The following is a 72,089-nucleotide window of genomic DNA, read 5'->3' on the forward strand; positions in this document are numbered from 1 at the left end:
TAAGGACATCCAGAATGTCAGAACCTTCTATACCTCTGTTGTCCCGTATGGTAGTCACTGACCGCATGTGGCTATTGAAATGTGGCTAATCTGAACTGAGATGAGCTGGAATGTAAAATACCCCAGATTGCAAAGATACAGTATGAAAAAAAGGTAACATATGTCATTCATAGTTTGCATTGATTATATATTGAATTTATATTAGACATAATGATTTAAATATATTATTAAAAACATTTTCACCTGTAATTTCTCTTTTAGTGTGCCTTACTAGAAAATTTAAAATGACTTATGTGGCTAGCATTATACTTTTCATAGACACTGCTGATCTAGAAGGTTTTCTGTTTGGGGATAGGCTGTTTGTTCTTCCATCGCCAGCTGGCATGACAAGAGAACTATGCAAAGTGCATTGTACACAGGGATGGTGTAAAGATTAATAGTCTTCTACCACCTTAACCCTAATTGGGTTATGTTGGCTGCAATCTGAGCTACTTTTCCCCCTTCTTTGCTGCCTTCCCCCCTTCTGCCTCTTTTTTTTCTTTTTTCTTTTTGCTGAAATCATCTATGCCAAAGTGGCCTGCCATGGCTGAGCTCTAATAAGAGTGAGATAATTAGCTACTGTTATACTTCACTCATCATTAGCAACTGATTCACTGGGAAAGCTTTACTCCAGGAAAAATCATTACCTGCCAGTGCGATGTGACTTGTAGTCAGGTTTTGCCTGCCCAGAATACTTCCAATGTGCTTTAACTAACAGTGCTCTGGTTTTTCTTTGCAAAACCGATCAATGCCTTTGATTGCATCAGTCACGGGGCCCTAGGCTCTTCCGCTCCCCACTGGACAGTCAAGACAGTCCGACTCCCTTTCCCAGAACTCGAGTCTCAAGAGGAGTGAGACACCACGGGAATGGAGGTGTATATAAGCCATTTGGATATGAGTCTCCAAAGGAGACTGACCAGTCGCTCCTGCTACTGGATTCTTAAAGCTGCCTTGATATTGTGCCTGATTGATTTCCAATTCTTTCAATCTGATGAGCTACCCAGTAATCTTGAAATAACTTCCTTTTGCATTTAAGCTACCTAGAGTCATTTTTCATTCTTTGCAGCCACGACTCCCTGTGTTATTATTCTGATTTTGCAAAACAGCAAAATGCAATAAAAGATATTTAAGGACCTTTTATCCCGAGCTGCAGTGGACTTGGTCCTGGATTAGTTCAATTCAGCACAGAGCTGAGTCCCTCACCTGCATGCCAGGGCGCTCAGCTCTGAGAACTGGGAGTTAAGTAGAATGGGGTGGCCTGGTTTTCCCCAACCTCAGTACAGTGAGTTCTCTCTCACTCAAGCTGTCCCTTATGAAATGGAGGGTGTTTGTTATTGTTTTATAATGCACATATTTATTACATTATGTATATTCCATAATATAGTTTATAATGATTATATTTATACCACATATGGAAGGCGTTACCAATTATTGTAGAGTTGGTTAGATCATGGATCATGTTGTACACGAAATAGAGAGAGATGCTGGGACAGCAGGTGAAACCAGAAATGGCCAGCCCTGGAGTGGATAAACCCATCCATGATTTTATTAGGAAATGATCATATAACCTTATCTTATATTTTACATTATTTTAGGTGTTTGGTTGATAGTCACAAGTGAGTGCAGTTCCTTTGAGAAGTTGTTTATCTTGGATGCAGAGTCAGAGAATAATAAAGTTATGTAGTTGCCGAATATTTCTTTAGAAGAGTAGAATCTAGTCATAAGAAGTTTAGAAACTTGGGACTCCAGGGTAGTGGTAACCTGTATAATTAGCAAGTTTCTTCCAACTTTAGCTTGCCTTAGGGAGAAACATGGCAGGATGAACCTAGAGGTACAGTTTGTTCAGATCTAACTGTGAGGAAGGCCAGCCAATAAGTCACAGGACGCCTGAAGGGGACATTGTCCTTAGTTCCTGAAACTTCAGGCAGCAGGACCTGCGAGAATATGCTACATCTGTGGTATCTGCGCCCAATAGAGGACAATGGTTTCCTAACATCAGACAACTTCAGCTTGATGGATGGGAACTGGAGTTAAGTTTTAAAAAGTGGTACCTAACATATCACTTGTTGGTTTAGTGGACCTAACTACCCGTGAGGAGGGAGAGCAAGAGAGGAGGAGGAGGAAGGGAGAGAGAGACTGAATGCAAAACAGATGTCACAGAAAAGTTTGTGTATAATCATGGAGAATAGGAAATGCAAAAAAAAATAAAAGTTTGAATTAAAGAGAAGGATAAATGATCTTTATCAGTGATAAGCTCTCTGCTGCCGAACCTTTTATTTATTTTTGGATGATAAAGAAATCGTTCATGAAACAACAAAATACAGATGATGCTGTGCCCCATGGCACTTTTCTACATTTATTCCAATTCTGTGAAGCTGATCAAATTGAAATTTGAAATCTGTTTCTAAAGGAAGCATTGAGCACCACTCTGAAATATCAACAAGCATACAACATAGTTCTGCAGCTAGACATGCCATTTAGAATCATTCAGCAAAAAAATCCCAAAAGCCAAATGAATCCAGCTCAAAACATCTTTCAGTCTGATTGGAAAATAACCCATAGAATGCCTGTTGATAAGGAGGAACGTGGAAGCCCTGTGGTTACATGGAGGGAAAACAGAGATTGTCCTACAGTGGAGGCCAGCAGAGGTAGCATATGTTCTGAAAAATTTCTAAGCCAAATAACCTCTACCCTTTTTGCTTCGTGACTAGTAAAAGGTGACTTATCTGGATCCCAATCCTGGCTCTCCAAGTGCTGGCCTCTTGACCTCAGGCAGGATGTGGAGCTTCTCTAACAATCAGTTTCATCAACTATTAAAAATGGACATAGTTATAGTTGCTTCATAGGACTGTCGTAAGGATTGAGCAAGGTTAATGTGTATACATGAGCTAGCTTAGTCCCTGGCATGATTGGTGCTTAATGAATATTAGATTTTTTTTCACTTAATTTGAGAATATCTAACACTTCTGTTTGAAAAGAGCCCTGATTTTAACTGCAAACATCATCGCAGCCAACTTGTGGGTTGAGATGAGAGCTCCGATGAGAACTCCCATCAGACTTCTCATCACGTACTCATCAGGCTTGCAAAGCCGGCAGCCAGTGAGATGTGGAATTTTAATTTTCTGAGATTCAGAGGTGGGGAGTTGTTTTTACCTCCCAGGATTGTGTGAATAGGAAATAAACGCTGTAAAACACCACACACTGTAACGTGTTGACACCATGTACGTGTGTGGGGGTATCCTGTTGAAGAGATTGTTGCCAGCCACTGAGTCATGAGGATATTCTCCTAAATTATACTCCAGAATCATTCTTGTTTTATCGCTCATCTTTAGATCTACAATCTACCATTGATTTTTGTGTATGATATGAGAAAGGGAATTTATAATAACTATGAATTATGTGATACACCCAACTCATTCTTCAGTAGCTTCTTCTTGACCCATGGCATACTCTCATGACCTTGACCCTACAGCATTACCAGGGTTACATTGCACTCTGTTTTCCTTCCTTTGTGCCTCCTGTCTGAAGTCCTTTCCCACTCTTAAAACCAGTCTCCTATATGTGCAGACACATCCAGCTAGGGATAGTGGTTGCCTATCTGTCTTCCTGAAGCCTCTATACTTCGAAAAGGATGGTTTTGGAGAATCTCTACAAGGCTGAAGTGTACGTGGAAAATCATAGGGGGAAGAACCACAGCACACCCCACTGCTCTTCCTAATCTTCTGTTTATATAGGCTTGGCAGGGAAGGAGACAGCTCGGAGACTTCTGTGAGGATCTGTGATTTGATTATAGTTGTCCCGTCTATGCGTATGATGCCTCTTTTTCCTCAGCTTTGGGTCTCATTTATCAATTCTTAGGCAACCAGACAATATCTACAGATCAACCTCCCATCACACTGGGGTGGACATGTAGGGGACAAAGGGCAATACAAAGAGGGAGCTGGGATCCAAACACATATGGTGGCCATTTGACAACTTTACCAGAAGCTTTATCTGCTCACATGCTTAGAGAAATAAGGAGTGAGAGCTCCCCATGCAGTACAGAGCCCCTGGTACCCAGGAGGCCATCAGTGATTCAGACTGTGACATTCAGAGTGCACCTCTTACAAGACGCTCTCCGTCATCCCCAAAAACAGAAAAGAAAATTCTCACAGCTGAGCAGCTGACGACAATGTTCATTAAAAATAACTAAAGCACTCTCTGTGTTATCAAAGAGCCATATGGCACCTGGAAAAATAGCATTCTGATATTTTAGGGGGGAAAAATAAAAGAAAAGTTAAAAGGAAAAAGAAAAATAATTTTTCTATCTCAAAAGACACAGATTTCCCAATTCTGAGAATGTGAATTACATACAACTTATAAAGTCCTTTGAAATTAACAGGTTATATTAGCACAGCTGATACCTCCTTATTTAAAAGTGAGCAATAACAGCCCCATTGCAATGGAAAAAACAAAACAAAACAAAACTTCTAACACATGCTGTGACCTGAGACAGATAAAATTAAGGTCTTTGCATAATATTGTTCCAGAATGAGCCCATCACTTTTTTTCGTGCGGAACTTAGATTTGGGGTCAACAAGTCAGATTTCTTGTGTTGCTGAACGCATAACATGGGGACCTCAGAGCTGTGGGTGGCCAGGATATTTGCTAAGAGAAGGCAACGTTCAGGGATAAGCAATACAAATAATGGAGATACACAGAGATAAATATGGGCGGGCATATGAGGTGGACAAAGTGAGAGATCTTAGGCTATTTCTTGTTTCCGATTTCATTCCTTCTGAAGTCCAGCTGCCTTCCATTCCATGTGTCATGAGGTGCCCCTTAATTGATTTTACAGCCACCTTCTTAATAAGCTGCCCGCAGTTGGGTTCTTTTACTTCCTACCAAGAATCTTGAGTGCTGAACGTTTTAGGAAATGGGCCAGTAAGTAGAAAGGCTGTTTCTAGGCACAAAACTGTGACACAGACACCATGTCACTGACAACCCTCCCTCTGTCCCAGGGGTGCTGACATGCTGTACAGAGTTCTTGAGCATCGAGTGATAAACCAGAGAAGTACTTCAGATTGGCTGTTTTGCCCTCGGAAAAGGTGGAGGACAGACGAGCTGACATGTCAAAGCCGCTGGGATGTGATTTAACGACTCCATCACACTAAAGAAGGCCATGGAACTTGGAGCCTGCAGGACAGTCCTGCTTTGAAATATTCTGCTGCCATCAGCTTAGATATTGTCACAAAGCTCCCTTAAGAATTTATGCTCGTCCTTACTCACGGGAGCACAGCTGAAACTGTTTCCCAGAGTCATGCTTTCCAGTGGTCCAGGGATGAGAGGATTTTAATACATGTATCAAAGGGACAATTACTTTTCATCTGAATTCATAAAGCCCTAATAATGTTAACATCAAGACCATGTTGTTAATTCTGTGCAGCCTAAGTACAATTTTTTAAAGTTGCTCACATTTTTCTAATCATATGAACTTGAGCAAAACGCTTAAACTCTCTGGACCTCTCTATATTTATATTATTGCGACTAGTAAATAAATTTGCCAATACAAAGTGCTTAGTATAGTACCTGGCACATAGTAAGTGCTGAACAAATAACAAGCTCTTACTATAGCTAGAAGTACCTGGCTACCTCCACTGTCTTCATTTCAGAGGCAGGTGAACTCTCCCTTATCCAAAAATATTATAGATGCCACTCTAACCATTAGAGATGCAGCCCTTTGGATTGTCAAATAATCTCTACTGCCAGGCAGAAAATTCTAGTAGGACATGCGAAATACTGCTTAGTGGTCATTCTAGCCTTTCATAATATACAGGTTTCAAAGTAGATTCCTTCCTCCTAATAAGTTTTAATGAAGAGAAGGGGGAGATTAGCCGTCGGACTCCTGAGAGAGGTACAGATTTGGAGGATTGACATGGAATGGGCTGATACTACAATGATCCCTAATTTTCTGTACTCACCAGGCAGATGAGCTGGTCCCATCAGAGACACCCAAGAGCTCCAGAATTTTAGAACAGGTGCCTCCGATCGGGTACATGGATTTTTTCTGCCATCTAGTGGTGTCATTATTGAGGACAGCAGTCTTTATGTGAGCAAAGGAAGCCTTGTACCTCTCTGGACAGTGCTTAGGAATCTCACTGGCTTCTGTGAATCTGACTGTTTTAGGTGCCTCAGAGAACTGGAGTCATGGTTTCATAGGTGGATGTGTATATCCAGACTCATCAAATTCTATACATTAGATATGTGCAGGTTTTGTTTATCAATTATACTTTAATAACGCTGTTTTTTTAAAAACAAAAAACAAAACAAACAACAACAACAATTCACTGGCTCCCAGCTTACACTTTCTGGGGGCTGCCCCTGAGATCCTAAATGAGCAAGGAAGAAAAGCAAAGACTTGGATCTGCAGGGAGGAGCAAGCCCCTGGCCTTGGCTATTTGAAGGCCAGTAGCTTGGCCACTGATTGTCTGGGTGGCCTCAGGCCTGTCACTTCTCTGTCCCAAACTATTTTTCTCCTCTATCAGATGAGTCACACTGGCTGGCCCCTGCTCGCTCTAATACTCTGGTGTTCTAGTGGCCTTCAAATTGTAAATCTCTGTTTAAAGAAACGTTATCTATACTTCCTTTATCAATAAAACTAAATTGAGAAATGATAACATTTAGACAATTAGCTAATTACTATTCCTGAGGACAACACAGTGCTAAGGCGGGTGAGTATGACGTTTCTGACATCATCTTCCTGGGAAAGCTCTTCCTTCTTAATTGCTTCGTAAAGACCGTATGAATCGTAGACGCATTTACTCTGAGGTCCATAAGTTAAATGCAAAGAGCAGTGAGCAAGTGACTTGTTTCTAATATTCAGGTATTGCTTGATGAATGCCAGAAAGGCTTCAATCACACCAGTAATGCACAGTTATGTATTCATTGGTTGGATTTATTTAACCTAGAATTTTCCATTTGCCATGACACAGCACTGGCTTACTCCCTCCCAAAAAGGACTACCATATAGTAACTTTTTTCCTGCTTCTAAAATCTCTCCTTTCCCTTCATTGTTATTCTATCTAATCAGTAAGATAAAGGAATCTGAAAATAATTGACTACCTAAACATCCCACTGGCTTCCCATGGCCGCCATCATCCTGTCCAAACCTGCCTCATGCCATCAAAACACCCCTTGACTGGGCCCTATCAGCCACATCTGTTTACTACTTCCTCAGCATCTCCATCCCCCACCAGCTGCAGCACCCTGAATTTTGTTTGGAAAAATTACTTCCTTCTGTGGCTTGAGTAGTCTCGACCTCACTTCCAAGGCCAGAGTGAATCTTTCCTGCCTTAGGCTACTCTAAATGACCCTTCTTTTGGCCACAATGATTGGTTCAGGGGTGGACACATGATCCAAGCTGAGACAATGAGATTTCGATGGAGACTCCTAAGAATTAGACCCCCTCCAGTCCCTTCTGGATGTAGCCTGAGAAACTGCTGGAGTTATCTTGGAGTCACAGGGGAGAGACTTCTAGAAATTGGAGTGAACACCAAGAAAGAAGAGCAAGAAATGGGATAGAAACTGAATCCGGATCACACCAATAGCCCTGAGTCAAGCCTCACTGGGGGCCAGTCATTACCTTTCTCTTCTATCAGCCAGTAAAGTTCATTTATTTGAGGCAGTTTGAATTGGGTTTTCTGTCTTTTGAAATAATGATAACAATGATAAGCATAATTCATAAAGGCCCCATGCGAACTATCCGTACATTTTGCATTAGCCCTCATCATAGACTCTCATCTTCCCATATCACCAGACTGAAGAACATTCAGGCAGAAGGGACGGTGCGGGTGAAGGCCCAGCCATGCTCATCAGGTTTTGGGGGTGCTGACTTGGTCATTAATAATTGGACCTGAGCATGGGGGAGAAGGCAGAGGTAAGAGTAGCCCCCCAGAGGACAGACGTGAGGCACTTCGGGACTGACTGATACCGCCGTGAACTAGGAGAATAAACGAGCTTGGGGGAAGGAGACAAAGTTCAGTGTAGAACAATTAGAATTTGAAGAGAATTACCATAGTAAGCTGCACAAGCTGATGACCCACCTACCATCCCCAGGAATGTAGGTCCTTAATGGCAGGGACCCTCTGTTCTTCTTCCTCAGTGTATCCCGCAGAAGACCCCAAGGACTGTCTGTTCAATTACTATTCAGTGAATGAAGAAATAAATCAATGAAAGCTAGATTATCCAAAAATAATTAGAGCACCGTGTCTTCGGTGGGCCTACTGAGGAAGTTCTCCAGAAGTTCTGCAATGCCTGCTGGTAGGAACGGCAGACTATCTGTCCGTGGGAGAGGTAGTACTGAAACTGTCTCCTACAGATGTAAGTGGAGGAAAGGGAGTGGTGGTCTAGGCTGGGGGAGCGGCTTGAGCAAAGCTGCTCCTGCCCCCATGTCTGATTGGGGAGTAGCGCTATATTCTGCAGAATTATATCACTGTTCCAAATAATTGGAGGGAGAGCTAGAGTGAAGCAAACAACAAGGAATCCCACCTCACCGGACAACTGATGACCCATCGCAGTGGCCAGAGCAGTAAAGGATACCAGGAAGGGGCTGTGCTTGCAGAAATAGGTCACAGAAGATTTAACAAAAAAGGGGGCTTGTAACTGCAAGTTTCTCTGTCCTTCAGCTGAGTCCGGAGACTATCTGGTGTGTCCCTATTGAAATCCAAGGAATAGGAAATGAGGCAGCTGGTACTGATGTTTTGTGTTTCTTTTTTCTGATTACATGCAAGATGGAGAGAAAGAAGAGGGGACTTGGAGCCATTCTGGTAAACAACATCCAGAAGCTAATTGCCTTGTTTTGTTGTCTTTACCTCTAAAGGAATTTTCCGGAGGAAAAGTTACACAGAAAATTTCTATTTAAAATGAAGAAGAATCTAACTCCCATAATTGTTTCCAATTTAAGGGGAAAAAAATCTTCAAAAGGAAAGCATTATTTCTAAGCTTAGTTGTTTCATATGCATTTTAAAAAGAAAATATGGCACAACTTAAAGCAGTTTTCTGTCAGCTATTGGGGATTTGCATGAGAATGATCAAAGGGGCCCTTTTCTCTCTCTTTTATCAGTCTCCTCTTAAAAGACTCTCTGGGTGTAGTCAGTTACTCCTCTATCATAGTTATTGACACTCACAGGCAATATAACTCTCATGGCTGGTTTTATGAATTTCTTAGCCGTACACAAGGAAGTACTTTGAAACATTAGAAAATCCATTCAAATCTTATTTCACTGGCAGCAGGTGACTTGGAAATGATTTTGTGCCCTTTTTTGTTTTCTTATTCTTTGAGGAGTGATGCTGCTGACTGGCTTCATTACTACCACAGAGAGAGAGATCTGGGATTCGGAGACCTGTGAAAACACAGGAACTCAACATCATCATGATCCAATTGACACCTTCTGAGTTTTCGGTGCCCAGATTAGATTTACCCAAAGGAATAATGAGGTGATTGTGGCCTTGCATGCTGGAAATTTGCAAGTGTTTTTGCATTTGAATATGAATACTGTACAGGAGAACAGAGGTGGTGTGGAATAGTGGAGGAAGCGTAGAACTGGATCCCAGGAAATCTGAGATGCAAATTTTAGTTTGACTTGACTAAATAATTTAACCTTTGTAAACTTTCGTTTACTCTCTCTCTAAAATAGGATAGTTATATACATTCCAAAGGAGTGCTGAGGATTAAATAAGATGATATATCTCAAACACCTCCTATACAGGATACACAGTATTGGTTCAATGAATTGGTGGGGGAGGGGTGCTGCTGGTGGCGTTGTTATTATCGATCTTTAAGTATTCATTCCAATTATCTATGATGATTGCAAATGTTACAGTTGGAATGATTAATATCATACATAAGTAATATGAAATTGACATTTTTCAATATTTTTATTTTATTAAAGCTAATATGCTCATTTGCAAATATGTAAATGATACAATTGTATAAGGTGGGAAATTAAAGTCCCTTATAATTTTGGACTTCCCTGCTCTGAGATGTGGTGATTATATTTTCAAATTTGTTTCGGTGTACATATAAAAATAGTGCTAGAAAATTCTAATGCATTTCTCACTCACTAGTAGGACTTGCTCTTGATGTGATGGTGGACCATTTGATCTCTAGCGCCTTATCTTTGGGGTGGAGCCTATTGGCAACTTCAGATTTTTTTTGATCCAGTTTGTAAATCAATAGCAAGTTAGACTTTCAGATTATTCCAACAGAGGGGCTTTGAGTTGTCTATTATCAAATAATGTCTAAAAACATTAATAGGTCTTGTTTTGCTTCTCTAGTAATGACTTTTGTTGAAGGATAATTTCAAAAAGTTAAAAATATGACTCATAAATATATAATAAGGACATTTGTATTTAATTCAGTTTATTAATAAACGAAGGAATCAATCAGATGACATACCCAGTTCAAAGTGGAATTCAAGGAACAGAAATTTAAAAAGTTGTTCAAAGGAATGCTGAAATGAATTTGTTAATCGATACAAAACTGCTTAATGCTCTTCAAGTTCCAAAAACCTTTGGAGTTTAGAGTTCTAATCAGACAGAAATCTAAAACAGCATATAAAATCATAGTATCAATGATCCCATCGAATAGTAAAGAACAAAGTTAAACACAGACGCATTCTCTTAGGTTATTAAATAAGCCTTGGATGAGACCTTTTAACACTCACCTAGTATGACTTTGAAAGGACATGTTGTTCGCTTTTGTTTTATTTCTAAGTTTTAGATGTTAATTATTCTTAATACTTATTTAAGCTTGGTTGTTATGGTCATGGTGTCCCTGTTATCTATCTTTTGATCCACAAAAATCTTTTCACTGCCTGTGTCTTTGATTTCCTTTTCATGTCTTTCAGAATATAAAAAGGAAACTTTTATAAAGAAACAAGATCTAACTTTTTTTTTCACTTGCTCTTTTTATCTCATAGATACGTAAAACAGCAGTGGGGATACTGGTTCCTTATTATCAAACAGGTCAATTTTATCTCCCATTCTAGAGCAAATTCCACTAAAATGTAGTGACTATTAAAACTGGCCTATTACTGTGTTTTTGTGCATTTCTGTAAATTTGAAGTTTAGAATAAATCCCTCTCATGCTCTGTCTCACCCCCAAGACTGCATAAGGTGTCTCTTCTGCGTCCTAATGCACTTGTTACACTATTGTGATACACTTCCTACCTACCACCACCCACACACCCTTCTATTAACTTGGATTCCTTAAGGGCAAAGACTGTCTTTGTCCCATTTCCTCAGGGTCTGGCTTTTATTAGATGCTGGATAAGTCACATGAATCAACGAATATGGACACTATTCTTATGGTCAACAAAGCAAATGTAAAAAGACCAAAATTAAAAATAAATGCAAAATATTCTGTCTCATCTCTCTCACAGTTTTATTTTAGTCATTCTACCAAACTCTGTCACTCAGACTTCGTAAAACTCTCCATGTTTTAACATACAAAATTCTGACAATTAAGTTTGCGAACTTAATTGTCCAATTTTTCATATTAACTGGCACTCTTACCTTTACTCAAATGCATTACTCTTCTTTAGATAAAACATAGCAAAATGGTCAAAATCTGAGTTTCCTAATTCAAAGTTGAGCTTAGCTTTTCAAAACAAGCTTTACTTAATGTTAACAGAGATTTGATTTTACTCTAAGGGATTTTTAGCCTCTAACAGCTAAAAAACCATTGTGCACACCATTCTAATGTTTTGGAAAAGAACTGAATCAGAAACAGTTCCTTAACATGAAGCAATTTCATGGTGAAATTAAGACAAGTTCTTGATACACAAACTAGTGGGTAAAACATTATATGATACCGTGACAAGTGCCCAACTAGTGTGACACACGTCCCTATCCATCTTTTCTAACCATGTCTAACCATGGTTAGACAATACCTGCTATGTCTGTGAGATGATCAAAACCCAAGAACTATTAGGTGAGTTAGGAGTAATACTTAAAACACGGGGCAGTCTCACATTGCCATAATGAGAACTAAAAGATACTAGAGAATTGAAGAAGCAAAAAGCTAGCCTTCCCCTATTATTCTTAATATCGCTGGTGGTCAACATAGTGAGTGCTCAGTAAATGCCTGTTCATGCTACTGCTGTGTCCCCATCTGTCAGGTGGGGATGGGACAAGGCCTTACACACTGACCAAGCACCAAGAAGGAGCACTGTTTCTAGGTGAGCTGGGGAGAAAAGAAATGGGGTCTCTTCTTCCTTTCCATAGGAATTGTTCAGTGCTGTGGTAGTAAAGAGTGAATAACCAGCATTGTGGAGCTGGAGAAGCCTGATTTTTCAGCATTCGCCGGTTTCCATGGTATACTTTCGTCATCCCATCACCAATTTCAAGCTACTACCATGACTTTGCTGAATTATTTTCTGTGATATTATATGAATTCTATATGTTGGATATTTCAGCTTCCCCCTTCAGATAAATAAAGAGGAATTACTGACTATCTAGAAGACAAGACATGAATAATACTATCAGGACCTACATGACCTACTGGAGAATAGAAGATCATTCCACCAAACAACAGCAGAATACTAATGCTTTATAATTGAAAATGAAACATTTTCCAATATAGATGATATGATGCGACATTAAGTTAATTTTAATTATTTAAAAGGATTGAAATTAGACAGACTGTATTCTCCTACCACAGAGCATTACATTTATAACAAGTTACTTGGAAATTTCCAGATATTTAGGAATTGAACAGTAAGCATACTTTCAAAATAACCTATTGGCCAAAGAAGAAATCACAGAAGGAATTAGAATATATTTTAAATTGAATAGAAATTAAACCAAAACATTTTTAAATCTATGTGATAGAACTAGAAGAGTGCTTAGAGTATAATTTATAGCTTAACATGCTTATTTTAGAAAAAGAAGAAAAGTCTAATATCAACAACCCCAGTTTCTACCTTAAGATGTTGGAAAATAAGTACATATTACGTTAAAACTCAAGAGAAGAAAGAAAATAAATATGAGCGAAAATCAATAGAAAAATAAAGAATATCAGTTAAGCTAAAAGGTTGTTTTTTGAAAAGGGCAACCAAATTGACAACCCAGTAGGTGTATTAATCAAGGAAAAAGTAGAAAATGTGCAGATGACCATTGTCTGGAATAATAAAGGAACATTACTACATATATCTTATATACATGAAAGTAGAAAAAGGAAGTATTATAAAGAACTTTATGCTAATAAATCTGAAAGCTTAGACGAATTGCACAAATTCTTTGAAAGTTAAAAATTTCCAAACTATCTACAAGAATAGAAAATTTCAAAAGCTCTATAACAATTAAATTGACTTTGTATACTGAATTTTTTTTTATATAATCTAAATAAACTTTACTTCACTGGTTAGTTCAAACACTAAGGAAAAAAAATAATACATTCATTAACAAACTCTTAAAGAAAATATAAAAGAAATAAATCTTTTAAAAAATTATTTTATCAGTGAAAAATTATTGACACTAAAATTACAAATAAAATGCAAAAAAATAATACCCTCTTATATTAACATTCCTCATGAACATACACAAACTGCACAAGAAAATGTTTGCAAATCAGACCTAGCATGACTGATTGGCATTTTGACCCCAAAAGCAAAGTTGGTTTATCTTCAGGAAAACCAAATGATATAATTTACTACACATTAACCAAATAGATGGTTAAAGAAAGCCTATTTAATTATATAAGTAGATGTAGAAAGAAACATCTGGCAAAATTCAACAATCATTCTTGATAAGAAGAGACCATTATTAACGTATTAAATAATATATAATAACACTACAACTAACATCATACTTAACTGTGAAAGACTGAATGATTTCCCCTTAAGATCAGCAACAGGGTAAAGATTTCTGGTCTTTCTCTTTATTCTTCTTTGTAATAAAATTTCTAGTCAATATACGCATATAATGGAATTTAAAGGAATAAAAGTCATCATGATTGGAAAAAAATAAGAAAAACTTTATTCACAGATGACATAATTTTGTATATAAAATTTCTTAAGAAATCTAAAGAAAAGCTACGATGACAGATAAGTAAAGTTTAGCTAGGTTGCAGAGACAAGAACTATGTGCAAAATTCACTTGTATATCTATATGACAGGAACAATTACAAATTGAAATTAGAAATTGATACTACAGTAGCATAAAAATAAGAAATAGTTAAGAACAAATTTAACAAAATATGTGCAAGATTCATAACCCTGTAAATACCAAACATTGCAGAGAGAAATTTAAAATGACATGATACATGGAGAGATACAAAATGTCCATGGATTAGAAGACTCAACTATTGGTGTCAGTTTTCCTTAAAATCATCTCTAGATACAAATCATCCCAGTCAAAATCCCAGTAGGCATTTTTGTAGATATTGCTAAGTAGTATCTTAAATGCATATACAATGGACTTTGCAATGGCAATAGCCAAGGTAGCTTTGAAAAAGAGCACATTTGAAAGACTACCAAATTTAAAATAGATCATAAAACTACAGTAACAAAATACGGTATTAGCATGAGACCAGATATACAGACAATGGAAGAAAATAGAAACAAATCCAAATACGTAAGGTGAGTTGATTTTCAACAAGGAGGCTAGGGTAATAAAATGAAAATGGATTTTTTTCAAGAAAGTATGCCAGAACAATTGATGCTATATGGAAAATAATTAACTTTGATTCTGTTCCCAGACCATACACAAAAATTAACTTGAAATGGATCATAGACGAAATCTAAAGGTTGATGCTTACAATTTCTAGAGGAAAACAAAACCTTTTTGCAACATTGGCATAGGTAAAGAATTCTAATACTGGACAAAATAAAAAACATGAAGGGTTTTAAAAACAGCTTTTACTTAACTAAAAGAAAATATTTCTTCTATTCAAAAGACACTGTGAGGAAAAAAACAAATCAGACTAAGAGAAAATAAGGAATATTTCATGCAGTAAAGTTGAAAAATAAAACAATTATCCCTTTCTTGAAATACAGCAACGTGGCTCCATTTGCCTGGAGATGGTATAAAGAGCCTCATAAAGAGTAAAAGAAGTGAAGTGTAACTGGTAGAGCTCTGGTTTTCTGTGTCCCTGGATATGAAGAGAGAGAGAGAGAGAGAGAGAGAGAGAAGAGAGAGAGAGAGAGAGAGAGAGAGAGAGAGAGAGAGAGAGAGAGAGAGAGAGAGTGTGTGTGTCTGCCTGTCTCTATGGTAGTCAAAATAATGCCCCACCCCCCCAAAAAAAAGATAACCACATCCTTTTCCTTGGAACCTGTAAATGTTCATTGACAAGGCAGAATTAATGTTGCAGGTGGAACTAAGTTTGCTAATCAGCTGACTTAAAATTAAAGAGATTATCCTGGTTTATCAGAGTGGAGCCAGTGTAATCACAAAGATCCTTTAAATGTGGAAAAAGAAGGCAGAAGAGTTAGTCATATAGTGTAATGTGAGTAAGACTCAACTAGCCCTATCTGGCTTTGAAGGAAGAAAGGGGCCACGAAACAAACAAACAAACAAACAAACAAAAAAAAGAGAGAAAGAAAGAAAAGAAAGGAAAAAAAAAGAAAAAGGAAAAAAACGGGAGCAACCCCTACCAGTTGGAAAAAGCAAAAAATGCAAAGGAAAAAAATTCTTCTCCAGAAAACTATTAAAGCATCTAGAACATATTCAGTTATGTTTTAAAGTCTCTGTACTATGGTGTTGATGAAGGAATGGACACATAGACTAATTGAAGAGAATAGAAAATTATGATACAGTTGCCAAATGCATATGGAAATTTAGTATATGATAAAAGTGATATCTTGATTAAGTATAGAAAAACATATCTTTGTAATAGAGGTATTGGGTTAATTGGATATAATAAGAACAAAGAAAAATTATGTCCATGAATCACACTGATCCTAGGAGAAATTCCAAATGGCTTAGAGATCTAAATATAAAAAAAATGAAATTATGCAAATAAAGGAAGAAATCATGGGTAAAATCCTCTAACCTGTGTTAGCCAGGGAAACCTTTGCTAACTATGACTAAAACTCCAGAAGCAGTAAACCAAAACATTGATAAACTGGTTATTTTCTAAACGCAAGAAGAGTAAATATTATATGAGTAAAGCATTTGCAGTCATACCATGAAGAGTTAATATGTTTCATATATTGTTTCTTAAAATAGAGGAAAGGTTAATCAACGCTATAGAAAACAATAGGGCAAGATAGAGACAAGCCACACAAAAAGAATTACAAATGGTCCTTAAACCAATCCTATTTATAGAAATCTCTTCTAAAGACACATTTTCAAATATAAGAAAAGATGTATTCACATGCCTAGACATTGAAATACATATTTGTGAGGGCAAACAACAGAAAACTATGGAAAGGACCAACAATTTGAGACTTGTTGGATAATCCATGGCACAACAACATGGAGTATTATTACACAACTGTACAAAGAATAAGGAATATATACTACTGTAGTGTCACCTTAGGGTATGTCATAAAATAAAAATGGCAAGATAACAAAAGCTATGTATATAGTGTACTAAAGTTTTACCTAAGAGAGGGAATGAATGTGCTTATGTCTATGCTTGGAGATGTTTCGATTAAAAGAGCAATGAGAAGATAAACCAAAAGATAATAAATGGAAGCCTTTGGGGGTGGGGCAGAGAATAGAGGTTGGGGGCAGAAATAGAAGTGGAGTAATTGAATAAATCTTGTTTGGTAAATTTGGGGTTGGAGATGATTTTCTTTTCTCAAAATCCTAAAGCAAATTTAAATGGTATAAAAGCCCTAAATATATTTTTTAAAACTAAAACAAAGGAGTCTGTTAGTTTTCTTAGGGCTTTCATAACAAAGTACCTTAGACTGGGTGGCTTGAACAACAAAAATGTATTTCCACCCGCAGTCCTGCAGGCGGGAAGTCTGAGATCAGAGTGGCCTCAGGGTTGTTTTCTTCTTAGTATCGCCTCAGTTTCTAGATGGCCATCTTCTCCTTGTATCTTCACTCGGGCTTGCCTCTATGTGTCTGTGTCCTAATCTTCTTATATGGATACTAGTCACATTAGGTTAGGGACCTCCCTAATGACCTCTTTACTTTAATTCCCTCTTTAGAAAGACCCTATCTTTCAATAGTCACATTCTGAGGGACTGGGGGTTAGGACTTCAACCTGTGAATTTTAGGGAGGCACAGTTGAGCCCATAATACTGTCCAGGAATGAGTGAAGTTAGTAGCTCTTTGAGTAATGATATAGAGAAGAATTCCAAGTGACAAATGCACCCAATAGTGAGACCAAACCTGCCTGGTTGACACACATGAAGGATGAAAAGAAAATGCAGATGAGAGAAAAACAATTCCACGTGACTGATACGCCCAGTAATCAGATTATATCTCCCTGGGTATGCCCCAGGGTGAAAAGGCAATTCAGACAACTTTCAAAGTGCTGCGTGTTCTGTAGAAGCTGTGGTGCCTTGGCTCAGACTGACACAGGTAAGGCATTTTAGACATGGGACGCAAACTGCTTGCATGCGGTCCCCAAGATCCTGGGAGCTGGACTCTTTGTAGACAGTCCTCCAAAGCCACTCAGTCTCTAGATGGATGGGGGAGCTGGGCACGAAATAATTCATGATTTAATGCATGCCCTGTGTCCCCCAGGGTCCACCATGGAGACCTCATTCCTGCTGGCCTTTCCTTTGCTCCTTGCTCTGTCAACACCTTGCAAAGCTTGTGATTGTAAACTTCAGCACCCTCAGACATATTACTGCATGTCAGACATTGGTGAGTCTAGGGAGACACCAGAGAAGTCTCCACCAAGAAGATCTCACCTCTCACCCTCTCACGGGGGTGGGAGGGGGTTGTTCTGTTGATCTGAACACTGTCTCTAGGAGACTTAGGGTGGAGAATCTTAAATCAATGAACCTATGGGCTCCTGACCCATTTCCTCCTCCTCCCAGTTATAGTAGCTGATCTATTAGGACCGGGAAACAACACCCTGCTAAAACGAGCTTTCAGAGTCAACATCATTAAGGTAAACCCGATACCTACATTCTCCAATTTGTTCAGGCTGAGGTACTTGGATGGTGTCTGGAGCCCAGAAACTCCTATGAAAACTTAAGGTCCTAGCCTCTCTTTCCCTCCCATCACAGATCCTCAAGGCTCCCAAGAGTATCCCGAAAATGAATAATATCTACACACCTCTCTTATGGGAGAAGTGTGGTTATGAGATGAGGACCCGTCATCAGTCACAATTACTTATTGCAGGTGAGCGTCCCTGTCCACGTACATCCGCTCAACCTTGCCTCCTTCCCCTGAACAGACCACTCTACTTCTGCAACTCTAGCAGCACCAAGGACCAAGGGCCCCTGCTCCATGATCTGACCGATAACGTCCTAGGAAAGTGCTGGGCCATCATTCATGGCTGACTGCCCCAGCCTGAGGGTTTTCAGACTCTCTCCGGTTGACTCAGGGCCATAGCACGTCCTTTCTGGGAGACATCCATGCGTGCCGTGCTGACTCTCGGGCCATACTCTCTGACCACTGCAGGCTATCTGAGGGCAGGAAGAATGATCTTCACAAGATGCCATCTGGTATCTTTCTGGAACTATCTCAGCAAAGAGCAGCAAGTAGGTTTCGAGGGAGCATATAGAAGAGGATGTAAATGTCAAGTGAGTGGCCTCCTAAGTCTGTGTTTTCCCGTCACTCAGGCACTGGTCCTTGTCCCACTTCCTTGTTTCTAGATCTTCCCTGTCATCTCCCTCGCTGGATGACCCTGGCTCCTCCATCTTCTTCCTGGTTTCTGGCCTCATCCCCTGGTTTCCTTCCCGCTCCCTGCCCCCTCTCACCGTTCCCTTTAGCCTCTACCTGTATTCAGACCCACCTCCCCCAACCCCACCCTGTCACCCTTGTCTTTTTAGATTGGGGTCTGTGAACAAGAGGTGGGAAGGGAATGGCAACAAGTCCCGTATCTCCCTCCACCTCTAGATTCCACCCTGCCTCCTCTGCTGGCGCACTTGTCCAGAACCTGATTTCACAGAGTGTGCGTGGAAACAAAGGAACTGCCAATATTATATATGGCAGGGAAACTACTCCTCACGGGCCATGTGTGTCCCCTCTACATCCGGTCGCTGTGAATGGATCCTGGCCCCGAGATACCACAACTACCAAATCCGAGCTCCAATGGCGCTTTCAATGACTACTCTTGCTGCTTTGCATTAGGTTCTAACATTCTTGTTTCTTGATCTGGCGGATGCTAACAGAATTGAGTTAGTTTTGTACACATTCATTGAGTAGTACACTTAAGTTTTGTGCACTTTCTGCAAGTAGTGTATGCATCGGTAAAATTTACAAAAATAAATCCCAAGCTGATCAACCCGACTCTGGTGACAATGGTGACAAATTTCCTGTATCTTCACAATTCTTCAATCATCTTTTATTTCCATTCATCCAGCAACAGCATGCCTGACCCTAATCCTTCTCATTCCAAAGTTACTGACAATTCGTCATCCTACCAAAAGCAAGAGCCCAGGCCAAGGGACAAATTCAGAGACTGGGGTCAGATTCCCCCCCGACACGCCCTAAACCCTCCCCAGATGATTTGCAGAACCAAAAATCACTTGTTCCCACAGAATCAAGACTCCTTTGCAAATACAAAAATCATTTCTTGTAATAGTAAAGTCCTGAGAATAAAACAGAAAACTTTTCAATCTTTAAAAGAACACAAAGGGGAATATTTTTAGGACATCAAATCACAAACGGTACAAAATATGAAGGGAAAAAAATTGATAAATTTGATTACTACTTTAAATTTGACTACATACTTCCAAAAATAAAGTACCATAAACACTATAAAAATATAAGATGCAGATATAGATTGGAAGTGTAGAGGATTTACAGATTTATGGTAAAAATGAGGTCTGGGCAATGAACATTTTGGGGAATTGATTGAAGTTTTCCTTTGAACATAATTTATCAACTCCAATTTTTTCCAGAGCCCCTTCAAAAACAGTCTCTTCTCTCTTTATTTTATTTTATTTTTTTAATTTTGAAATAATTTTGGATTTACCAAGAGGTGCCAAGATGGTACAGAGAATTTTTGTATAGAGACTCCCTAAATTACGATGGTTCTTCTTACGATTTTTTGACTTTATGATGGTGTGAAATCGATAGGCATTTAGTAGAAACCATACTTAGAATTTTGAGTTTTGATCTTTTCCCAGGTAGCACTATGCAATATAATATTCTGTGATGCTGGGCCGAGGCAGAGAGAACATCTCCCAGTTGAGCTCACAATCACCTGAGTTAAACAACCAATGCTGTATGGTGTACTCATTGGGTAAGATGATTTTGCCCAACTACAGGCTAATGTCACTGTTCTGGCATTAGCCTGTTTAAGGCTGGCTAGGCTAAGCTATGAGGTTCAGTAGGTTAGGTGTATTAAATGCATTTTCAACTTAATGATATTTTCGATTTGCAATGGGTTTATCAGGACGTAACCCCATCGTAAGTCAAGGGGCATCTGTGTCCCCTTCATTTAATCAGCCCTAATAACATCTTTTGTAATGATGGTATGTTTGTGAAAATGAAGAGATTAAAATGAGTACAATACTATTACCGGACACTCTGTTCAGATTTCTACAGGTCTTTCTTTTTTCTGTGCCAGAACCCAATCCAGGATACTGAAAAGTTAGTCATCCTGTCTCCTCAGTCTTCTTTGCTCTGTGACAACTTCTTAGTTTAACTTTGTTTTCGACCACCAGGCAATTTTTAAGAGTACTGGAAGGTGTTCTGTACACTCAATTTGGGTTCGTCTGGGGTATTTTCATGATTAGACTGGGACTATTGATTTGGGGGAAATATACCACAAAGAGGAAGTACTTCTCTCTTTGCACCATATCACAACATAGCACTGGTATCATATTACTGGTGGTGTTAACATTCTTTACTTACTGCTAGGTTTCTCCACTGAAAAGCCACTGTTTTTCTTTTTCTATACTGTATTGGCAATGCCCCCATTTTTTAAAATTGCACACTGGAATTTAGAAACCTCTATCTGGGCTCTGGGTTATTTGTTGCTACTGGGGTATCACTGCTTCTAGGCCCTCTCAATAGAGCTAGGAAACATATGTATGTACACCAATTCATGTATATATACACATAGTTATAACTTTCTTTATTTCTCTCAATATATATTAAGATTAATAAGAGTTCATACTACCTTCAACTATGGAGTAATGCAGGGTTCATTCTAGCCCTCAATCCTTGATTATTTGTACCTTGTTTCTCTGGCAATAAGAAATCTGACTCCCATGTTATATAATTTATTTACTTATTTGTTCAACCCTAATATACATGTAAAATAGTTCCAGAATTGTCAACATACACCCTTTTGAAAATAAATTTACCAACTAGTGTAGTAGCAGGCTTATATAGTTCTTACATAAATCCACTTATTCAAACTCAAATGCACATGGTCCCTACCATTGGGCCCCAAAGGTTCCCAAGAACACCTGGGTCCATTCTGGGAGAGGTAGTCCTGTAGGGGAGATGGTCCTCCTGGCATAGACACAGAAATCCGAGTGTATTAACATACAGTGTCAGGAATAAAGGCGACTCCTGGTATTTACATATTTACAGTCTCCATCTAATTTATCCAGACCCCCAATTTCAACCTTCCCATAAGCAGGTGAACTTCCCATTTAAAACTCTCAGAATAAGATAGACCAAAGAATCAAGAATCTGAGTAAGCAGAATTGTGGTTAATGGGCATCAAGGAGGCTACAAAATCCATGCACCAATTGTCTGTGATCTCACCCAATGTGGAGGTCAACTATCAACCTTGGAATCAGAGGGTGATTCTAGAAAGGGAACACCTATGGGACAGATGGCATGCCTCACACAAACTTTATGAACCAAATTGAGCACAGGGAGATTTTCTGTGGCTACAAGGTCTCACACACACACACACACACAGAGTTAAAAAAGTGTTTATAAATATTTGTATATACACAGGTAACATATATGTCCTAGCTTTCCCTCCTGAGAACCTAAACAACATAAAATTTATCAGTTGCATAGGCAACAGTTTCTTAGATGGGGCACAAAAACAAAAACTATAAAAGATAAACTGATTAATTAAGCTTCATTAAAATTTAAAACTCCCACTCTTCAAAAGCTGTAATTCCAAAAATAAAAGACTAAGTCCCAGAGAGGGGAGTTGTATGCAAAACACATACATCTGACAAATATCCTATAACCAGAATATATTAAAAAAAAAAGAAAGAAACCTCCTACCACTCAATAATAAAAGGAAAAAGAAACAATACAAATGGGCAAAATATTTGAACAGGCGCTTCATAAAACATAATATATGAATGGCCAACAGTCCCTAACAATACTTAATTTTGGAAAAATGTAAACCTCTATAAAATACCACTTCATATTCACTACAATGGCTAAAATTACAAAAGACTGACAATACGAAGTGTTGACAAGGATTTGAAGTAACTGGAAGTCTTGCTCCTGGAAGTATAAAATATTGGAACCAATTTGGAAAAAGTCCAATAGTTTCTCATAAAGTTAATGATACAATTATCACATGACCAATAGATTACAACCTTAGTATTTGGACCAGTAATGAAAACACAGAACAACAAAGAGACTTGTAATGAACGCACGTGACAACTTTATTCATAATGGCCAAAATCCATCAGTAACTGAACAAATAAATAAATTTTTGTATATTCATGCAATGTAATACCAACCAGCAAGAAAGGGAATGAACTATTAGTACAGGCAACAACATGGATGAATCTTAAAAGTATTGTGCTGAAAGGAAGAAACCATTTACCAAAGAGATTACACTGTATTAACCTATTTATATTAAATTCTAGAACACACAGAATTAATCTATAGTTATAGAAACTAGGTCAATGTTTTTCTGAAGCTGGCTTGGGGAACTGATTAACTCCAAATGGGTCTGAGGGAATTGGAGTTTTTATGCTGTTTTTCTGTATCTTGATTAAAGTGTTGTTACATAGTGCATTTATTCATAAAAATTATTTAGAATGTGATTGAAATGTGCATGATGTATTATGTCTCCATTTCCCTTCTAAAGTTGATTAAATTAGTAACCATAATTTTATTACTAATCATGAGTCCATGCGTTGGCTGGGTGGATTTTCCCCTTTATGGGGCACCGTGTGAGGCTGCAATCAACTGCAGAAGGAAATGGACTGAAACATCCATTTGCCACTTCTTATTCATATGTTATTATGAGCTGAATTGTGTCCCCCTCAAAATTCATATGTTGAAGTCCTTACCCCCAATATCACAGAATGTGACTGTATGTAGAAAGAGGGTCTTTAAAGAGGTAAATAGGGTAAAATGAGGTCATTAGAGTGGGCCCTCATCAAATACGACTAGAGTCCTTATAAGAAGAGGAGATTGGGACACAGACACGCAGAGGAAAAACGGTGTGAAGACCCAAGGAGAAGACAGCCATCTACAAGCCAAGGAGTGAAGCCCTCAGAAATCTACCCTGCCAACCCAGCTTGACCTTGAACTTTTTGCCTTCAGAATTGGGAGAAAATAAATTCCTGTTGTTTAAGCCACCCAGTTTGTGCTACTTCATTATGGTAGTCCTAGTAAACTAAGACATCTATCTTTTCACTTCACTTCCACAGAAACAATATGACCAAAAGTACTTCCTTGTGCTCTCTGAGAGGATTGTACTCTACCGCTTTCTTTCAAGATCACTCTTGAGTTGGCCTATCATATGGCAGCCATCTATTTTCAGCTTGTTTCAACATGCCAAGCCAACCCATCTATTAACCAGTCTGGGTTTGTGTTTTTCCCTCAGATGGTCAAAAGCTGTGAGTGAACAAAAAGGCCTTTGTTCAATACTCCTGGATCACACAGCTTCTGGGTTACCTGTTCATACAGTAGCTTTGCCCCTCAGAATCTATTGATGCTCAGTCCTAGGTGTAACACTTCCCTCTTTTGATAAATTTTTGCTGAATGGCTTGAAAGTATGACTTGGAGGTTTGACCAAATCCATTTCTGGCCACATAGCCCTTGGATCTGCCTCTACAATGGTACAGCAGCCTCTCATAAACTCTATTTTTAAGGATCATGCTGGGAATTTAAATGCAAATATACTGGGGACCTTAATTCATTCTTCCTTTAGGACTTTAATACTGGCATTGATTTCTGCCTTTATCCCCAAATTATAATATTGTTTTATTACCTTGGCCAGGGTTCAATTTCAGAGGCTTCCGCCTGGTCTTACTCATTAAAATAGCTCTTACACCAGAGAGGAAAAGCCCAGTGCCAACCACCATTTATACCTATCCCAGTTACATGTTTGGAGACCAAGATCTGAAATACTGACTGTGTCTGCAGACTTAGTAGATACAGTGCAATCTGTTCTACGGCCAACTCCATTAATGACCCCAGTTCAAACATGGATTCCTAAGGATACTTGGTGTTCCAGATATCAGTCAATTCTGACCTATGTCTCACAGTCTTTAAGATGCTTATTCTTCTTGCCCCAGAGTATAATTACAAAAAAAAAAAAAATGTCTTAAGTCTTTATGTGGTGAAGTCTTTACCATACAAACTTACCCTGGTGTCACAAGTTCCTCTTACCTGTGAACCAGTCCTCTTCTGCATTCAATTCCAGGTATTGATACTGGCTCAGGTATGGCCTCTGTATCATCTTTAAGCAAAGGAAAAGTGCTATCCCTTAATAAGGAAGAGTGCACCACCAATTCTATGGGATGAGAAGGTCACTGGGAATCTGGCGTCTTAAGACTTTTGACTGCATTAACCCAGATGTCTCCATCCCAAGTATCCATGGCCCAGGGCAGTGGATTCTCAAAAGCTGAGGTTTATGCTGGCCTGAGTTCAGGCCATTCAAAGATCCATTCATGTGTTTGAGCTTATTGCTGCGTATGCCATTGTCCCCATCCTTGGTCCCATATCCCCTTTCACTTTTACCTCTTTTCCTATGTGAACAACAGTCAAAAGGTGAGGGCAGACCCTGGGAAAACTTAGAAATTGGATGTATACAGAGGGTGCGAAAAAATGTATACACATTTTAAGAAAGGAAAGAAAAACTATTAACATTGCAATCTTCAATATGTACCAATTACAAAAGATGACTACAAATCACGTTTGACTTCTGCAATTACAAGAGGTGCTCAGAGTGTCAGCATCCAGACACTTCTGATTACAGAAACTACTGCTTGAGCAATGCTGACCAAAGTGTCCACTTGTATCCATTTTTTGGCACCCCCAATATATATTTTGGGCAAACATTTTTTAAAATTAATGTTTAGGATGTGTGCAACATAGTGTATTTTATACCATGTTTCTCCACAATTTCAAGTGCGGAAATGTCAGTAGGTGATGTTTGATGTACCTAAAAGAGGAGCTTTAATGGTGGAATAAATAATGCCCTGTTGTTCTGATCAGAGGATAAGTTAATTACCTTAGGCCTCAATTTACCAATGGCTTCAATTTACTCCAGAATACCTATTACTGTAGGCTTACTATCATTGAAGTGAAGGTTACATGAGATGCTAACAAGGGTAAAATGTACTCTTCGTTGACAAAGCTATGACAGTGGCTTTCTGGAATACTTGGATGGAGTTTTAATCATTTCACAATACTATAAGCCCCCTCTTTATTCCCAATAGCGCTGCCTATTTTTTCTCTTTTCCCTTTCGTGTTTTTCCTTTTCCATCTTTAGTTCGATCAAGGTTGGCTCTTAAATAGGACTTTCACTTTATCCTGAGTCCAAACTTTCTTCTTCAATAGGGTTTTCTCCCTGTTTTACCTTTGTTATAAACTCCAGACTAGGGCTCAATACAGACTTATACAATAATTCTACATGATAAGTGACCACCTCCAAGTCTCTGCCAGGGTCAGTGAGAACCCTGAGACTAGGCAGGGAAGGAAACTCATGTTTCCAAAGAGAGCAAAAGGAGAAGAAATGAGCCCAGGCAAAGGGTATGGGGTTCAAGTTCACAGTCTTGGTAGTGAGGACTCGTTTCTCTTTGACTTTTTGGTCCAAGGTCTGGGATGAGGGTTCTTTAGTATGACATTTCCTAATACTGACTACCCAAGGGCGTCTTCCCACCTATAGATACCTTGCCAGTTTCAGAAGACTTTTCCCATGAATTTCATGGTCAATACTACAGATTGTACTGGGGGGAGGGACAAGAGTTAGGAGAAGGGAAAGGTATCCAGCCTTGCCCTCACTAACCAAACACATCAATTGTTTCCTATTGTATTTGGGATGAAGTTTAAAATTCTTATATTGGTCCTTGAGACTCTTTTAAATTTGTCAATTAAAAAAAAAAAACTCCATGGAGAAATGTGTGTTTCATAAGAACACTCACCTCCATCAAACGTGACAACTCATAGTACTCCTCTCACCAGAATTCCAATCAAGAAAGAGAACACAAACCATGTAAGTGTTGATAGATTTGAGGAGGTTGGCGTGGAATCTGGGAGGGTCTTATTTGAGTTACATCAAAATGACTGTTCACAGAGTGGAAACAGGTGCTTGGTTCGGTAAATTGGACTCCTTGAATACAGGGCAGGAGCAATCTTACCTGGATGATTGTATGAGTGTGAGGAAGCAGTGACCACTGTCTCTAGAAGTCTCTCTGGAGGTTGCAAAAAACAGAGCAAAGTTCAGCACCTCTTACTCTGTGCCCCTGTAGACACTGGGGGAAAATGTAGCAGAACATGAAGTACTGGAAGAGAGTCCTGGGAGCAAAGAGAAGGTGCATGGAACAGAGGGAGGGAACAAAAAAACTGGAGCAAACAGCAGACAGTAGAAGCTGATAGAAATGATAGAGAAAGGGGAAGATCAGGAGGCTCCTCAAATAGAATGGGCAAAAACAGAGAAAACAAGGAACAAGGAAAGGCAAAAGGACAGAAAGAGAAGAGAAAAGGAAAAGGGAGAGAGAGCAGGGTCCAGTGGGAGAGAGTAAGCAACAGATCCTAAGCTGAAAGCGCAGCTGGTGGGTCACTCATGGTAGATGGACCTTCTGTCCTGTAGATACCAAGATGCTGCCTTTCCCCTCCTATTTGTACTCTTTTCCATAGCTCATGCTACGTCTATTCAATTTTAATTTATTGTTACTCAAAACTGCTCATGAGGTCAGAAGTCAAAATTGGAAGGTCAGCACACTGTGAATACTCTGTGGTTTAAGTGAACCCAGCCCTAGGGCCTCAAGATACCCTGGGCAGGGAACCAAGTCAGCCATGGATGGGCAGTCCTGGGAGCACAGTGTCCTAAGTTACACTGTGGGAGGCCATGCCTGTGTTTCTGGTTTGTTGGCCAACACTGAGGGTTCTCTGCAGGGCCTCAGAGAAGACAAAGGCCTCGGGGTATGTGAGCTTACCCCAGGTGAGGTATGTTTTGCTGAAAATATCCACACATGAATGTAACCATGATATTTTTTCTCATCTCATGTGTAGGTGAATTCAAATTTCTCCTCAGGAGAGTTGATCACTTGTGGAGGAAAGAGGAAAATGATGTGGCACTCAGGACATATGGGGTGACGGGCTGGAGTGTGGTGTTTAACCAGGACCTGTCAGACTCCAGACACTCTGCATGTTCTGTCAGTCAAATCTTCTGTTCTCATGGGGAGAGAAGAATGGGCAGGAGTTGGTAGGGTTACCCTGGTAATGGGATCTCTTAGAGCTGAATTTTCCTGTTGACATGGCCAGGCCCTAGAAGAAAGCAATAATGATTGAGTGGATGAAAGAGTATGCTGGGACTCAAGATTCCACTTACGCGCCTCTAGCCAAGTCTCAAAATAACAAAATCGGAAGCCCCACGACACCTGTTTCATTCTTTTGCACATATCTGTCCAGTTTTCCCAACAGCATTTACTAAAGACACTGACTTTACCACATTGTATATTCTTGCCTCCTTTGTCATAAATTAATTGGCCTTAGAGATATGGGCTTATTTCTGGGCTCTCTGTTCTGTTCCATTGATCTTTGTGTCTGTTTTTATGCCAATACCATGCTGTTTTGATTACTGTGGGCCTGTAGTATATAGTTTAACATCAGGTAGTGTGATACCTGCAACTTTGTTCTTACTTCTTAGGATTGCTTTGGTCATTCGGGGTCTTTTGTGATTCCATATAAATTTTAGGATTATTTATTCTAGTTCTGTGAAAAATGCCATTAGTATTTTGATAGGGATTGCACTGAATATTTAGATTGCTTTGGGTAGTACAGATATTTTTAAGGATGTTAATTCTTCCTATCCCTGAGCACGGTATATATTTCATTTGTTTGTATCTTCTTCCGTGTCTTAAGTTTTCCAGGTAAAGGTCTTTTACATCCTTGGATTTGATTGTTTTTGATGTAATTATAATGGAAGAGTTTTCTTAATTTGTCTTTCTGATAGTTCGTGATTGGTGTACAAAATGTAACTGATTCCTGAGTATTAATTTTGTATCCTGCTACATTACTGAATTCATTTATTAGTTCCAATAGTTGTTTGGTGGATTCTCTAAGTATATAGTCTCATGTCATCTGCTAATGCATTATATTTAAATTACGATTACTGTCTAAGCCTCTGTTATAACCTACTAAATTTCTGTGACCACTCACTTTAAAATATTGCAACAAAATTAAATGCTGACCATTGGAGATTTGTCCTCATTTTTTGGGGTTGTTGAATTTTCTCATCTAGGACCCACTAACTCAATGGAAACAATTATTCTCAAAATGTGACTACTGGAGTATAGGAGTCTAGCCTTCCAGTCTTTCAGGATTTTCAGGATTTTAGTGGATTTTCCCCTAGGCGATTTGCCTTCATAACAATTATTTCATGATCAGGATGTTTGCTGAGAATGTGACTCAAATTACCTACTTCGCTATGAGATAATCAATTCATATTGTTAATGACAGAAGATGGAGCCGTCTTAGCCTTCATGATGCTTGGCGTATATATGTTGAAATATGGTTGGTAATCTCCATATTTTCTTATAAGCATGTTTCAAAATTCTCTCTTTCACATACTCTGAGCTCAGGTTTTGCAGGCTGAAGAGAATTTAGGGGTCTCTGACATTTGATTGATATTATCATTGCTTCTCAAGGAGATGAGCTTAGTAAATAAATAATAGGGATCAGGCCATTTGCTAATTTACATCATCTGGGAGTGGTTAAGTCATGCTCTTGACACCACAACATTTCTGAAGTAATACAACTAACTATTCCTTGTTTTTCACATATGGATCTGTATTTAGGCTTTAGGAATGTCTAATATTAAGGTTGAAAAGATTTTAGTGGATTTTCCCCTAGGCGATTTGCCTTCATAACAATTATTTCATGATCTTGTCCCTAGATTTTTCACCTAAGAGAAAATAGAAAATAACAAGATAACACTGCTACATCTATGAATAGATTCATGATGAAACACCAAATGTTAATCCCAGCACCAGATATAAAGGCTACTTTGAAGGTTGATGAACGGTGATGTTCTGGGCTCTGTTGCTTATTAGACTCCCTTCTTTGAAGATGTTTACAAGTAAAATAATCAATCATTAAGAGAATGATTAAATAGGGACCCTCAGAGCCTGTTGTGGGTTGAAGCATGCGAGCCAATACATTAGGTTGTAAGTGACAGAAAACTAGCTCAAAGTCACTTAAGCTGAAGAGAAGGTATTTATGGGCTCTCATACTTGGTTTATACAGAACTGCTCCCTGGCTTCTGGCCTGGCTTGACCCAAAAACTCAGTACTTTTAGGGTTCTTGGTCTGTTTCTCCATCTCACAGCTCTGCTCAACTCTTCTGGCATCATTCTCAGACAGGCTCTCATCTGCAAGGTCAGCAACCCCATCTGAGAACCCCCTTTTCTCTTCTCTAGCATAAAAATTTCCAAGAAGTTTCACTGGGTTATGTGCCATTGGCTGACCAGTCATTATGTTCAGGGCTACTCTGATTGTATGGGCTTGGCCCAGGCCTTCCACGACTCTGGCCAGGGCCCAGTGAATCATGAACCGAAAGGGCTCTATGAGGAAGGGAAGAAAAGTTCTTGAAAAAGGAAGAAGAGCAAAACTTCAGTAGATGCGGAATGGAAATCATAGCCTCCACAGCTATCTCAAGCAAGAGTGATCTCTGACCAGAGAGACCGTGATCATAAGGCAATCATCCACAGGAACCCAAAAGAGACCTCAGATGGAGCCTCACACACCATCAGCTGCCCCTTCACTGTTCTGAGCAAAGTCTATGCAAAGCAACACTATGAAGAGAAGCTTCTCTCTGTCGCAGCCTGGTCGATCTGTACCCTCTCTCTCACACACATAGTAGGGACAGGCTCCCAGAAGGCTCCCATATTTTACCATGTGACCCTGCCTTGCCCACAGATGATCAGTGAGAAGCAAATACAGAACTGAGCTCATCAGGTATTTGCAGAGGAACTTGATATTGGGGCTGACAAATCAGATATTCCTGTGTGGCTGGATCCAAAACATGGGAATGTGAGAGCTTTATGTGGCCAAGATTTTTATTTGCAAACTGGAAAAGCTGGAGGCTGAGAAATAACAGAGAGAGGTGTGGAGAGAGATAGAAGATGATAGATAGATAGATAGATAGATAGATAGATAGATAGATAGATAGATAATATATATGTCTGTATGTAGAACAAAGGTATACAGAAGGAAGTACAGGCATACTGCAGAGATACTGCAGTTTTGGTTCCAGATCACCGTAATAAAGCGAGTGTCGCAATAAAGCAAGTCGTAATCTTTTTGCTGGTGAAGGGTCTTAGCTTCAATTTGTGAAAAACGCAACTCTGTGAAGAGCAGTAAAGCAAAAGTGCACTAAAATAAGATCTGGCAATGTAGGCAAAGGGCAGAGAAAGAGATCTCAGGAGTTCTGCAGTTCCTGATTCCATCCCTCCTGAAGTCTAGTGCCTTTCAACCCTGCATTGCATGAGGTGCACTCTGATTTCTTAACTCCCTTTTTAAAATGAGCTCACTACAGTTGGTTTCTCTCACTTTCAAACCAGAAACCGAACAACCATAGCAAGTTTTAGGAAGTGGGCCAGCGAGCAGGGAGAGGCTGTTTTCTAGGCACAGGACAGTGACACAACATACCGCATCTCTGACAAAACTCACTCTGTCCTAGGGGTATTGATGTTGAGTTGTCACACAGAGCTCTTGAGCATTAAGCTATACCCCCAGAGGAACACATTGCATTGGAAGCACTGAGTGATGTTTTGCCTGTGGGGGAGAGAGAAGACTTGAGTTGGTCCCTGGAAGCAGTTAGGATGACTTAAACACTCCACTGCGTTAAAGAGGGTCATGTGACATGGAGCCCACAGGACAGTCCTGGTTTAAAATACTCTGCTAATATCAGCCTGGATACTGTCAAAATGCTCCTGTAAGAATGTATGCTCATCCTTACTCAGGGTAACCCAGTTAAAACTGTTGCCCAGATCTAGTAATGAGAAGATTTTAACACGTGTTACAGAGTCAAGAGAACAATCTGAATTCATAAGGCCCAGCAATGCTAACATCAAGCGCCACATTCTTAATTGCATGTAGAATGAATACATAAAAAAAAAAAAAAAATAGTCCTGAGCATTTTTCTAATTATATACCTTGAACAAAGTTTGAATTCTCTGGGCATCAGTGTGCTTCTTAGTAAAAAAAAATAACTATCCATCACTTCACAGGGTTATTAGGAAGATTTGATTTGCCAACATAAAGGGCTTAGTACAGCGCCTAGCACATAGTGAGTGCTGAGTAAATATCAGCTCTTATTAATATTACTAAAAATATAGGGCTGCATCCACCAACTTAGTTTTAGAAGCAGATGAACTCTGCTTATCCAAAAATATGACATACACCATGATGTCCATTACTTTGGACAGAGATTCATCACTTTGGATTGCCAAATCTCTATGGTAATGCAGAACACTCCAGTAGGAAGAGTGAAATGCCACATTCAAGCCTTTTAGAAAATAATTTTCAAAGTAGATTATTTCCTCCTAATGTGTTTTAGGGAAAAGAAGGGTGAGGTGAACCACAAGACTTCAGACAGGTACAGATTTGGGAGTGGGGTGAGCTGTGTTATACACAGTGGGCTGAGGTGGCCTGAAAAGAAAAAGTCTCAATGGAAAGTATTCTCATAGCACAACATCCCTAATTCTCAGTATTTACCAGGCAGGTGAGCTGGTCTCAGAAAAACTTTATATAGACTCTCAAAGCTCCGTCATCTTTGGAACAGCTGTCTATGTTTCAAAGTCATGGGTTTTTCTGCCATCTACTGGTCATTTCTGAGGACAACAGTCTTGATGTAACAAAGGTGACGGGGTCTTTATGTCTCTTCTGTCTTCGCCCACCTTGGGCCTTACCCACAAACCTCACTGAAACTCTGGGGTGTGGAAGTGGGTTTGTGGAATAACTGATAGGGCTCTTTGGGGTTAATGGCAGTGGTGAATGGAGACACTGATGAAGTGTGGGGTTAGTGATGAGCATCTGTGAGTTCAGTAGTAGACGTCTGTGGGTCGAGGAATGGATCCATCTCAGATACTCAAGGCTCCCATGGGATGGCAGAGATCCAATATGCTTACTTACCCTTCAATTGGGAGGACTGTGTGTCTTCTCAGAATCTGGACACAACTCCACCATCTCACCCAATGACCCCACAAACCCATTGAACTCTAAATACAATAAACCTTTTTCCACCCAGTCCACAGACAACAACTCTGAAGGCAAGAGCTCCCCCAGCCCATTTAACTTCCGATCCAGAGTCCTGTCGCCAGTCGACTCACAATCGAAACCCAAGGGCTACTTCAGTCAGTCCTTTAACTGCAGGGTTATAATGTTCCGTTCCTTGACATGAAAAATGGTGACAAGTTGGGGTAATTTTGTGAAAGTTCATTGAATTATATACACTTTTCTTCACTTTCCGCAAGTAGTATACGCATCAATAAAATTTAGAAAAATAAATCTCAGGATGACAAACTCCACCCTGACGAAAAAAATCCCTTTGATTCTCTGAATTCTTAATTCATCTTTTATCTCTTACTCTCCAGCAACCTCATGACTGACTCTAATCCTTCTCATCCCCAAACTACTGCCACCTTCTCACTCTACCCAAAGCAAAACAAAACCTAGACCAAGGAACAGATCCCAAGAGACCTGGGGTCAAACTCCACCTGACATGCCTTGAACTTTCCGTAGATGATTTGCTGAACCAAGAATCGTTGGGTGAAAGAAAGGGAGGATACTCTAGTCCCCATAACACAAAGCATTTAAACCTTTGTAATAACACAAAGAAGAATATTTTTAGGACTTCAAAATATAAAAGACACAAAATATGAAGGCATTTAGTAATCAAACTGACAACTTTAAAATAAAACATGTTTCCAAAACTAAAATAAAGAACCACAAACACTATGAAAACACTATAAGATGCAGACACAGGTTGAAATTGTAGAGGATTTACAGCATAAGTGAGCTCTGAACATTAATATTTGGGGGAATTAGTTGAATTTATCATTTTAACATAATATATCAACTTCAAAAACAGTACATTCTCTATTCATTCTATTCAATTTTTGATTTTAGAATAAATTTAAATTTGCATAAAAGTTTCCAAGACGGTACATAGAATTTTTTATGCCCTTCACCTACTTTGTCTTAACAAGAACATCTCACATAACCAGGGTACATTTGTCAAAACTGAAGGATTAACATGGGTACAATGCTATTAACTAAATGACAGACCTTATTCAGATTTCACCAGTTTCTCCATTAATTTCTTTTTCCTGTGCCAGAATCTAATCCAGAATATCACAACATTTAGTCACCCTGTCTCCTTTCTCCCTTCTGATCTGTGACTGTATCTTAGTCCTTCTTTGTTTTCTATAACTTAGAAAATTTAAAGAATACCAATCATGTATTTTGTACAGTGTTCCTCAATTTTGCTTGTCTCTTGTATTCTCATTGTTAGACTGGGGTTATGGTTTTTATGGGGGGGGAACCTGAGGAAAAAAGTGCCCTTCTCATTAAATCATATCAGGGGTACATTATATGCACATGATAGTATCTCTAGAAATGTTAACCTTGATCGCTTGGCTATCAAGGACACTCCACTGTAAAGCCCACTTTTTATTTTCCCTTTCCATTCCCTATCCCTTGAAAGTAAATCACTAATTTCAGCTCACACTCCAGGGTACACAAAGTAATTGGAATTAATTCAAGTTATTCCATAAGGAAGCTCTGCTCCTTCCCCGCTCTCTATATATTTGTTCAATTATTCATCTATATTATTATGGACTCGTAGATCTTTATTTTGTTTCTTGGATTATAATTCAGTACTAACATTACTTATGTACTTGCTCAAATTGTTCCAGCTTTTCCTATTAGGAATAATTTCATGTTGGCTTCTGTACCCATTTGCAAAGCTCATATTTTTTTAAAATCAGAGAATTGTATTTAAAAAACAATACTTGGAAGAGTAATGTCAGCAAAATGGCAGAGGAGGCAGCTCCAAGCTCTCATCTCCTCACAGACACATTAAAAACAAGTAGAAAATGTCAGAACCGATTCTATCAGAACGCTCCAAAACATTTCAACAACTTACAACAACCAAGGAAATGCTGAATCAAGGAAAAGCGCAACTTCAAAATTGTAGAAAAGTTCGGTGGTGACTGTACTTGCCTTTGTTTCACCTCCTCCCCGGCTATGCACTGGTTTGAAAGCAGTAGCTACACCCATTCCCAGAAAGGCCTCCTGGTCCCTGAATCAGAAAGGAGGAGAGCAGACATTATTTGCCAAGTATTGTGTGTATCTATTCAAACCTATCTGGGGGGTACCTCAAAGACTGATGCAAGTTTTTCATATCTGTTTCATCTAACTTGGAAGCCAGCAAGGGAGAGCAGGTCAGAAAAGAGTCAGGTATTGTTCAAAAACACTGCAAGGCATGCTAGCGGCCCTCAGATGCCTGGGGCAAAACATTACCTGGTCTTACATAGTTTATCCACTTTAACATGCCTACCTCAATAGATCTGTGTTTCCTGTTTCTACTGTCTGCCGTAGCAGTGCTGGCATTTCTCCAGCAAGTCCTTTAGTCATTCCACATCTCTAGGAGCCATCCTAGAAGCATGTTCACACCATCTGAGGCAGTTCCTGCCAGGGTGTTAAACCCTGCATCCTTGCCCCAGCCACCCTCCAAATGTAATCGTCAACACCACTTGACAGCAACTTCAGATTCTGCTCTCATGTGCACTCTCTGGCTTCTTGCCAGTGCATGACATCATCACATACTACCATTTTGGGGGGATAGCATCCCTATTTTACTCGCCGGCTCTACGTGTCCCTGGCTGGGCTACATCAGGACTTTTTCCTGGTTATTGACTTAGTGGGGAGCCCTTGGAAGGCTCTGCCTTAGGAAATAATTCAGCAGGATATGACAAAGAGTGCAGCACCTGGAAGAAATGGCAGATTGGAGGGCTGAAGCAGGGAAAATGCAGACATCCTGTGGGAAAATGCAGGGCATCCTCTAGTGCCATAAATCAAGGATGTACATTTTTCCCAGCTTTATTGGGATACAATAAATAAAAATTGTGTATGTTTAAGGTATATGGCATGATGGTTTGATATACATATACACTTTGAAGTGATTACCATGGTGAGGCAAAATTAACCCATCTACCATCTCACATAGTTACCTCCTTTTGGTGTGCTGAGAACACTTAGCATCTGCTCTCTTAGCACATTTCAAGTAGACAGTACAGTATGGTTAACTAAAGTCACCATGCTGTACATTAGAGCCCTAGAATTTATTCATCCTGTTAGCTGAAAGTTTGTACCATTTAACCAACCTCTCCCCGGTAACCATGGTGTGGAAGGATGTACAGTATGATGTTTCAATAAATAAAAATTAACAGAAACATCAAAATGACATAAGAATAGATCTAAAAGAGTTCACAGTGGCTAAGGCTGGAATAATCTGTCCAAAATATATAATGACAGCATAGGATTACACCCCCAAAAGAATAAAATAAATATCCATCAGCTTGGATGTAAATAAAAGATTGAATAAAGAAATAAATGAAGAGAAGAGGCAAATCTTTCCTACAAAAGATTCCAAAAAACATGTAGATACCCATCCAGGATTTCACTTCCTGTTACTTTAATGCTGGCTGGACTTAGTAATTCACTTACTTCCAAAGAAACAAGTACGGAAAGGTAAAAATAGTGACTTTACAGTGGAGAAACCTGGCAGACAACTTCTTAACCATGTGATGAAGGTGAATATCACCAGTAATAATTCATATTGATAAGTGTATATGTTTAAGGGTTTTGTTAAATTGGTAGATTTGGGGATTTTAGAAATTTAAAGAAGATGATTGGCTTGGGGAGGATGGTAGGCTGGGGAATGGAGCTAGCCTCCTGTTGAATGAAATACAGTAGAGTGCAAATGGCTCTGAATTTGTGGTTCCATTTACATTCATTAGTCCCATAGGGTACATAGGTGCTAATTTTGTTCAATTGTTACACTTGATGAATTTAGGGCAGGGGGTATTCCATTCAAAATTATGTATCTAGGAGAGTATCCATCACTTTCACTGTGGAAGTCTAGTTGAGTAATTCAATAAGTGCAGCTAAGATCATCATTCCTCTTCTCCCAATGCCTGTGCCCAGCTCAATATGGATAAAATAATAACAGCAGGGGATCAAAAACAAGGAGAGTGACAAGTAGAGACAGAGGGCAAAGAGCAAGAACCGAGGAGACAGAGCAGAAAACAGCAGGAGCGGGCAGGAACAAAAAGTAGGAGCAGGGAGCAGTGATGCAAATCAGAAAAGAGTGGAACAAGGTGAGGGGGCATGGAAAAGAAATACAGGGCAAAGACCAGCAAGAGGGGGCAGGAATTAGGGAAATAAGGGCATCAAATGTTCCTGCACTGCAGGTACAACTGACGGAACCAGTCACAACTAAACAACCACATAATACACTGCAAGTTGCCTTGTTTCTGCTCACAGCTGTGTTCCTCTTCCCACCCCAATTCGTACCGTATATATTCAATTTCCTAGCATTCAAAAAATCTAGAAGGAAAAAGAACACATAGCATGAGGATCACCACAATATATCCAGATAGGCACAGACAAGTTCCTAACATGGTTTGTGAATTGTCAGTTCCAGGGGCTCAAGACATCCTGCAGCAAGCATGGAACTGGGCATGGTTGTTCGGTCTTAGGAACCTAATGTTCTAGTGACCTCAGGAAAGAAAATGTGCATAGCCAGGGACTTTTCCCTGGGCTTGTGGGTGAGGCTCAATATGGAAGTGTTCATGCAGAATGAGAGGGCAAGTATCTGGAGACTGAGCAACTCCCTCCAAACGAGGAGCTTCTCATTGAGGATGCCCACTTTGGGATGAAAGCACAACCATTCTCCTTAGCAGTTATGTAAATGAACTCAGATACCTCTGTGACAAGGACTGAAGAGTATTTACGTGAATCCAGAGTCTTACTATGTCACCGGGATTTACTGGACTCCAGAAACTCACTCCATTCTTTTGGTCGCTGCTGTTTCTTAATGTATCTTGGTGGAAACATGAATGTTTAACTGATGATTTTGATTCATAAAAAAGTATAGTTTCACTGACATGATAAGGACCATGAAATGTAGTACAGCACAATAAGGGAAACCCCTACTGTGGAGGAATGGAAGAGTTCAGCCGTCAGTCTCCTGCAGAGTGACCAGAGTCTGTTTCTAATAAGATTCCCACATGTAAAGCGGAATCCTGCGGGTGATGGAGCTTTGCCCCTGGGGGGAGGGGAGCCTCCGGATGGGCGCCACTCTGCAGGCCAGGAGAGGGTGGGAAGCCAGAGACCGGGAGAGAGCGATGTGAGCGCGACAAAGGGTAAGAGAGAAAATGACATATTGGAGGAGAGAAAAATTAAAAGAACGACTGAGAGACACAAAGACCTCGAGACAGAGTGCAAGGGTTAAAGAGGGAGGGCACACAGACCTGCGGAGACAGAGACACTGGAAGAGAGAAGGATCAGAGGCAGAGCGACACCCAGACACACAGACAGAAAGATTCAGAGACAGGGAGTCGCAGGCAGACATTCAGAGCAAAGGAAGAGAGTCCAGAGCAGAGGCGTCCACACCCGCGCTCGCCCTCACACTAAAATAGTCTGCTAGGACCGCTCTAATGCCACCCAGGTTAGGAAGATCAGATGCAGCCGCTGGGCTCCTTTTCCTATAGTGACACTCTCCTGGGGGCGGGTCCCAGCGGCGGGCGTCGTGCCCTCTCCCAGTCAATACTGGCGCGCGGAGGCGGGAGGGGCATTTTTCCCCGAACCACGCGACTCCTGAGCTTCTCAAGGACACGCCCACGTGCCCCTCCGTCGGACCTGGACGCCTAGTCTGTATACTAGCTCCGTCCACAGTGTCCTGTATTAGAGAGGGAGGTCAGCTTGACCTGTTGCCCATCTGCGCAAGCCCTGATCAGCCTGCACGGTGACTTCGCAAACTCACTTCCTCGCGCCGTGAGGATGTCTACCGCTGGGGCTTCCCTCCAGAGGGGGCGAGCCTTTCGCCTGGATGAATGGAGAGAGACACTCGCGAATACGTCCTACTTCTGAGAGGCCCGCCTCCCGCTTTCGTAGCCGAGTCCCATAGGCTGGCCAGGTTGCGCACGGCACTCCAATTGGCAGTGGCGACTGTCCGTCAAGTATTCACTTTCTGCCCAGACTCCACTCCAACCTCATCCCCCCCGCTTTTCCTGGTGGATAAGGGAGGGTGAAGTTGCCTCCGTTCTCTCCGGGAGCATGTCTATTGGTCGGGCACGGGTATCTAGTATCATAACTTAGGCTCTGAAATTCTTCACGTGAAGACAGGAATTACCTCGAGCCTTCGATTGTTAGGAAAAATGTCTGTCAAGGGATGGGCGGGTGCAATCGTACTTCCACGCGCAGTATTGGTAGAGAGACGATGCGGACACCGCAGGAGGGAAGCCGGCTTCCCTTGATTGGGCCACCAGGGAGGCAGTGCCGTACTCCGGATTGGCTAAGCGTGAGCCGCGCCCCCCTCACGCCGACTGCCTTCAGGACCAGAAGTGGGCCCGGCTCGCCCCCGGTGAAAGCGCGAGCCGGAGCGGTGGGAAGGACTGCAGAGGGGGCTCGCCGGGTTCCCAGCCAGATCCGGAGATCCGGAAGTGGCGCTCGCCATCTCAACGGTGAGGGAACGCCAGCGGGCGGCGGGAGAAAGGGGTTGGGCTCCGCGGGGAGCGAAGGAGACTCCGCAACAGGAAGTTCCTTCGGAGAGGCATCGCACCCGGAAGTGTGGCAGGACGGCCGCCGCACCCGGAAGTGTGATGCTTCCCCGGCTACGGGAAGTAATGGTGCCCGGCCAGTTGAGATACCGGGTTAAAACAGGTGTTTATGTGTCTTTATTTCCTGAGGCTCGGTAGAGCCTTCCTCTTCGGAGAGTGTTGGAGGATGCCAGTATTTGGTCATGTTTTTTAATGTCTCACCCTGTTGAAAACAGGGGACACGAGCACTAGGAGTGTGTACCGGGGTGCCAGGCTCGGTGAAGGCATTGAAGAAGTTTCTTTTGCTTCCTCTCATCCTCAATTCCCCTCCCCCACAGGGATGTGCAGATGGAGGCCGGAGGAGACACTGCTGCCCCTGCCCCCGGGGACGCGGAGGACTTGGAGGACACGCGGTCCCCCAGTGAGGAGGCTGGAGACAGTGGAGGAGTTCACGAGGACCCGCCAGACCCCAGAGAGGAGGGTCTGGAGGAAACCGGTATGCCTTCCCCTCACTGGGGTCTTAGAAGGACTCTATAGCGGGGGTCGTTGTTGGGGGAGGGCAATGGGGGACCAGAGAAGAGTTTGGGAACGCAAGAAAGTAGCTTAAAACATAGCCAGGTCAGTAGGAGGTCATTGTTGACTGACATTGTAGTTTAAATCATTGAGGCATGAATAGGACATCAGTGGGCATCAGTCAGTGTTCACTGGGGACTTGGAGTGAGTTTATGTCTTTGAAGAATCAGAAAGGGATCAGTTGGGGTCAGAGAGGGGCATTGGGGATTTAGGATGTTTGGGTCGGTGACTGACCAAAAGAAAGTTAATAGGGTCAGAGGCAGACTATTTAGAAATCAGGGTCTTTGGGGGCTATTGGTGTTTGGTGTTATTCTTAAAGAACATTGAGATGGGTTAAGGGGATCAATGAGGGCCCGTGGGCACTAAGGATGTTTATATCATGGAGGAGTGAATGGTAAGTTGTTGGACGGAACCTTTAAGGAACCAGATGTTAGTGGATGTTAATGGTGATCATTGGTGGAGAAGCAGTGGACATCATCAGTGAAATTATTTGGAGAGACAGAAGACCCGTAGGAGGGTTTTTGAAGACCCAGGTGGATGGGTAAAGGTATTCTGTGAAGAATCAATGGGAGTCATTGGGAAATCATCGCTCATTGACCACTTTGGGATTAGTGGATGTTAATGGGGTCATTGGAAAGGATCAGTGGACATCACTGAGAATAAATGGTGAATCTTTGAGAACTTGGGAATTATGGGCAAATAATGGCAGATATTGGGAGAAGGTAATTGGTAATTGGGGAGACATGTGGAGTGTGAATGTCAGTGAGAGAATGAAGGAATATGGGATTCCCTGATTTGGAGGGAAATCATAAAATCATTGGGGGATTTTTATGGGAAAATTGTTGAGACATAGTTGCCAATGGATAGTAATGGTTGTTGGGGGACCAGTGGACATCAACTGGAGTAAATGGGGGAGGAGTCAGTAGGGGGAATGAAGTCGTGGATTTCATTGGTGATTGTTAATAATGATCATGGGGAAGGGCAGTGGAGGTCATTGTTCAAGTCCTGTGTTAGTGTATATTTTGGTGGTTATTGTAGGAAGGAGAGTGGATATCAGTGAGAATAAAGGGGATCAGGAGAGTCAGTGGAGATCACTGAAGTCCTGAGTGTTAGTGGAGATTAATAGTGATCATTGGGGAGAAGGGAGAATGGAATCAAAGAAGGTCAAGGGAGTCAGTGGAGGTCACTTGAAGTCTTGGATGTTAGTAGAGGTTAGTAGTGGTCACGGTGGGGCTGGTAGGGATTTGGTCGGTACTTCAGCACATGGGGTTAGTGGGAGTCCACAGGCAGCTGACCTACCAGGGGCTCCCTTTCAGGATCCGAGATCAAGGACCAGCCACCCGGCCTGCGGTCACCACTGCCCCAGTTGGAGGCCCCATCATGTACCTGTCGGCTCTGGGATCCTGCAGCCTCTGAGAATAGTCCCTTGGATGACCCTGAGAGTGGCTCTGGGGGCCAGGGTGGAGACCCCAGTGATGAGGACTGGCGCAGCAAGAGGAAGCACGTGTTTGTGCTGAGCGAGGCAGGCAAGCCCATCTACTCGAGGTACGGTAGTGTGGAAGCATTGTCGACTACCATGGGTGTGATGACAGCCCTCGTGTCCTTCGTGCAGAGTGCAGGAGATGCCATCCGCGCCATCTATGCTGGTGAGCCAAGGGGCAGGAGGCAGAACAAGACAGTGACTGGGAACATGGATTTGGTTGGCTTGCAAGCTGTAGGTCTGTCTGTCTGGGTTCCTGGGTCACTGTCCAGCCAGCCAGGGGTGGATCAGTGTGTGTGGATGGAGAGCCAGGTGTTTGAAGAAGGGCGGTGGGGGCTGTGTCCATCTGTCTGGTCTTCTGGGTTCTGAGTGATGAAGTCACTGAGGTCTAAGTGACTGGCTGCATACTTACTTATGTGAGAGCATGATTTTGGGGTTGTGTGGCTGAGTCAGGTATTCTTCTGGCGGTGTGCCAGTCATTGCTCTATTTTCCCCAACTTCCTGCTGTGTGTCTAACCTGATTCCTTGACCATCCCATCATGTCTCTACAAATGCCCAAACTCCCCCAGCTTGTCCTTAACCCTAGTCCAAGTGTCCACAGAGTGAACACGCAAGCTTGGCCCAGAGGTATGTGTGTTCAGGGAAAGGGCAGAAGAGCTTCACCTATCTCGCTCCAGCCCTCACTGAGTCACCTCTACCCCCTGCCCCATCTCTTCCCTCCCCTAGAGGACCACAAGCTGGTGTTCCTCCAGCAGGGCCCATTGCTGCTGGTGGCTGTGTCTAGGACTCCTCAATCAGTAGCCCAGCTGCGCGGGGAGCTGCTAGCTGTGCACGCGCAGATCGTGAGCACGTTGACACGAGCAAGCGTGGCCCGCATCTTCGCCCGGAAGCAGAACTATGACCTTCGCCGCCTGCTGGCCGGCTCGGAGCGCACACTAGACCGGCTTCTGGACGGTGTGGAGCGGGACCCAGGTGCCCTGCTCCTGGGCGCTGTGCGCTGTGTGCCCCTTGCTCGCCCGCTGCGGGATGCACTGGGCTCACTGCTCCGACGTTGCACAGCGCCCGGCCTGGCACTGTCAGTGCTGGCAGTGGGTGGTCAGCTGGTGACAGCAGCCCAGGAGCGGAATGTGCTGGCTGAGTGCCGGCTGGACCCAGCTGACCTGCAGTTGCTGCTCAACTGGGTGGGTGCACCGGCCTTTGCGGCGGGGGAGGCCTGGGCACCTGTGTGCCTGCCTCGCTTCAACCCCGACGGTTTCTTCTACGCCTACGTGGCCCGTCTGGATGCCACGCCTGTCTGCCTGCTGCTGCTCAGCACCGACCCCGAGGCCTTCCACGACATGGCCACCTGCCGGCGCCTGGTCGAAGACGGCATGCACACGCTTGGTGCTATGCGTGCCCTTGGGGAGGCTGTCAGCTTCTCTAATGCCCCATCAGCCATTGCCCTTGCCTACAGTGTGCAGGCTGTGGGGGCATCAGGCCTCCGGCACTTTCTCTATAAACCACTGGACATCCCCGACCATCACCGCCAGCTCCCCCAGTTTACCAGGTGGGTCCTGATGCTGTGGACATTTGGCCGGGTGGGAAAACTTATCTAACTGGAATGTTTAGCATCTCATAGACATGACTTGGGAAAGAAAGGCAGCCATGCTCTAGAAAGATGCAATAAAAGGGGTCTTTGACTGATGAAGGAAGCTCAACCACCACCCACAAAGAATCCCTTATTCTAATGGAGAGGAGGGCCCCAGGACTCAAGGAATCTCCCAGTTTGATGGGGAAGCTGGGCCTCTAACCACTGAGATTTTTCAAATCTAACGGGAAAGACTTAGCTCCCTCACTTAACTGAACTCCCTAGACTAAGGGGAGATAGGCCATCAAAGAAAGCTCTAAACTGACCTTGTCCCCTGCGCGGCTCCGTCACTGCAGCCCGGAACTAGAGGCCCCGTACAGCAGAGAGGAGGAGCGGCAGCGCCTGTCGGACCTGTATCACCGCCTGCATGCACGTCTCCATAGCACCTCCCGGCCCCTGCGCCTCATTTACCATGTGGGTGAGAAGGAGACGCTGCTGGCCTGGGTGAGTTGGGCAAGGCTCTGAAGGGGCGAATTCCCCATTTCAATCCTCCTTCCCCTCCATCATATCCAGCCCAGCCATAACAAACTCCATCCATCAAGCACACTATGACTTGCCTGAGCTGTGTGTTTTTGCCTCCAGCACTGTCCCTGTCATTGCACGGGTGTCTTTGAAACCCATAAGGATCAATCACAGTGTCTACAAACCTCCATTAGCCCCATGATTCTGTTGGCTGTTCCCCCATTAGTAACCAGTACAGTGTCTTCAACTTTCCAGAGGCTCCGTTCTCAGCCATTGCTGTGTCTGCTGATTTCCCATTTTCCCAGTAGGTCTGCCCCTGTGTCTGCAGACACCAGTTCAGTTTTGACTCCATGAGTCCCCAGCACTCCTTGGTCCACAGACTTGTTCCCATGCTGTGCCTCCTACCTGGGATGTCCTTTCCTGGGGTCTTTTCAGGGTTCCTCCCCCACCCTTTCTATGGGTCTATGAGAGGTCAGCTGTTCTGGGAATTTGGTCAAGGTGACCCCTTTGGCAATGGCACTTCCCCCCAGGCTCGGCCATTTAGTGCACATTTATTAAATCATTTATTGCGTGCCTTTGGTGTATCAGGCTTTGTTCTAGGCCGAGGATTTTATTTTAGTTTTAGTTTTTTTAACTTTCATTTTCAAGCAATTTTAGACTTAAGAAGAAGTTGCCAAATAGTACAAGGAATGACTATAGTTCCTTCACCTAATTTCTCGAGAGGTTAACATGACCACAGGAACTTACCAGAATCAAGGAATTAAGCAATCAGTACAGCATCTAATCCAGACTTCATTCACATTTCACCAGTTGTCCCACTAATGTCCTTTTACTGGTCTAGAAAATAGTCCAGGATCACATGTTGGATTTATTTATTGTGTCTCCCTCGTCTGTTTATTCTGGAAGAGTTCCTCAGTCTTTTTTGTCTTTTATGACCTTGGCACTTTTAAAGAGTCACCAGCCAGTTTGTTTGTAGAGTGTCCCTCAACTGGGTTTTCCTGGTATTTTATTACGACTAAATTGAGGTTATGCATTTGGGGGAAGATTATCACAGAAGTCATGTTGTGCCCTTCTCAACGTTGTATCAGGAGGCCCACAGGTCAGTCTGTTCCTTTCTTGATGATGTTAACTTTGATCACTTAGTTAAGGTGGTGTCTGCCAGGTTTCTCCACTGTGAAGTTCACGTTTCCCCCCTTTGTAATTAGAAAATATCCCCCCTTTGTAATTAGTAAATATTAGTTCATGCACTGATTTTAATACCCGTTAATGATTCTTACCTGCAACAGTTATTACTCTGCTGTTTGCTAGATGGTTATTTTTGTAACTATCATTCCTTCTACAGTTAGTGTTTGAAATTCTACGGTATGGAAGAATTTTTCTTCCTGTATTTGTTGAATTTTTAACTTTATATCTGTTTGGTCTCATGGATTTTTCTTTAATTCGGTGAGTGGGCTAAAAGCCTTTTCTGTGCTCAAATTTTCTCTGATTTAGCCTGTGAGAGACCAGGCTGGCCCCTGTGTCTTTTTGACATGTCCCCATCACTGCGTGAGCACGTCTTTCTGGCACAGGATGTTCCAAACTCATCTTGTACTTTCTCTTTGCCACTCCATAAAATCAGCCGTTTGTCCAAGGAGCTCTTGTACCTTTTAGTGCAGAATGGTATTTCAGAACCAAGATGTGGTAGGCCCAGGATTTTCAGTTGGGTGGTCAGGGGTTGCCTCACTGAGGAGATGGCATCTAAGTGGAGTGGGTAGGTAGTGGGCCATGTGGGTATCTGGAGGAATAGTACACCTGACAGAGGGAAAGGACTGTGCAAATGCTGTGAGATGGGACTGGGCCTGGTGTATGTTTGAGGAATAGCAAGGAGAGGCTCAGTGGCTGGAACAAAGGGAGTGAAGGGGAGCAGTGAGAGCTGGTGTGGAAAGATGCTGGTGATCTAATCAGGCTGAGTCAGGTTGGTGTGAGGATTAAATTGAATTAACCCTCATATTACACTCAGGCTACAGATCATGAAAACATAGGTTTGTGGAACTTAGAACAGGACCTGTATACAACCATTGCTCATTAAATGTTAAGTGTTGTTATAACCCAGTCCACCGATGAGCAAACTGAGGTTCAGACCACACATGCAGAGACACACACACACACAGACACACACACACACACACACAGCATCACCCAGTTGAAACCAGTAGATCTGGATGACCCCTTGGCCCAACTGAGAAGCCCTAGCCCACCCATGACACAATAATACCAACTTACCTGCTTCAGCCCAGTGACCAGGCAGCACCAGGTAGGAGCTGCTGCCAGGTGTGTCTCCTCTAAAAAGGAGACAGGCATGGGGCTAGGGTCAGGTGGACAGGATTGGACATGGCCAGCTCCAGCCCAACTGACTCTGTCTCCCCTCAAACCCACAGGTGACCTCCAAATTTGAGCTCTATACCTGCCTCAGCCCCCTGGTGACCAAGGCAGGTGCCATCTTGGTAGTGACCAAACTCCTGCGCTGGGTGAAGAAAGAGGAGGATCGGCTCTTCATTCGTTACCCACCCAAGTATTCCACACCCCCAGCAGTCCCAGCTGCCTCTATGGACCAAGCTTCCCATAATGGCTTATTTCCTGGACCTTGAGCAGCAGAGCTCCCAGATTGGGTGTGCTGGGAACAACCAACCACCTTTGGCTTTTACCTTCTGTGTCCATCTTGGGAATTGGGTGGGCAGGTGTCGTGTGTGCGGGGAGAGGAGGAGTGATGGTGGTGCAGTGGTGTCTGTGGCTGGTCTCTCTCTCCCTGGGCAGTGGGGCAAGAGCAAGATCTGAGGGCCTGCCCACACACGAGAGCTGGGCGGCAGTATGACTGCACACAGGTGAGCACGCTGTATTACCAGGCCCTTCATGCAGCTCTACCTTTGGAGAAATCCTTAGACCTCTTCCCCTCCCTCTGCTTGGCCTCCTCCACTTGGATGATGTTCCAGCTTCCGCCAGGGGCTGTCTCCTCCAGTTCTTAGCACTCCACCCTCTTCCTGCATCCAGAGTCTGCCTGCTACTTGAGTGTCCAGGGCTGGCCAAGGTCTCTTTGGCTGGCCCATGGGGGTTCTGGAAATGGGAATGCAGGGCCAGCCTGTGCCAGGAACGGGCCTGAGAATATTTTAAAGAAAGAAGACTGTATATCAAAGGCCTAAACCACTCCCCAGAAGGACATTCTTTTGCCCTTCCCGTACTTCATCCTTACCGTCATCAGTGTTGGCTGCTGCTGTTAATGAAAAGGTAGCCTCCACTGTCTACAGGGTATGTGACCCAGGGCAAAGCCCCTGACTGCACACATTGGCTGAATGCAGAAGTTTTACATAGGAGGTACACTTAGCTTCTGAGGCTCATTCGTGAAATGGAGATACCCTCTCACGGGCTGTTAAGTGAGAATTTGTAAACGAAAAGGGATTCGAACTTTTGTGTACCACCGCGTAACACATGCACATTTGTCCCAGGTTTTCTCACAACCGGCACAATTACAAGCAACCTGGAGAAGGAGAGACGGCCCTAGGTTTATGTGTGTATGCACAATACTAACTCCCCAACCCACTAAGGCCCTAGTTCTGCCCTTGTTCTATCTGCAAACGGGTTGCATGCCTCTAACTGCCAATCGGGCGCGGGACGGTCCGCGATCATGAGGAGCAGGCGCGCACGGCACGCATGCGCACTGCGGAGCACTTCTGCCCTCCCGTGTTTTTTCCCCTCCAACCAACCGCCCAAGGCGCAGGCGCGAAAGCCCCGCGCTGGAAAATGGCGGGGACGTTGGAGGCTTTGAAAATGGAGCCGCTGGACGTCGAGGGGGCTGAGGAGGGTGAAGGTAATGCGGGCCTCTCCCAGCCAGGGCAGTGGGATGGAGCCTTGTCCTAGTACAGTCATGAAATACTGTGATAGCGGTAAACATTTTAAAGAGATAAAAAAAAAAAAGTAACACTGTAAGCCTTTTATAAAACACTGTTCAGCAAAGTGGAGGTAAATAACATGCATATTCTCGTCATCTAGATTCACTCATGGCAGCTTTATTGGACATACTGTTTAGTTTCTTTACTGTAAACAACAGACTCCGTGGTATACGTCTTCTGTAGACTCCCTGTGTGTAGAGGAGACACACTGGCGCGTTAAGCCACGACCGGGGGTGGCCCTTCTCACAAAGTTACTCTGCTCCTGCCACATGTGAGGAAAGGAACAGCCATCCCCCAAGGTCACTTGGCACCCAGCTCCTATCACGCTCTGTGTGGACTCTTAAATCTTAATGGAGAAGGGCACTCCTACAGACCTTTTCCTTTTCTCCCGGGCACGTTGACAATGACACCCCCACTCCAGTGAGGGGGTGAAGATTGTCCTACAGACAAGTGGGAACTGCAGTCGAGCCAAAAGGAGAGACTTGCCCAACACAGTGATCCTCCATTGTATCACTAGCTTTTTTTTTTAACTATAGGAATTTTCAAAATGTACCAAAGTACAGAAAACAGCATGGTGAATGCCCATGTATACCCATCGTTTCAACAGTTGTCAACTTTCTGCGCTCCTTTCATCAGTTGCTAAACCCCCTTCCTGCACAGTCTTTAAACCGCTATATTAATAAACGTGTTGGATTGCATTTTCCCAGACCTGTCTACGTAGACATCGATAACAATGATTGTTTACTTGTTATTATCTGTCCTGGGATGTTAGAATCATTTATTGTTGTTTCCCCAGTGCCCAGACAATGCCTGCTTAGCACATAGTAGGTCCTCAATAATTTTCTTTGTTTATTGTATGAATAATGAAATAATTTTAATATGGAGAGCCCTCAGGTTAGGGGCAAAAATTGAATGCCAGCTTTCAACAAAGGATGGACAGAAATGAAACCTGCAAATCTCATTTATTAAGCACTTACCATAGCTAGCTGACTGCCAGAAAATGTTTAGTTAGTATCTCAAATTCATCAAAATTGAAGTCACTAACTTCACCAAAAATGGAGAAAATGTAAAGCATATCAGGTTCCCATTTCTAGCCATCAAAATTGGCTTTGTAAAATGAGGGATAATATCATGTATTGATTACTCTATGGGGAAAAGATTATCTCTTTCCTCACTGAGAGCTGACCAGGACAGGTTTTGCTAGAGTCAGTTTGGCAGAACACTTTTAGCATCCAAAATGCTATTCCTTATCTTCAGTCCCATGCTTGGTAATCAGGAGAATGCACAGATGTGTGGACCAGGAAGGAACATTGGAGTGTGTTGATGGAAGCAAAACCCAAGGAACAGTCATAGGAATGGCTAAATTTTGGTATATCCATGCTTCAGATGGAATGCCTACGTGGTGGATTTTCTTTTTAAGCTGCAGGGAAAAACTAATTCCAATTTAATTTAAAATAACTACTTTTAAAAGGACAAGGTCATGATTTATTGACACAGAATGAGCTCCAAGAGAGATCGTATCTTTATGAGAAAACAATTTGGGATTTGAAAGGGAGGGTGGGTGGTAGTATCAACTGTAGCCTTGTGTGGGTTGCATAGAAAAATGTCTGCGGGCTGAAGTCCAAACTGATGGCTTAATGAGGGACTTGGATTTGGGGATCTGTGCAGAAGTACGGGCATTTTTGTGATTTTTTTAAATTTTTCTTTTAGAAAAATATAAGTAGTACTGTATAGTTTTAAAATGTAACAGGGAAAATTTGAATCACATCCAAGGATCATATATTAATATTGATTACTATTAACATCTCGGTTTTGGTGGTTATACTGTGGTTACCTGGTAGTTTCCCCTTGTATAGAGGAAATATACACTGGGACATTAAGGAATCATGGACCATGATGCCTGCAATTTATGGCACAGAAATGGGAAGCCTGATACAAGGGCAAATAGGAACGTGGTGGTCTATTTCTACAACTTTTATGTACATCTTGAAGTTTCAAAATAAAATGTTTAAAAGGGTATCATGCTCTATAGGGTGTTTTGTAACAGATTTTTTTAAATTATCAAACTGTTAGTTGGATTATATAAAAGATTTACTGGTCACCCATGATCTTACCCCAAGACTAGAACTAGAAATACAGGGGAGAGGAAAACATAGATCGAACTTTCACAGGTATGGTTGTAAAAGCCAGCTATAAAAGATAAATGGGGACAGAGAGGGAATCATGTTCTGGGCACTGGATGATATTAATGATCCAGTGATTAGTGATGATTGTTAATCTCTCGTGTTATTTATAGGATTGGAGTCATCTAAGAAAATATCTTCAAGTAGTGAGGCTCTTAATGAAGTATCTGGGGACGAAATGTTATGAAGCCTGGGACTTGCTTGAAAATACTTTAGTACAAGAAACACATAGCTGAAGCAAATATTCATGAATATTAATGATTGTCAGATCTGGGCAATCAGAGTTCATCGTGGTATCTTCCCTAGTTTCATGTACATTTGGAAATTTTCATAATGAAGTATTTAGAAAGAAAACAACCACAAACATCTCTCATTAAAGTAGCTTTAATTTTTTTGTTTAATTTCCAAATATTAAGAGTATTTAAAAAATTTTAATATCTCAAGAGAGAACATACCAGCCTATTAAAAGGGATTATGTCAGAGAAAGGCACTGAGATTTAGGGCCAAGCAGAGAAGGAAGGGTTTTATTTTTAACTTCACACATTTCTTTAGTGTTTAGATGTTTTTAAAATGTTACTTGGATAAAAATGTAAAAATTAAAGGAATACGTGAAATACATGTTACTAAGAGCTCTGAGTATCTTCACCAAACTGTTGGTAGTGGTTACTTCTGAGAAGGGGAATGACTTGGAGAAGGGGCTGTTGGTGAGGGAAGACTTACTTTTTCCTCTATGTTCTACATTTGTTTATTAAGTAATTTAGAAATTCAAATGCAAAATTAATGCATACAAATTTGTAAAAGATTTCATGCAAGACAAAAAGATGTAAAGAAAGTGAACATACTGTGAAATATTGCAGCAAAATTTAATAAGCTTGGTTAAGAACCCTAGGCGTACAACACGATTTTTAATGGCGACAAAAATTTCATCCTACGAATGTGCTTTGGGTTGCTTCCATCTTTTAAAATTACAAACAGTGAAACAATGAATATCTTGTCTACGATTCTTAATTATGCCCTTAAGATAGATTCCTAGAAGTGGAGTTTCTGATGTAGAAAAGTTGAGTAAGTTTTGGATATTAACTACCAGAAAGTTTTAAATAAAATGTTGTTTTCGCCTATCAGGTGGGCAAAAATGGAAAAGGTTGAAAACATACTTGGCTAGTAAGAGTATGGGGAAGGAATCCTTTCTGGGCCTGCCCAAAACAGGTGGAGGGCAATTCCATAATACCAGTCAATTTAAAAATATGCATGCCCTTTGATCCGGGAGGTAGCCTTCTAGGAATTTATCCAATAATACACTCCCATGTGTGCACAAAGACGAATGTCCAAGGATAGTGTACTGGGTTGAATTTTGTCCCCCCAAAATTTCATTTCCACCAGAACCTCAAAATGTGACATTACTTGGAAATAGGATCTTTGTAGATATAACTAGTTAAGATGAGGTTATACTGAATAACCTAATGGGCCCTAATCCAATATGTGTCTTTATAAGAAGAGGGAAATTTAGACAGAGAGATAAAAAAAAAAAAAAAAAAAAGGTGAAGACACACAAAAAGGAAGCCCCAGTTTGTGGTACTTTGTTTCGGCAACCCAAGAAAACTAATAAAGATGGTCACTGTGACATTGTAACAGCAAAAGAAGGAAACAAACCAAATATCCACCAGTAGGGGACTACTCTTAAATTATTGCATATTCATTCAGTGGACCACTGTGCAGCCACTAAAAAGAATAAAAAGATCACCAGTACACATTGCCAAATGTAAAATACAAGTTGTGCAACACCACTTATGATACCACTTAGATAGAAAGACTGAAAATATGCTTGCGTATGAGTTGAATTATCTCCAAGTATGCACAAATAGCTTGTAACACTAATGACCTCTGTGGAGGGGAATTGAGGAATTTGGGGTCTGAGGGGAAGGGACTTTCTTCTATATAGGACCATGGGTAAGCCTTTTACTTACTTTTTGGTTATCATGTGACTTGTGAACTGCCTTTCATTCTTTGCCAAGTTTTCCTTGGAGAAGAGTGAGTCATTGGGCTTTGACCTTTTACCATTGATTCCAAGAGTTTGTAAGATATTAATATATTTTTCTGTTTATTTTTGTTGTTATTTTAAAAGTAACATGGGCTCATGTTAAAAATATATAGAAGTGTATATGTTGAAAAGTGTGTTTGAATCAAGATCCAAATAAGTTCTGTTCATTACAAGTGATTGATATATGTTTCATCTCTTTCAATCATAGAGTTTCTTCTCTTTTTTTCTTCTTTGCAATTTATTTGTTGAAGAAACAAGATTGTCCTGTGTAGTTTCCCAGAGTCTTATGATACTGATGGCATCCCAATGATATCATTTAACATGTTTCCCTGCCCCTTGTATTTCCTTTACATTGGTATTTAGGTATGGAAACCTTATAAGATTCCCGTTTTTTTGGTTGGCAAAAATCCTCATAGGTGGTGTTATGTTCTTCTCAGAATACCCAGTTATCTTTTTTCAATGTTAGCAGTCATTAGCAGTCATTAATAACTATTTCCTAGATCTATCAATTCTTTAAGACTTTGCAAACTGTGGCCTATAATGATTTTAAAGACATTCATATGAAATCTTTCTGTCCTATCGCATTGATTAGAACTTCATACTGATTTTGAGCAGCAGCAGCAAAAGTGCTTCCCTTTCTCTCACCCCTGAGTTTAATTAAGTGGATGTATGTGGAGTCCTTTGACCTCTCAGGAAGAACTTGACCCTTAGGGGTCCTGATTCACCCAGCACACTCCATAAACCTCAGAACCTCAGAGACAAGGCACGGAAGGGAGCCTGCTCTGGCTAGAAGCCTGGACCTCAGCCTATCCTCGGTTCCGGCCCAGCATATCTGCAGGACCCACTGGACTTCCTTCCTCCCTTCCCATTCAGGCCTGGACCTTTCCCCAGTCACCTCTCACTCGCACTGGATCCTGTAATTGTAGTCTTTGTCTCCACAGGGCAGACCAAGTCTTCGAAGAAGGCTGAAGATTTGCTGGCAATGGTGAAAAAGCTACAGAAAGGTCATGTGTCTCCTTGTATCTCAGGCCTCCCTGGGGTCCTGAGTCAGGCATGTGCCTCAAACCCAGCCCCCTCAATTCACAACCTTGGGAAATTATCCCCTTCCTCTTTCTGCCTCTAATACAATTTATTCTTTGAACCAAAAATACAATGTCAAAATTCAAGAGATATAAGAGGATACAAAAACCCTGCCCTCTTAATACACACACACACACACACACACACACACACACACACACACGCAAACACACCAGTCATCCATTTCCTTGATCCACAAGCCAGCAGCAACTATTTTTAAATTCTTGGATATTTTTCCAGAGATTTAAAAAAACAACAACATACATTCTTAGGGGTGTATTCTTCGTCCACCCTTTTTATATATGAATGGCAACACAAAGGCTTTGCACCTTGCTTTTCTTGTTGAGGGGGGCCTGGGACCCAGCCTGAGTAGGGGCTGGGTTGACTGCTGGCTGGATTTGAGGTTAGAGCCCTGCCACCCTTCCCCAGCCTGTCCTCAGGTTAAATTCTACAATCCATTTCATTGGTCTGTTCCAAATAAAAGAGAGCCTCCCATTCCCCTCACCCTGTGGCTACCTGCAGCAGTGCATTAGGGCTGCTCCCTGGGCTAAACTTAGAGACATTGCAGGACTAGAAATGCAGAGTGCCCCTGACCCCCTACCGCCACCCCCAGGGATTTGTCAGTCACAATCAGCCACTTGGAAAAGCACCCACTGTCCTCGCAGTCACAGGAACTGGATTGGGTGGCCTTGGAAAATCCGAGGCTTGAGCTTAACTGCAGAGTGGGGTTGGTGATGAGACCCAGCTAGCTCGGGCTGGGAAGCTTTTGCCCCAACTCTGTGCCACTGACCTTGAAGCCAAGATGGCTAATGAGGAAGCCTTGTCCATGCCGAGCTCTGATATCGGGGCTATGAGAAGGTATTGATGGCTCCATTAGAGACGTAGTGACCTCCTGTCACTGGAGAACGTGAGGGCTGCTACCCTCAAAGGAAAGCGGCATTTTCCCCATTTCTCTAATGAGGCTAATCCCAGTCTGGATAGACAGAAGTGACAACCACCCTGCCAGGCTATTAACAGGGTGGGACAGGCAAAAGGTCCTTGTTGGCTCCCACCACACTCAGAATTACATCTAGAAGCCTCCACCGTGTCCCAGGAGGCGCTGCACCTCCACTTCCCCTCACCTTGCCTCCTGCTGCTCTCCACTTGCTTACCAGACTCACACCTGCCGCACCAGCTCCTCAGCCATTACTTTGGGCTTGTGCCTCCCTCACTCCCACTGCAAGGACTACACACGTGTCCCTCTGACTGGCATGCATCCTCCCTCCACATGCCCCACCCCTACAGAACTGCAGGGCTCCCTGCCCTCTCTTCATTTGGGGCCTTTCCATTTCCCAAGAAGTGCCTTCTATCCTTTTACTCTTCAACTCCTTGCTTCACTTTATTTCCCTTCACAGCAGTTACTGCTACCTGCATTGATATTATGTATCTTTGTTCAATGTCCGCCTCTCCCACCCAGAATGTAGGCCATGCTGGGGGAATCTTACAAAGGCCAGCATACAGCAGGCACTCAATTAATGCATGTTGATTGATAGCAGCAGAGACAACAGTGCCAACACCCACCCTCCTCCATCTGCCTTGGACAGCCAGGCCTCTGTCTTCTTTGGCTCAATCTTTCTTTCCTTCTGCAGAGGGAAGCCTGGAGCCACAGATAAGACACCTGATTCACCGGATTAATGAGCTTCAGCAAGGTAAACTCGGGCGCCTGGCCAGCTGGCCAGGAAGGGCCTGAATAGCTCCACTCCCTCACCTGTAAAATCCAGGCCCCTCCAGGTTGTTGAAGGTGAGTGTGCAATGTCGCAACCTGAGAGAGAAGAACAAGGCTAGAGGCTGCACTCACACGGTGTCTTCTTCCCTTCTTTGGCCCAGCAAAGAAGAAATCCAGTGAGGAATTGGGAGAAGCCCAAGATCTCTGGGAGGCCTTGCACAGGGAATTGGACTCCTGTAAGTGAGAGCCAGAGAAGGACCATGACGGCTGCTGCTGTTCCTGTGCACACCTGAGGCTCTCTGCATGGGCTGCTCTCTCTACCTGCAGTGCTCTCATCCTCTCGAATCCAGATGGCTTCTTGCTATCTCAAGTCATCTTTCAGCTCTTGGTGCAGACTTCACCCTACCGTGATGGTCCCGTGTGAAAATAGAATACCACCTTCTCTCTGCCACTCTCACCCCCCTGCTTGATTTGTTTCTTCACAGTCTTTATTTCTATCTGACTTGGTGCATTTATTTATTTATAATCATCTCTTCTCTCAGTATAAACCTTGGGCATTCTGCAATCTTTGCATTTTTGACATTTGCAGGAAATGTGAGCAGCGAGAGGGAGAAGCTGGATGCGCATGGTCTCCAGTAGGAGACGGGTGCAGGGTGGCAAGGACAGGGGTAGGAGATGGGTGCAGGGGTGGCAAGCCTCCCCTGGGGCTGTACTAGACCTTCTGTGTGACCTTGGGCATGCCCTGTGCATGAAATTGCCGTGGGGGCACAGGATGTTGCCCCTTCCTTGGAGGTTCAAATTGTCACTGTGTTTTCCAGTGAATGGAGAGAAAGTGCACCTAGAAGAGGTCTTGAGTAAAAAGCAAGGTCTGTTTTTTATTTACCAGCTGGTCTGTCTTCATTATTCTACCTCATCACCCCACAAAAGCCCACAGTCCCCACAACAGCCAGAAGAATCCCACTGAAACCTGAGTCAGGGTGCTTCCGTCTGCTCAGATCTCTCCCTTGCTTGCCCCCTAACTTGAAGTAAATACTAAAGTCAGTGCCCTCCAATGCCCATCACCTCTTCCCAAGCCTGACTCCCAAGAGCTCTCACAGGGCCCTCTGGTTCTCCCTACAGAAGCACTGAGGACCCTCCAGCTGCACTGCCAAACAACGGAAAGTGAAGCTCAGAGGTAAGAGGTCATGCCCAGCTCTTCCCCACAATGTTCCCCAGCCTGAAAGAGGAGGGAGCAAGAGCTAGGGAAAATGAATCTTGGACAGACACTCCTCATTTTCCCTTTTTATAAAATAGATTGGCTAGACAAGAGACTCCCATGTTCATCTCTGATATTAGATGGTGGTATTAAGATCAACTCACTCATTTAAATCATTCACTGCTAGTTTCTTTATAAATAAATTTCATCCCCTAGTGTTATTCTAAGTCTTCCCCTATTGGTTGTCTAGCTCTTCTGCCATCCATTCATTTATCTGTCTGTTCACTTAGGCTCCCAGTCATCCATTTACCCACTCATCCATCTACCTACCCATCCACCCGCTCAGCTATTCATCCATCCATCAATACATCTGTCCTACTATCCAACCCTTCATCCAGTGAGCCAGTCAGGCATTATCTCTCTAGCCTCTTATCTAATCATCTTTGATCCATCCAATCATTCATTCATCTTCTCTCCATCTTTCCAATCATTGAGCTGTTCATTTATTCACTCAATCATCCACCCAGACATCTGTCCATCCTTCCAGCAATCCTTTTATTTCTCCATCCAGCCGTCGTCCCTCCACTCTTTATTTCTCTAAGCAGCCATCATCTCTTCAGCCAGCCATTTACTATCCAATTAACTGTCCATCCAACTATCTATCTGTCCATCTGTCCATCCTTTGAACCTTAACACATTCTTGTGACTAGAAGTCTCACACCCCGCTGCACCAGGATTCTAATTGGGTTGGAGAACATAATGGATAGTTAAAGTGTGTGTATGCTTAACTACACTACACACAGTCTGATAAGCAGTTTATGTTCATCTATCAACCTAATCCTCACAATGACAACTAAAGGGGTGATGTCACCCTCCCATCATTACCACCACTTTACATATAAGGAATCAGAGACCCAGAGAGATTAAGTAACTTGTGCAGGCTCACAGTGGAATAGCAGATCCAGGCTTTAAGCCAGGACTTTAGAGTCTATGAAGCTAAAGTACTTCTCCCTTCACAAAGTTTTCTTGGGAAGGCATGGTTTGATGAGGGACAGGATGGACAGGGCGATGGGCTCGACAAGAACATGAAGTTTCACGTTCAATCAATAAAAGAAAGGAAAATGGTGAAGGTTATGAATAGGCTTCCAGACCCACTCCTGCAGGAGGAAGTGGGGCATCATTCAGAGAATATGACTGAGGTTGTCTTTCCGTTTCCTGGAAGCACATGTTGCATGAGTGCCTGGACCAAATTTCTATCCATAATTCTCAGATTGAAGAGAGTTGTAAACAGAGGAATCTTGGGTAACCACTGAGGTCACCCCAGGTCAAGAACCTGGTGTGGCACTGGGTGGGGAGTGGGAGTAGGGCTTGCATCAGGGAGAGTTTGTTGGGAAAGGAGCTGCTGGAACCAAGGCTTGAAGGATAAAGCCCAGAAAGGAAATCCTAGCAGAGGGAGCAGCAGGCAAAGGTCGAAAGGCCTGTGCGTGAGGAACCCCCAGACTGAAGGAGGCTGGATGTGGGTCCCAGCAGGTGTTCTCATTGCTGGGTGTCGACCCTAGGTTGCACGGCGAAGAACAGTTGGAGGATTTGACCGGCCAGCACAAGGCCCTCTGGGAATTCCAGGTGAGCCTTTGTCATTGCCTCTAACCAAAGCCCCTCCTCTCCTGGCCTCATTGTCTGCACTGGCTGCCCTGCCCACCTCTGTGGGATAGTCCTTGTCTCCTTCCTTCCTTGTCAGCCACCCACTCAATCTTTCAGCATTTATCTTTAATCTGGCCACCTTTCACCACCCACCACTGCCACACCATTGCCCAGGCTGGTGCAATAGCCATTGCTGATCCTGCTTCCCTCCTGCTCACCTAGGGTGCTCACCTTGCAGTGGTAAATGGGAACGCTGAAAAGGCTATGGACACATCATTCCTTATTTAGCTAATGTCACTGGATGCATTCCACAGCATTCCAGGCAGGAGGAGACAGTAGGGAACCCAAGGGCGGAGGATTTGCTGTCCCAGGATGGCTGGGGGCAGAAGAAGGCATACCCAGACTCTAAACAAGAACATAAACAGGTATCTGGGTGCAAATGTTCCTGGCAGAAGGAAAGGCCAGTGCACAGGCCCTGAGGCTGAACTGTGCCTGGAGCATTTGAGGAAGAGCAAAGGGGAAGGTGAACAGGGAAGACAAGGAGAGTGGGAAGAGATGAGATTTGAGAGTACACGGAGATATGGGGAGCAATTGAGGGGAAATGCATCTCCAACAGCACCCAGCCAGAGCAGAAACTGCACATTGAGTTAATAGTTGAATGAATGAATGACCTAATTCAGGTAAGGACTTTGAGCGGCGTGGAGGAGAAAGGGTCCAGGAGGACAGCCGGACAGACGGACAGGCCTCCTCTCTTTCCTCACAGATGCTGGAGCAGCGACTGGCCTGGGAGATCCGTGCCTTGGAGAACAGCAAGGCGCAACTGCTCACTGAAGGTGAGTCTCCCGAGCAGGGTCGGGGGCGAAGGGCGGGTCCCGCCAGCACGCTGGAGCTTCAGGCCCCGCCTGTGACGCCTCCACCCCCGCAGAGAATTCGGCACGTGCCAAGCTGGAGCTGGTGGAGCAGCAGCTGCGCTTGCCCCCTGTGGTCGAGGGTGCCCTGGCCGTGAACGACGGGTGAGAGGGAAAGAAGGCCTCGGGAAGTGAAAGGAGCAAGGAGGAAGGAAATGGGCCGATGCCCCCACAGCACCTCCCCTCCCAGAAGTGCTCGCGCCCCGGCCCTCCAGCCTCGGCTCTCTCGGCGTCGCTGTGGCCGAGGCACGGATCTCTGTGCCCCAGGGGCTTCCTTCCCGTCCCCCGCCACCCTAGCTCTCTTCCTCTTCTCTCCTCGCCCCTTCTCCACAGGCTAAAGGCAGAGCTGGAGGAATTCAGGGGGCAGGTCCCTGTCCAGGTCCAGAGCACCCCAGGGGACCTGGCTGACAAAAAGGAGAGGTCGGGAGCCCGGGATGGAGGCCAGGCGGGCAGAGAGGGAGACTGGACGGGCGGGGGTGTCCCCAGGGTCCCTCAGAGAGAGGGTTTGTGGGGAGCAGAGCGCCCCCGGGGGCTGGCGATGACCGGGCAGGGGCGGCTACGGGTCCAGCATCCTGACTCCCGGCTCTGGCAGGCCCGCCCCAAGCTCCTGGGCCCCCGCCTCGAGGAAGACCGGGAGCCGCCGGTGGAGCTGGCCCTGACGCCCCGCGAGGCCAGTAGGACCCACCCGGTACCCATCTAACGTAAAGGCCCGCCCAAAAATAAAGGCTGTGATCTCCGACGGTCCTCCACCTCCTCCGCTGAGTCTGTGCTCCGGAAGTCACGGGGGAGGGGGGGGAGGGAGTGGGAGTGGGAGTGAGGGGCGTCTCGCGGGGCTCCAGGCACTCTGGGCGGGGCCTCGGCTGGACTCCGCCCACTAGGCCCTGGGCGGGCTCTCGCAGAAGCTCAATACTGTGGATGTTCCTTACCAGCTCAATGAATAAGTGGGTATCAAGCCCACCCCATCTCCACCGCCGCATCGTGGGTTCCTGAACCATCTGTCTTTTTAACAAAAGCTAGAGGGAACGTGTTAAAAACCCACATCAAGTCCCGTGGGTCTCCTGTGGTTCACAGTCTAATCCCAGTCTCCCAGAGACCCTGCATGCCCACAGACTCCCGCTGACCTCGTGGACCGCTCAGACCTGCCGCCCACTTTGGCTCCCCTTCACACTTTCAGTTCCAGATTTCCACCCTTCTCCAAGCACGTTGTCATCTTAGAGCCTTTGCGCTGCTGTGCCCTCATCCGAGGAGCTTTCCCCAGGAGCTTTCCCCCAGGTCTCCCCCGGCTTCTGCCCTTACTTACCCAGCAGGTCTGTTCGGTATGTCAGCAGCTCAGGGGGTGGGTCCGGGGAACCCCATTCCAACAGGCGCCTTGCACCAAGCCGCTGCCACTTAGTAAGCGTGTATTAATGCAAGAAGCATTTTCTGGATATCTTTTGTAGCAGACACTATTGTAGGCCCTGGATTTTAAATAGCATGGTCACAGAATCTCTCACTGAGGAAATGATGTCTGAGTAGGAAGATGAGGGGGGCAAAGGAGGGAGTGTGCTATGTGGGCATCTGGGGAAAGGTGTACCTGGTAGAGGGAAAGGCACATGCAAAGGCTGTGGGGGGACTGAGCTTAGTTGTATTTGAGGACCATCTGGAGGAGGCCAGCATTGTGAGGCGCAGTGAGGTGAAGACGGAGGGGAGATGATATAGAAGAATTGATGGGACCTAGGAAGTTGGGCCTTGTCTAGCTAGTCTGTTCTGAGACCAAGCCCTGGCACACAGCAAACACTCAGTAAATGTTACCTATCACTTATGATGATGATGATTCGTTATTATTCCCAGCCCATCAGTGAAGAGAACTAAGGTGTGTGAATCACTTAGAACAGGGGCTTATAATCCATTAAGTGTTTAATGAATTGGTATTATTATTATTATTATTATTATTATTATTCCTAGGCTACAGATGAGGAACACCAAAGTGTGTATTTCTCTTAGAACAGAGTTTTTTAATGCAATAAATGCCCAATAAGTTGTACCTATTATTTATTATTCTCATTACTTTTCTTATTATTCCCAATTTAGAGATGAGGAAAATTGAGGCAGTGAATATATACAGTAAACCTACAATAAATGTTAGGTCTCACCATTGTTGCTATTAATATCCCAAGTGCACACACGAGGCCAGGAAGCTTTAATCCCTGTATCATGGCTCATACTAGGCCCAGCTGACCTCAGGTCTGGGTACTGGTCCCCTGCCCCCACTGACACTGCCCACCTTCCTTAGTCCAGCTGCCAGGAAACTTTAGTTTCTTCCTCTCTGTCACACAAATGGGGACATCCTGGATATTGTACTCATTTAACACTTTCCACCTAGGATTCAAATCCTGGCTTCCCTGCTCAGTGACTGGAAAGTTTCCTGCTCAGGCAAATTTTTTAATGTCTCCAAAACTCAATTACCAAATTTGTGAAATGGTGATACCAACTGCACAGAACTTATTATAAACCTAACCATCTCCCCACTCCTCCTGCAACCCTCTGAGCCCCTAGATAAGCTCAACTACCCTTTGTGTGGATGCGGTGTAGTACAGGAGATGGTTGGTGCACAGGATAGTCTCTCCCAGATGGAACTCTCAGCGAAGGGACTCACCCCACTCACTTCGTCTCCCTGGTGAAACGCCTGAAAACAATAAAAACAGACACTCTTTAGCCTTTTCATCTTGATTGTGTTGGGATCATGGGTTGGGAAGGGGAGCTGAAAAGGCAGGAGGCTGGTCTTTGGGAATGTTGACTAGAATGTGAGACTTGCACTTCCAAAAGACTATGCTATAGATTAGAGCTGTGCTGTCAGATATGACAGGTACTGAGGCGACTGAGCACTTGCAATATGGTTGGTCCAAATGGAGGCATGCCCAAAGTGCAAAATACACACTGGATTTCAAAAACTTGGTACAAGAAAATGTGAAATATATCAATAATTTCCATATTGATTACATATTTAAGTGATCATATTTTTAAATAGTTATAGTCAAAATATTTCCTTGAAAATGGGCTTCACTATTGAAGTTAGTTTTGCTTTTCCTTCATCTTTTGAAATGTGGCTAGTAAAAAATTTTGCATTACGTACGTGGCTCACAGTATATTTCTGTTGCACAGCACTGTTTCATTAGAGGGCATTGAAGGGGATTGGGCCATGTGCTGTGCCCTGGCCCCTTTGTAGCCATTATCTGCAGGCCACATAGTTCCTAAACCATCTAATGTCCTGTTCTAGCTTGATCCCTTTGCTGCCATGAGTTCAGCGTTGAAGAATGGAGCAGCAGTTTGTAAGTCGGGTGCTGATTCTGAGATAGATGGGCAGGGCACACAGGGCTTGGCATCCTGGTCCCTTCTCTGTGTACATATCTCAAGTGGGGGATGAACAGACCACATAGTCTTGCATTCAGAAAAAAAAAATTGCAAAAATAAATTTGCAGGACATTGTTTGGAAATTCTGGGTGTAACCGGGTTTCCTTGATAGCTCCAGCATAAGCACTGATTTGACCTCCTGAATAACTAGATTAGTACAAAGTTTTTTCTAATGCCATTAGCAAGAGGCTCAAAATGTGTAGACTAAAAAATTCACCAGGCTCCCAGAATACATTTTAGACAACTTTCATGTCACCAAAACTTGCATGACTGTTGAGGAGCAAAATAATCACATGCTCTTCAAGTTTCATCCCACGGTTTATTTATTCACTCTGCAAAAGGATGTGCCTTTACAATGGGAAGATCGGAGGGCTACCACCTGAACCAAGGACCACGTGTAGGCACCAGTTATGGGACAGTTTAACCTTATCTTCTTGGTGTGATGAGTGGGAGGTACACATCACCACCCGTGTGGGGTTCTTGATGAAAATGTTTAACTTAAGTTTAATCAATAGAAAGCAGGCACAGTGAGTTCTATAGGACGATTGCCCTAGACACCTGAATGGAGTCACTGTCATGAAGAATAGAGGAGGCTCTGATGTACCAGTTTCCTATCACGGTGGAAACAAATTACCACAGACGTGGTGGCTAAATACAAATTTATTACCTTCCATTTCTGGAGGTCAGAAGTGTCAGCTCTGGGGGACTTAATCTTACAATTCGGCAGGATTAAAATCAAAGTGTCATCAGGGCCATGTCCCTTTTGGATGTCCTTGGAAACTATTCCTTACCTTTTCTAGCTTCTCAAGGCTGCTTGAAATCCTTCACTTACTCTGCTCCAACCTCTGCTTTCATGATCACACTTCCTTCTCTGACTGGACTCTCCTGCATCCCTCTTATGAGGACCTTGTGATGACATTAGATCATCTGGGGAAATCCCCCAGCTCAAGCTATCTTCACTTCCTCCCTGTATTCGGTTCCCCAATTTTTTTTTGTTGTTGTTGTTATTTGTTTGTTTTGTTTCTTTTTTGGTTCCCAAACTTTGTTCTCAGAATTTTGCTTCTTTGCTTGTCTTTCAGGTTCAAATATGAATGAACCTGGGGGAGCTCAGCATTACCAAAAGACTGAAGGGTATGGCTAAAAGAATTGAACTGGAAAGAAACCAAGCGTGACCAGTAGAGGAGCCAGAGGAGGGACTTGGGGAGACGGACTCCAAGCACAGCCTGAGCCGCATGCTGGACAGAGCAGAGGAGACGTAGTGGCCACGAGACTTCGTTAGACTCCAGGTGGGTAATGATTCCTCCTCCTGGGCAGGCGATGGAGGCTGCCAGTTAACAGAATAGCACCAGGGGCCAGTCTGTCTGCGTTAGGATCCCAGCTCTGCTGCACACTAGCTGTGTGGGAGGCTACTTAACTTCTCTATGCCTCAGTTTCCGTGTCTGTAAAGTAGAGGGCTGTTGTGAAGGTTAAATAAATTGACCATATATAGAAAGTGCTTAAAACAAGAACTGGCACATCATGAACACTTGGTTGGTGGTAGCCATTATTATTATTACCAAGAATTTTCATATCCTCATTTGGTCATCTCCCTGGTCATCCTACACAGTCAGAAGCGTATGTTTTTGTCATAAATGAAACTGATGGTGACGTAACTAAAACCAGGACAGAACTACTATTTCAGCCCAGGTCTTCCCACCACAAGCCCAGAATTCTTCCTGTTCTGCATGCCACAGCCCACTGCATTGTTTTCCATTTCGCCCAGGTGTTTTGTTCTTTGGTTGTTTTTTTTTTCCTTTATCTTTTTGGCTCCATCTTGTTAAAAAACAAAAACTGAATGAATTTGAAAGATCTTATTGGTTTTAGTAAATGATTCACAAATCTGGCAGCATTCAATCTACCAGATAGAAAGTAGCTCCAAGGAGCTGTGCAAATGAAAGACTTTTATAGGCAGAAGGGAGGAGGGTTAGGGGGAGAAAAGGAAGAAAGTTAAATGAGGCAAAAATGCTCCTTGGTTATTGCAAAGTCACCTTTGTTTCGGTGATGGCTGCAGGCTATTAGACAGATTACTGAATGACCTGGAGGCTGCCTTACCTGTCTAAGTACATTATCTTCAATTTGCGTCTTTATATCTGGGAGAAGATCTTCAGCTAAGATGAAAAGTAAAAGATTCCTATGTTCTAGATTTAGAGCTGTATGTCTGCAATGTTTTAGTGAATCCTTCTACAAAGTCTTCAGAATGTTTTTCTTTCCTTCTGGGTACATAGTTTTATTTTAGTTTAGGGGAAAAGGCATAAAAAGGAAAGTTCCTATTCGCTGTAAATAACAGCTTACAATGTGGTCAACTTCTGACCATGGAGCTACTTTAAAAAAATAACCCTTTCAAATATCTTGTCAGATTTAAGTTGGGACAAACAGTAAATATTTCTGGCAGTATTGAACAACCCCTTAAACACAAGAAATGTCCCCAAAGAGGGCACAAAAACTACTACCCTACCAAGATCCAGAGCCACTCCCAAAGACAGCCCAAAGAAAGAAAGTCTTGGACAACTCCCCTGACAACTGGCAACAGTCAGCAGAACCCTAACTGCAAAGGGAATGAAACCTGTATTTCTGTCTGGCCACAATTTTGGGGCCCCCAACCTACAGGTTGGGAAGCTAATCTGTCAGGACACAAAATGAGACAAACAAGAAGGCAATAATACGACACCTAAAGCACAAGAAACAAAATTTAAAAAAAAACAAATGGGACTACCTCAAACTTAAAAGCTTCTGCACAGCAAAAGAAACTATCAACAAAGTGAAAAGACAGCATACAGAATGGGAAAAATGTTATGCAAACCATATCTCTGATCAGGGGTTAATATCCAAAGCATATTTAGAACTCATACAGCTCAATAACAAAAACCCCAAATAACCTAATTAAAAAGTGAGGAAAGATCCTAAAAAGACATTTTTCCAGAAAAGATATGAAAGGCCAACAGATACATGAAAAGATGCCCACCATCACTAGTCATTAGGGAAATGACAAGTCAAACCGCAACGAAATCTCACCTCATGCTTGTTATTGTAGAATGGCCATTATCAAAAACATGAGAGATGAATGCTGGTTTGGATGTGAAGAAAAGGGAATCTTTGTGCACTGTTGATGGGATTATAACTTGGTACAGCCACTATGGAAAACAGAATGGGGGCTCCTTAACAAATTAAAAATAGAACTACCATGTGACCCAGCAATTCTACTTCTGAGAATATAGCCAAAGGAACAGAAACACTAGTTTGAGAAGCTATCTGCACCCCCATGTTCATAGCATTATTATTTACAATAGCCGAGATATGGAAACAACCTAAGTGTCCATCAGTGGATGAATGGATAAAGAAATGGTGGGACATATCTACAACGCGATATTATTCAGCCATAAAAAAAACTGAGAAAAATCCTACCATTTCTGACAATATAGATAGACCTCAGAGGCATTATGCTAACTGAAATAAGTCAAAGACAAATACGGTGTGATCTCACTTATATTTGGAATAAAATGATAAAATAAAAAATCCAAATTCATAGAGAAATAGATCAGATTTGTGGCCACCAGAGGCAAAGCGGAAGGGGAGGAGGAATGGAAGGAAGGTGGTCAAAGGTACAAACTTGCAGTCGTAAGATAAGTACTAGGGATGTCATATGGAGTATGTTGACTATAGCTAACACTGCTGTAGGATACATGGAAAAGTTGTTAAGAGAGTAAATCCCAAGAGTTCTCATCATAAGCACAAAATTCGCCTTTCTTCTTTTCTTCTTTCTTTTTATTGTATCTATGTGAGAAGATAGATGCTGGCGGAACCTAGTGTGGTCATCATTGCACAATGTATGTAAATCAAATTATAACAAAAAAGAAATTAATTCACATTTGGACAAAGTTAACCTGTTTGTAAGTCTCTGGGCACCACTTCACAGAAATTGCATAAACTTGCATAATAGCAGATCTACTGAGTACTCTAGAAGTTTGCTGATTTAGCATTTAATTCTTGCAGAGCAATTGTTGCGAAAAGATGTTCTGTCAAGATAATAAAATTAACATTGCTACAGTATTTGGATTTTTTAAAAATCTCTGGTGAGAAGATGGATTTGGTGGAGATAATAGATGAAATATGTGTGTGTTCTGTGTATATATATAACATATACATAGGCATATACACAAACACATGCACGCACACATCCTCCAATGGTATAAAAAAGCCTTATTCATTAACTCTTAAAAAAAAAAAAAAAAGCTGTCCTGGGAGAGAAACATTCAACAACCAATGGGCACCCCAAAACCAAATTCACACAGTCTGAACTTTCAAAAGACAATATGAAATTTTACTTTTCTCTCTGGACCAGGCACCACAGATAGAGATCTGGGAGAGCTGACTTTGGTAAGAATTCTTACCATTTGCTGGCTTCTGCCAGTTTTCCTCAGGTCGCTTCGGTAGGTTCTGCAGCGAGAGTGTCCCAGCAAGGCTCATTTTTGTCACCTGAAACTGTAGAGGAGGAAACATAATTTTTCTCTACCATTTACGGGGAGTGCCTGCCTGAGACCCCTTTTTTCTAGGGCACCTCGTAAATTGATAAGCTTGTCTAGGTTTAAAAGTCCTCCACTGTGGCCACTCAAATTCAATTATCTTTGATAAGTTTAACCTGCTTGCTCAGCCTTAAAATTTGATTCACCTGGGCCCTCACATTGGCTCCATTGCAACTTAAATAGACCCAGTCTGGGTTCTAAGTCAGACCCAGTTGACTCCGGCAGGTTTCCACACCAGTCCAGGAAGAGAAATGCTCAAAGTCTGACAGCTCATGACACAAAGCCGCGGAACTAGGATCCAGGATCCCAGAAGGGTGTGCCCAACTCCTCCAGAGGCAGCGAGAAAGCAGCGGGCTCAGGGCTCAGCAGGTACCCTCTCTTGGTTACTTGTTGCTCCTGGGGGGCCGTGGGGTGTCTTTTTTGGTTCTCTCTTCTGAGACCAGAACTATTAAAAGATAAACTGGGGCATATTAAAATTTTTAAGAGATTATTTGAGCAAAAATCGATTGAACTAGGGCAGTGTCCCATCTAGCAGATGGAAAGGAGCTTTGTGGAGCTGTACAAAAAGACTTTTATAGGCAGAAGGGAGCGGGAACAGGCAAGTTTTATTAGGCAAAAAAGAAGTTATTGCAAAGTTACTTTCTTTAGGAAATGGCGGAGGTCTGTCAGGCTGATTATCTAACAAGTTGTATCTCAGGTGATTCCCAACTGACCGGTTTAAGATTCCGTTTCTGGGAGAACTGAAACTGTTAATTCAGTGAAGTCTCGGTTTGGTGACATGGGAGCATAAGCCCCATTTGGGGCCTGTTGGCTTGTTTTTTAGCAAAGGCTAGGGCCATTATTCTTGTTGAAAAGATAGGGTGGAGGGGACACCTTGGGCATTTGAAATGGCACATGCAAAGTTTTCTTTATATATCATGTATATGCGTGTGGGTTCCAAGTGTTTCTGCAGATGTTGTGGAAAACACAGCTTTTGGGTGGTTTTATTTCTACCTCTGAAGTAAGTTCTCATTAACCGAGTGTTTCTGCAGGCCTCATAAAAAATACATCTGGTTGGTTATTGCTTTATCTCTGCACCTGAAGTAAGTTGTTGTTAACCATCACTGCTTAAAATACTGCTTTCATTTAAAAAAGAAGCCCAAATCAGATGTCGTAACTCTTCCTGCTGAAAGAAGCATCAGAGATACATGTGTGTGCATATATATAATGAATATATATAATGAATATATATATATATCTGTGAGTTTATTAAATTCTCAAAATAATAATTTAAATAAAAGGTAGATGTGGCAGAAACTAGGAGGTTCCCCTTGTAGTAGGAAGAATTCTGGAATGACCCCATGACCCAAAGCCATGTGTAATCCATCCTCTTGATTGGGGGGCAGGACCTTAAAAACAATGGGACATCACACCGTGATTACATATGCGATAGGGCACAGCTGACCTCAAGAAAGGGAGATTAGCCTCGATGGGCCTGTCCTATTCCCATAAGCCTTAACAGGGACTGGGTGCTTGCTTCCTGGCCAAAGAGCTTTAAGGCCTGAGAAAGATTCAACACAAGGAATGTCCTCCCTTGCTGGCTTTGAAGGTAGATAGGACCACATGACAAGGAGTGAGGCTGCTTCTATAGGCTGACGATAACATCCAGCTGACAGCCAGCAATGGAGCTTTTCAATTTCATTTACATTATTAATAGGTTCTCCATCAGGTTTGGGAAACATTTCTTGGAAAGGCCTGCTAGTAAATAATTTCAGGCTTTGCAGCCGCATATGCTTGTCTCTGTCATGTATTCCCTTACTCATTCCCTTTTTTTTCCTTCTTTACTTCATTCCTTTTATACTTTAAAATATTTTTTAAAATCTTTTTATTTTAAGGACTGAATCAAAGCAGGTTGTGTGCTGGTTTGCCAGCTCTGTGTAGACAATCAATTAAACAATAAATTAAGGCCTGGATTGCAGTATTTGCCAATTTCTACAGTGTAAATGTATCCGCCACGATTGATTTCCAGCTACCAACATGAAGTTTCATCACTGTCAGAAAAAGATATGCAGTAGCATACCGTTATATAGTGTTTCCATGCATAGACAGTAGAAGTAAATAACCATAAGGGCATAGATAATAGTGAAACATAATGATATAATTAAGGAGGGTTGATTTTCGAGTATTTGCTGCCCTTGTTTTCAGTATAATTTGCTTAATTATGAATTTCTGTAATTTAACTTTTACTAAAGGCCGTGTTTAACTGCCAACTCATATGATTCCTGAAAAGTTAACAACTGGCTCTCATGAGCTGGTTGGTACCAGCCACCTCCAGCACAACCCTGCCTGTGCCCTTAACAGAGAGAGGTATATGTTCACTCCCATTTTTTCCCTTTCTGTCAGCTAGAATGTGAACCCAGCTTGCACACAGTAGGTTCTCAAAATTTAGTTATTAAATAAGAAATATAAGCACCTTATAGGACCAGGTTAGGTGATCAGATACATAAGATAGCTAAAAATCTGCGTAAAAGTTGTAGAATATAATTCAAGGCAGTAGTACTCCAAGTGTGGTCCCCTGAGTGAGGAATAAAGATTCTTGCACCAATTTCTAGTCTAAAGTTAACCCATTACTTGTGCTTTTAATGCCTGACTAATACTTAATTGGAAACCTAGGTCCAAAACACTGAAACTGAATGTTCACCCCAAAATGAAAACAAAATAAAATGAGTCACTTGAAGTTTATGGCATACCGTTTAGGTCGACACACATACAAGAAGAAAGGGGAAGAGCAAAGCTGGATGACAGAACACATTCAGTCAGGGTAGATGTTTATACAAAGAGTGTAGGAGAGCATCAGGAACAGCTTTGTACAGATTCACGTGTGTCTGTCTCTTGGGGCCCCAGATCCCTCCATGGCACATGGAAGAACAGGGAGCTCAGGGAGGAGGCCATTCCTGTCATTGCACTTTTAGAAGCTCCGCATCAAAGACGAAAGTGGCCTTTGATGGGATGATGCCTGGGTGCCCAGTGGCACCATAGGCAAGTCTGGGGAGATAATCAGTTTAGCTCTCCAACCCACACTCATCTGGGAAACCCCTTCCCCGCCTTGCCAACACTTGTTGTTTGTTGATTGGTTGATGATGGCCATTCTGACACGCATGAGTTGATATCTCAGTGTGGTTTTAATTTGCAGTCCCTGATGATTAGTGACGAGCATCTTTTCATAGGTCGGTTGGCCATCTGTTGGAGTACATATATGTGAGAGGACTGTCATTATAAATACACCCAACTGAGATCAAATGCAAAATTTATGACCTTTAAGCTTACTGTATCAATGTGTTTTTAATGACTTTAATTAAGGTAGGACATAACAATTTTTTTAAATGGTTATTCCATACAAACAACACAAATCCAACTAAATTTTTTTTTTAGGATTCTAGAGGAAAGTTAAAGAATGTCAAAATTTAAAACAACACAAGTAAATGTATTACTGATAGTCTTATTCAAAGTTATACCCCTAACAGCAACAATCATTAATATTTATGTCGTATGGTATTCTGAACCTTGTGTCAGGATCTGTGCCTAACTAACTCTCCTTTTATCTCCATGACAACAAGGGAAGATATTTGTTGCACTCCCTGGTTTGACACATGGTGAAAGTGAGACGTAGAGAAATTAAGTAACTCATGCAAAGTCTTGTACACAATAACAGTGTTGTTAGAATTCATGATAAGTTCTCAAATCAAAATTGTAGGGAACAGATTCTTTCCACTTAGTGTGTATCTTAAGGAAAGAGTTTATTAGAGATAGCTGCACTTATGGCCTGAATGCAGCTCCTGCTGTCAAGAGCCATTTTAGACATAACAAAAGCTGCATACATAGATGGCTTACTGGATTGGGAAGAGAGGTAGAGAAGGGAACAAGCAATATAAGGTCCTTATGTATATGTTGTCTGGGAGATACTTAGAGTAGGTGGACGTTAACACCTAGAATCTGGAGAATGTGATTATCAGCAAAATGCTACAATTTTTGCAAAGGGACACTAGGTCCTTTAAAAAAACAATCACAGTTGACCCTTGAATGCCATGGGTTTCAACTGTGCGGGCCCACTTATATGTGGATTGTTTTAAATAAATACGTACAGTACTGTAAATGTATTTTCTCTTATGTTTTTTTTTTTTTTATAAAATTTTCTTTTCTCTCTAGCTTACTTTATTGTAAGAATACATTTGCGGCAACATGGATGGAGCTAGAGGGTATTATGCTAAGTGAAATAAGTCCGACAGAGAAAGACAAATACCATATGATTTCACTCATGTGAATTCTAAAGAACAAAATAAATGAACAAACAAAACAGAAACAGACTCATATTATAGATAGAGAACAAGCTGATGGTTTCTGGATGGGAGATTATTTGGGGGACTGAGTGAAAAAGGTGAAGGGAGTAAGAAGTACAGATTTGTAGTCACAAAATAGTCATGAGATGTAGAGTATAGCATAGGAATAGAGTCAATAATACTGTAATAACTATGTATGGTGTCAGGTGGGTCCTAGACTTATCAGAGGGATCACTTTGTAAATGATATAGCTATCTAACCTACCTGAAGCTAATATAAAATAATATTGATGTCAACTGTAATTGAAAAATAAAAAATAAAAAGAATAGAATAGATACATTGTGCAAAGAAATACAATGCAGCAATAAAAAAGAATAATCTAAAATTTTTTAAATATAAAAATGCTTTCTGTAAAGCTTCAAATAAAAAGCACACAATTCTAATTGAGTTAAATTCTTATTCTAAAAAAGAATGCAGTATATATAACACATATACAAAATATGTGTTAATTGTTTATGTTAACAGTAAGGCTTTTGGTCAATAGTGGGCTATCAGTAGTTAAGTTTTTGGGGAGTCAAAAATTATACATGGACTTTTGACTACACCAGGGGTTGGTGTCCCTAACCCCTGCATTGCTCAAGGGTCAACTGTACTAAGAATGAAATCTAAAGTCCTTACCATGGCCTCAAAGACCCTCCAACATCCAGTCTCTTCTTGACTCCTTTTCTAGATTCTCTCCCTTTATTCATTCAGGTCCAGTTACCTCCCTGAGGCTGACGATGCTCCTGCCTCAGGGTCTTTCCACTTGCTTTTGCATCTTCGTTCTGATGACATCTGTGTCAGTTCCATCCCTAATTATTACATATTTTATGTTATTATAAATGATGATGTTTTAATTTTTAATTTCAATGTCAAATTGTTACTTTCTTGGATATATAAATATAATTTATTTTTGTATATTGATCTGCATCAACTTTGCTAAACTTAGAATTTTACGAGTTTTTAATAGATTTCATAGCAATCTTTATATAGACACATGCATTTCAGATAATGTACATTATCCTATTTTTTTTTTTAGTATATGTGCTGCTGAAGCGAGCACACATTATCCTATCCTATTTTTGATGGAATGTTCTATGGACGTCGATTAGGGCAATCATTTTGGTAAATAATATTATTCAAGTCTTTTCTATCTTTCCTGATTTTCTATGTACTTTTTCTATCAATTATGGAGAGTGGAGTGTTTAAATATTTGACTATAACTGTGGATTTGTGTATTTCCTTTGCACTTCTATTAGTTTTATTTATCTTTGTGTATCTTGAAGCTGTGTCATTAGGTGGATGAAGATTTAGGGTTGTGTACTTTTGGTGAATTTTTCTTTCTGGCTGCTTTATCATTATGAATGAAACTCTTTGTCCCTGGTGTATTCTTTTCTCTAAGATCTACTTTGTCTGATGTCTTTTTCCATATTTTAATTTAGAGTTATTTGTATTTTTTGTATTTAACATGAGTTTCTTGTAGGTGCCTTAAAGTTGGGTGTTGCTTTTTCATCCAATCTGACAGCCTCTGTCTTCAATAACATGTTTAGGCTATTTACATTTCATGTGATTATTTTTGGTTGGGTTTAAGTTCATC

The 72,089-nt window shown here is 42.3% G+C and overlaps 3 protein-coding genes across 4 annotated transcripts; all 3 read left to right on the plus strand.

The window, feature by feature from the left end:
• Window positions 1-17,729: 17,729 nt before the first annotated feature.
• Window positions 17,730-19,281, plus strand: LOC308489840 (metalloproteinase inhibitor 1-like; the record flags this gene model as incomplete). Its single annotated transcript, XM_081031479.1, has 5 exons — window positions 17,730-17,844; window positions 18,021-18,094; window positions 18,213-18,327; window positions 18,610-18,731; window positions 19,048-19,281. The coding sequence occupies 5 exons, from the start codon at window positions 17,730-17,732 to the stop codon at window positions 19,279-19,281; spliced, it is 660 nt and encodes a 219-aa protein (XP_080887605.1).
• A 19,869-nt stretch (window positions 19,282-39,150) lies between these two features.
• Window positions 39,151-48,146, plus strand: MON1B (MON1 homolog B, secretory trafficking associated). 2 transcript variants are annotated; one of them, XM_081032917.1, is made up of 6 exons: window positions 39,151-39,298; window positions 39,712-39,869; window positions 41,263-41,592; window positions 42,153-42,972; window positions 43,350-43,497; window positions 45,933-48,146. In XM_081032917.1, the coding sequence occupies exons 2-6, from the start codon at window positions 39,722-39,724 to the stop codon at window positions 46,140-46,142; spliced, it is 1,656 nt and encodes a 551-aa protein (XP_080889043.1). In that variant the 5' UTR covers window positions 39,151-39,298; window positions 39,712-39,721; the 3' UTR covers window positions 46,143-48,146. The 2 variants fall into 2 exon arrangements, with proteins under 2 accessions (XP_080889043.1, XP_080889044.1); XM_081032918.1 differs by lacking the exon at window positions 39,151-39,298 and adding an exon at window positions 39,419-39,497.
• A 4,459-nt stretch (window positions 48,147-52,605) lies between these two features.
• SYCE1L (synaptonemal complex central element protein 1 like) lies at window positions 52,606-58,854 on the plus strand. The gene is made up of 9 exons (XM_081031480.1): window positions 52,606-52,663; window positions 54,368-54,427; window positions 54,606-54,680; window positions 55,263-55,310; window positions 55,471-55,618; window positions 57,199-57,262; window positions 58,044-58,113; window positions 58,206-58,293; window positions 58,781-58,854. The coding sequence occupies exons 1-9, from the start codon at window positions 52,642-52,644 to the stop codon at window positions 58,845-58,847; spliced, it is 642 nt and encodes a 213-aa protein (XP_080887606.1). The 5' UTR covers window positions 52,606-52,641; the 3' UTR covers window positions 58,848-58,854.
• Window positions 58,855-72,089: the final 13,235 nt, after the last annotated feature.

This window comes from Rhinolophus hipposideros (assembly GCF_964194185.1).
Source record: "Rhinolophus hipposideros genome assembly, chromosome: 21".
NCBI lineage: Eukaryota > Metazoa > Chordata > Mammalia > Chiroptera > Rhinolophidae > Rhinolophus > Rhinolophus hipposideros.

Coding starts and splice junctions, on each gene's coding strand:
- MON1B (XM_081032917.1), top strand. CDS start 39,722: ATGGAGGCCGGAGGAGACACTGCTGCCCCTGCCCCCGGGGACGCGGAG. Junction 39,870..41,262: donor GGAGGGTCTGGAGGAAACCG/GTATGCCTTCCC, acceptor GCTCCCTTTCAG/GATCCGAGATCAAGGACCAG. Junction 41,593..42,152: donor CATCCGCGCCATCTATGCTG/GTGAGCCAAGGG, acceptor TCCCTCCCCTAG/AGGACCACAAGCTGGTGTTC.
- SYCE1L (XM_081031480.1), top strand. CDS start 52,642: ATGGTGAAAAAGCTACAGAAAG. Junction 54,428..54,605: donor GATTAATGAGCTTCAGCAAG/GTAAACTCGGGC, acceptor TCTTTGGCCCAG/CAAAGAAGAAATCCAGTGAG. Junction 55,619..57,198: donor ACGGAAAGTGAAGCTCAGAG/GTAAGAGGTCAT, acceptor TGTCGACCCTAG/GTTGCACGGCGAAGAACAGT.